The 72,089-nt window shown below is 30.5% G+C and overlaps 3 protein-coding genes across 19 annotated transcripts in view; 2 read left to right on the top strand and 1 right to left on the bottom strand.

Moving 5' to 3' along the window:
* Positions 1-2,495, bottom strand: part of LOC101510523 (uncharacterized) — a 3,817-nt gene extending 1,322 nt beyond the window's left edge. Inside the window, exon 1 of the mRNA XM_004488015.4 lies at positions 1,265-2,495. Coding sequence (XP_004488072.3) covers positions 1,265-2,069 — 805 coding nt within the window. The 5' untranslated portion in view covers positions 2,070-2,495. The remainder of the gene's footprint in view (positions 1-1,264) is intronic.
* A 25,142-nt stretch (positions 2,496-27,637) lies between these two features.
* On the top strand, positions 27,638-49,663 carry LOC101501639 (receptor-like serine/threonine-protein kinase ALE2). 17 transcript variants are annotated; one of them, XM_073370430.1, is made up of 24 exons: positions 27,638-27,696; positions 28,093-28,174; positions 29,069-29,191; positions 29,414-29,494; positions 29,568-29,804; positions 29,886-30,020; positions 30,814-31,065; positions 35,457-35,702; positions 40,926-41,060; positions 41,422-41,562; positions 41,666-41,788; positions 41,886-41,981; positions 42,079-42,219; positions 42,710-42,799; positions 43,832-43,960; positions 44,606-44,785; positions 44,884-44,955; positions 45,042-45,143; positions 45,593-45,700; positions 46,047-46,418; positions 46,518-46,820; positions 47,444-47,821; positions 47,916-48,159; positions 48,708-49,663. In XM_073370430.1, the coding sequence occupies exons 2-24, from the start codon at positions 28,093-28,095 to the stop codon at positions 49,369-49,371; spliced, it is 4,434 nt and encodes a 1,477-aa protein (XP_073226531.1). In that variant the 5' UTR covers positions 27,638-27,696; the 3' UTR covers positions 49,372-49,663. The 17 variants fall into 17 exon arrangements, with proteins under 17 accessions (XP_073226531.1, XP_004488044.1, XP_027188637.1 ...); XM_004487987.4 differs by having other exon boundaries at positions 27,647-27,696; positions 29,093-29,191; XM_027332835.2 differs by lacking the exon at positions 29,069-29,191 and having other exon boundaries at positions 27,664-27,696.
* A 12,418-nt stretch (positions 49,664-62,081) lies between these two features.
* Positions 62,082-69,435, top strand: LOC101501320 (WD-40 repeat-containing protein MSI4). The gene is made up of 15 exons (XM_004487985.4): positions 62,082-62,457; positions 62,557-62,620; positions 62,728-62,814; positions 63,142-63,204; positions 63,421-63,486; positions 63,586-63,660; positions 64,147-64,222; positions 64,328-64,535; positions 64,743-64,824; positions 66,247-66,320; positions 66,466-66,577; positions 66,712-66,786; positions 66,882-66,958; positions 67,614-67,713; positions 69,110-69,435. The coding sequence occupies exons 1-15, from the start codon at positions 62,171-62,173 to the stop codon at positions 69,215-69,217; spliced, it is 1,554 nt and encodes a 517-aa protein (XP_004488042.1). The 5' UTR covers positions 62,082-62,170; the 3' UTR covers positions 69,218-69,435.
* Positions 69,436-72,089: the final 2,654 nt, after the last annotated feature.

The raw sequence follows: 72,089 nt of genomic DNA, 5'->3' as shown, positions 1-72,089 counted from the left end.
ACAATACCCTGTTTGTTTTGATTGACAATAAGAAAAGGAAAAACATTTTCAAAGAATATAACATCACGTGAAACAAAAATCTCCTTATTGTGTAAATCAAAAAGAACATGGCCTTTTGTACCAGGTTTATGTCCTAAATTAATGCATTTGCGAGAATGAAAGTCAAATTTCTTTCTATTAGACTTTAAAGTAGAAGTATAACACAAGCAACCAAACACTCTCAACTCAGATATATCAGGCAAACGATCATACAAAACATGATACGGAGAGTCAAACTTAAGAAACTTAGATGGCAATCTATTGATTAAAAAAACTGAATGAATGATAGAATGAGCCCAAAATTTAATAGACAAATGTGATTGAAACATGATGGCACGTGCAACAGTTAAGATGTGTTGATGCTTGCGCTCAACAATGCCATTTTGTTGAGGCGTTTCTACACATGAAGTTTGATGGATAATCCCATGAGATTGATAAAAGTCCTTAAGAGAAAATTCGGTTCCATTGTCAGAACGTATGCATTTCACAGTTTTACCAAACTGAGTTTTGACCATGGAAACAAAAGATTTAACTAAAGAAGAGGTTTCAGACTTTAATTTCATGAGATAAATCCAACAAAAACGAAACTTATCATCAACAACAGTTAAAAAATACTTGAAACCAAAAATAGATGGCACAGAAAAAGCACCCAAATATCCATATGAATCAAATCAAAACAAAAATCTGCAACAGTAATACTATGGGGAAAAGGTAATCTCTTATGCTTAGCTTTAAAACAAACATCACAAGGAGAGTGACACTTAGGGAATTTAACAAAAGGGAAACTTTTATTAATATTCGTCAAAGTATCATTAGAGGGGTGACCAAAACGGTGGTGCCAAATATTACAAACAAAACCTATGACATTTGCTAAACAACTACCAAATCCTCTTCTGAGTAAGATTGTCCTGTATCCAACACTTATGAGCATCAAAAAACAAGTGACAATTAAGAGAAGTTGTCAAGCATGGAATAGAGATAAGATTACAAGAAAACTCAAGAATAAAGAGAACATCACACAGATAAAAATCAGTCGTAAAATAAATAGTTCCAGCTAGTTCAGTGACTATGGTACATCCATTAGGCAATTTAATATGAACATAATTAATACGTTTGAGGGATTGAAACAAAGAAGCAGTAAAACAAACATGATTTGTGGCTCCAGTGTCTAATATCCAGGAATTGGCATTATTAATATTGAAGACATGAGAAAAAGAAAAAGAACCTGATTGTGCAGGATTTACTAAATGGTTGACACTTGAAGAAGGGTGAAGTAAGGAAAGAAGAGCCTTTTGTTGTTCGGGTGTGAAACCAGAATGTAAATCACTAGAAGACTCATTGAGAGATTGTGTCTTTTGATCATCGTCAATGTTAACAGAATCAGCGGCACAAACCTTAGCAGAGTTGTTACCATTCTTGTGAAAATGAGGGGGAAATCCATGTTTTCGGAAACAAACCTCCACAGTATGGCCACGACGATTACAATGAGTACAATAACGAGAACCGCGACCACGACCACGACCATTGGGCAAACCCCCACTATGATTAGAAATGGCAACAATGGTAGGAGACTCCTCAGGATTAGGAAAAAGATTCATTTCTTGTTGTACTAACATAGAAAATACCTTGTTTATACTAGGAAGAGGATTCATTAACATCACTTGAGATTGAACTGCAGAGTATTGCTCATTAAGGCCTTTTAGAAAACGAATTACATAATCCCCATCACGATATCTACGAATCTTGGGAATTAGGGCACACAAACATTTCACATTACAAGAACAAGAAGGTAAAGGACGAAAATTTTCTAACTCTTGCCACAATTGCTTTAGTTTGGTATAGTAAGAAGTAATTGAAGAATCACCTTGACGAAGGCTATAAATTTCTTCTTGCAAATCAGAAATCCTAAAAGCATCACCTTGATGATACCTTTCACGAAGTTCAGCCCATATTTCAGAAACAGATTCCATCCACATGACGCTTTGGGCAATTTCACGTTCCAATGAATTGGTGATCCAAGACATGAGCATAGTGTTGCAACGATCCCACGCGATTGAAAGACGATCAATATTTGCAGGACGAGGAAGAGCACCCGGTCACAAATCCTAATTTATTTTTCGATCTGAGAGCGACGATCATGGAGCGCGACCAAGAATGGTAGTTGGCGGCGGAGAGCGGCGGAGAAACTAGGGCAACACTTGGATTGTCGCTGGGATGCATGAAATACGGATCTAACATATCATGTTGATAGCTGTGATTCAGAGACAGATTGGGTCTAGAAGGTGATGGTTCTTGATGTTCTGAGGTATCCATGGAGGACGAAGAAGATTGTTCGTTGTCGGAGGCCATAAAGAAGAGGAAAAAAAACGAGCAAAAGAAATAGGAAAGGAAAGGAAATGAAATGAAAGTGGAAAAAAATCAGAGTATTCATTGATACCATGTTAAAATTGAATACATTTTGTTAATTGCTCATCATCCAATAAAAATGGAAAGAAAGTAATTCACATAATGGTTTTTTTCTTATTCCAAAATAAGAAAGAAAAGCTCTTTATATATTAAAGTTTGGAGACCTAACAAACTCTCCTCTAAGTTTACTAGCTATATTATTTAATTACTAAATAATAACTAACTGTTAAAACATAAAGTTTATGAATTTAGGAAGCTCTAACATATAGTGAGATGTAGAAATGAAACGTGTACTTTAGTTCTCATGATGAATATGTTCAAGAGCAAGATTCAAAGTTTAAGTATTAAAGTTTTTTTTAATAAAGTTTTAATTTTTTATTAAGCATAAACAAACAATCTCTATGCATTATGTTTTGAACAAAATGTGATCTTCATTTTAAAATTAAGATCTTAATTTTGATAAAGCTCTTTACTTGTTTAAATTTTGGGAAATAAACTAACAAAATAATTTAAGGAAGCATCTTATATGTTCATGTTAAAAATGTGAAAAAATGTCATCTTTCTACATTTGAATCGTAAATGTGAAAAAATGATATTAACACTCAATTGGTTGTTAGATTAAAAATCATTCATGTAAATTAGATATCTTAAGTTTTTGTTTTCTTAATTCTATCGTCGTTTTCTATTTTAATATCATTCGTGAAGTTTATTTTAAAATGTAGAAAAAAAGTTGAGTAGTTAAATATTAAAAAAGTTGTAAAATTACTTTTATTCTTGAAAAAATAGAGTAGGGCTATGAATACCTTAGAGATTTAGTTGTGTTGTGAATTTATATTGAGGTCTTTTTTACATTTCAATGTGAATTTACAACACAATTAAATTTCTGATTTAAAATTTATAAAGTAAAACAAAACTCTTAAAAATTAAAACTTAATTAGTTTGTACACAAAATTTAAACTTAGACCTCCCTATAAGTAAGAGATCCACAACTAGTAACTTTTCAGATGAATATTTTTTTCAAATTATCTTTCATGTGTATATGGCTCATCAATCATCATTCAAAAAATTCACAGCTAACATTTTTAAGTAAGCCATAATATTCTAGATCTGATGACATTTAATCTTTAATTTAGATAGGTTAGGATGCAAACACTTGAAACTTGTCCTCTCCATGAATGGAAAGTATTCATAATAAAAATCAATAAAGTATAAAACACTTTAATATTTCACTACTCAATTTTTTTTGCAATTTAGAACAAACTTCAGGAATTTTATTAAAATAGAAAATGATGATAGAATTAAAAAACAAAAGATTAAGATATCTAGTTTCCAAAGATGATTTTTAATTTAAACGGTTTATTTCATTTTTTCACATTTATGATTCAGGAAGAAGAAAAGGAACAGTTGCAATTTTTTTTTATCTTGTAGTCAATTTTTTAAAATACTTACGTTCTTTCCAAAAGTTTATGCCAAATAAATATAAGTTTAATTTCTATTTCAAGATGACACTTAAATTATCAAAAAAAAAGTTATACATAAACCGACATTCACATCTTTAACACAAATATATAAAATGCAAGGTATCCTTAGATATATTATTCTCTTATTTCATTTCCCAAAATTTAAAACAAGTTATCAAATTCAAGATCTTAATTTTAGAATGAAGATCACATCTTTGCTCCCAACATAACTTTAGAACATAAAGTTTGTGTATGATTAATAAAAATTGAAACTTTATCCAACAAAACTTTAATACAAGCGTGAACTTTGACAATATAGCACAAAGCTTGGGTTGTTTGTGAGTTTGTATATAAATAAATTACTGCTTGGAATTTTCATCAACTTGAATATAAATTTAAAGTTTGAAACTTTTATAAACATGAAGTAAACAACAACAAAATAGTAGCAAGAAAATAGCAACAACAATAAAAACACTACGTGTCTAACCTATGGGAAAAATAATGGGGTATTTATAGAGAAAAGGGGTATGCCCAAGGGAGAAAGGGTTCTTTGGGTTTTTTTTTGCAATTTGGCTCCTCGGTAAAGTTTGATTGGTCATTTTTTCCATTTGTTTAGGGTTAAATTGGTCATTTACCTCTTATTTTCTTACATGAAACTAAATGTCCCTTTCACGTTTTTTTACACAATTCTTACTATGATTTCTTTCAATCTTGTTGATATCTACTCAAGGTTATTCAGCCGTGTAACTTAGTCCATTAACGATAAATATTATATTAATAAATTTCTTCAAAATAAATTTTTGCAAAAAAGTATTTAACAAAAAATTTATACAAACAATGAAAAATATTTTCGTAAGTATTTTTCTTAAAATAATTAATTTTGTCTAATTCTAACTAAGAATATAGGAATACTACACCTAATTGAAGTTGAATTATATGTTTATTTGAATATTTATCTTTGGTTAAAAACAAATTCAATCAACCATCTAAAAGAGGCGGAATTTTGTAAGAAATATTTGATAAGATTTCAACCGTGACTTAATCAAATATAATAGACTAATAATAAAAAATTTATGTTGGTAAATTTAAATTACTTCAGTACAGGTAAAAGTAGCAAATGATATAAAACATGGCTAACTATGATTTTCATTATGAAAATGACTCAATCATAAAACATAACTTCTTGTTGAATATATAAATAAAAATAAATATTACACTCTTAAGTCACGAATAAATCGTAAAAGTCATATTCAAATATTTGTCAAAATCCGAGTTCGTTTGAAAATTATCAAGTAGAATTCATTTAATTTTCTAAATCAGTAAAAATTTATTTACATATTTTGATAGAAATCTTATCACTACTTAATAGAATTAATGAAGACATGAAATGATTTGTACAGTGTTATTCAATTTAGAATCTCACAAACAGTTTCAGTAATATCTCAAAATAAACTAAAAGATATAGAAACAAAAAGACGTTAATAAATTACCATAAAATTATTTTGTTTTAATTTTGTCAACCAAAAAATATATAAATGGACTCTGTACCATTTTCAAATTTACCATTAAATTTTTATTGAAAGAAAAATTCATTTCATATTTTATTGTCGGCTAAATTTTACTCGATTGTTCAAAACATAAAATTTCATTTTTCAATAATTTTTTTTTATTACTACACATCTAAATTGTTGTAGTCATGAAAATATTTTCACCTTGAATAATGAAATATCACACCAATAAAAACTATTTTCGTAATAATTTATGTATAATAAATAAATAGACTTAATTGCAGTTTTGGTACTTCTATTTTAGTTGAATCATGAAAAATAGTCTTCTCATTTTATTTCTCCCAAATTTTGGTCTAAAATTTGATGAAATTTCATTTTTTTTTTTAAGCCACAACACACCATTTATAATCATAGATCTTAAATACAATTGTTACATCACAAGATATTGAGGCATGATGTGACTTAAATAGGTGTAAAAAAATAATATTTCATCAAATTTGAGACTAAAATTATGTTTGATGGACCAAAACTGGAGAGAAATAAAATAGAGAAATTATTTTTGTGATTCAGCTAAAATATGAGGACTAAAACTACAATTAAACAAAAAAAATATAAATATTGTAACAAAAAAAAATATAAACATACAACACACTAAGAGATATATAGTAAGACAAGAGTATATTTGTCAAATTTCATTTTACAATTTTCACATTATTTTTCTGATACTGAGTCTTAACGGACGTTGTTATAGTGTGCAATTTAAACACGGGTTATATAAATTTCTTATATGATGTTATTAAGGCAACTTTTTGTGACGAGATTAGTAGTAAAATACTTGTTGTGAGTATTTAAAAGGTAAATATTAAATGAAGATAAAAAAAAATTTAAACAATAAAATGCATCTTAAAAATCACAACTATTTCTTATAATGGAGACATGAAGATTAGTAGAAAATTATTTCTTAGTGTTTTAAGTCAAACACTTGTTAAAATAATATAAATACAATTATGTATGTACCTATTTTAATTTTTTTAAGCAACCTTCTAAAGCAACTTGTGTGTTTCTTTAAAACTGGCGTGTAACTTGTGGGTTGGGAAGAATTATGACTTTAATAATTCTATTAAAATACATATTAACAGAAACATTTTATTTAGAATATAGTTTTTATCCAGATAACATATATAATTTTTCTATAAAAAATGATTCATTTTGAGAAATAATTCTCATGTTAGAAACTCATGTAATAAAATTGGATGATATAAAAGTAATAATTTTTTATTTAATTTATGTCATCTTTTCCTTTTATTCTTAATTAAAAGAAGAGTAATATTAACACGTGTCCTTAAGGCATGTTAACATTTAATATGTGCCTATAGGGTATGTCAAGAGTATAAATAAAAAGGATATGATAAAACCGAAGGATATGACAATAGTAGTCGTAAATAAATTTGATTTTTAATCTTTTAATTCCAAAGAAAATTACCTAAATCAAATTCAAATCCAGTCTTTACCATATCATTATTCAAAACTTTATAGGATAAAAAATAACTCAATAAATTAATAACGATGTATGTAAATTGTAATAAATATTTAGATTAATTTTCGAGAATTGTACTGTACATCTCCTCCCCATTTGCACTTTCCACTCTCGATTTCACTAAAAATACCATTTTACTCTTTTTTATCGTGTATAAAACATTCAAATAAAATTACTACTCTATTATTCAGCCCTTCTTTAAAAAATTACAAAATCTATCTTATTATTCGAAATTTTTTAAATTTTCGAAATATAAAAAAGTGAGTTTTTTTTTACATTTTTGAAACTTTTGAGAAATCTGAAACTTTCTAAATGCATTTTTTCAGAATTTATCAAAACTTTTGATCAATTTGAAATCTTCGAAACACAATTTATCAGATTTTCGAAGGTTTCTATAAGTTCCAAACACAAATTTCCAGAAAACATCAAAATCTTCGAAACTTTTAAATTTTTGAAGTAATACAATTTCGAAAATTTTGAAAATTTCAAAAGTTTCAACTTATATGAAATTTTTGAAATATAAATAATTATTTTAATAATAATTAAAAAAATTATTATAAAAAATGGATATATAATATTATTATTAATTAAATTTATTACTCTTTTTGAAATCAGGTACGAATAGAGTTGAAGTTCCTGCTTCAAGAACGATTATAGATTATATCAAAAAATTCATAACCGATCAAGTATTATTATTGATAATTCACTACCGATGAAATTTTTATTATATATATATATATATATATATATATATATATATTGATGTTTTATTTAAAATATATTTTGTAGGTATTTTTCTTTTAAGAAGTTGTATTTGATTGGACAAAAAATATTAAAAGATAAAATGAAATTTTAATTATTACCCGTCGTTCACATAAAACAATAAAAAAAGAGATGAAAAAAAGACAAAATATATTTGTTCTCCCAACCAACAAAAGTTAGAAAAAGTCAATCCAACCAAAAACAATCTCATGTACATAAAATATTTTAGTCGTAAAAGTAATTCAGCCATATATCTAACATCCTCAGGAGACAAAAATATATATTGCTATTGTTGAGAAAAAAAATAGCTATATTTTTATCGACTTAAACAATTCACAAATCGTGCCTTATTATTAATCAGTTATCAATAAAGAAAGACAGAAAAAACGTATCCTTATCGAATTCCAAATATCACTCATGATTAAATTGATTTTGAACCATAAAATTTTGTATGTAAAATATTGTTCAACATTATCTTGAGTTAACTAAAAACATCATCTTTACATGCCAAAACTGACAATCACTCGTGAATATTAAGTTATCGACATTCGAGGTAGAGGCAATACAAATGCCAAAAAATAAATAAAATTGCAGGTCAAGCCAAAATAAAATCATACCTTTCAATTAATATATCAAACTTTAGAAAATTGGAATATGGAGAGAAAAAAAATTGAAATATAGGTTTTATACATAAATTAAAACCAATTCCTGATCGTTTCAAAAATTAATATAAGGTTAATTTTACGTGTAGTAACTTCACTTCATGCCAAGAACAAATAGAAAATCTCGATTATTTATTTTAATATCTACATCATGTTGAGGATTTAAGAATACCTACATTTATAGATAATTTTCTCATTGTGGTAATTCTATGTAATCTCTAAGACGGATGACTAGCATCCACTGGCTTTGAATGACAACCATTCAATAGCTTACGATTATTCTTCGATCTAGATTTTTTATGTTCTAAGCACTCTTGAGATGGGAAAAAAGAGGTGATATGTTATGTGTCTGGTATCAGAGACATAATCTTTATATATAAGTTGATGACTTAAGTTCTCATTATTCCTTGATAATATCTACTCATCTATATCAATTAATTAAGTATTTAATTAATTACCTAATTAAAAATCTAATGAATCTTATTACTTATTTTGATCACTATCACTAATATATTAAGCTTCTGATTGATAAATAGTTAATATAATAAAATAAAGATATGTATCAACATAATAATATTGAAATTTATAATAATTAAATAAAATATTTAACAAAATACTCCAAAAATATGTTTTAGTTAATGAATTATGTTCAAAATATAGACTACTATTGCTAAGGCAGCATTGTAGTCTTGCCGACGTTTGTTGGTGTGCTAAGATGACGTTCACGGCGTGTTCTGCTTCTACTTCTGCCGTTTATGGCGTTTGGTATCGTTGCTTGCTTTGTCGCTTTGTTGTGAATGTTGTTATTGCAAGTCTTTGTAGTATTGTATGGATGACATGAATTTAATTTTATTTAATTTACTTTTATTAATTCATTGTCACGTAATAATTAAGTATTCAATATTTAAAAAGTTGAGGGGATAAAAAAATCCCACAAATTACAAAATAGAAAGATCAAAAATCTAATTTTAAAAATAGAAGAATTAAAAGTTAATTTTAAATAAAATGGGAGTATAAAAATTTATTTAAGCCTAAAATTTATTAAAAGACCAATACTAGACTAGGTTCATATTAGACAACCTGAGTTTTTACATATACGACCCATATAATTTAGCATGACTTATGTGATTTTTAACCAATAAAAGTGTTCCTATTTTCTAAGATGTTGTAAGAGTTGTTAAAATGCACAATTCGGCCTACAACGAGTTGACTTGTAATGGCTTTGGGATTTTTTGGGCCGAGCCAAAAAAGTCTAAGAGGAAAACATGCTTAAATGTTGGAATGTTCGAATTTTGTATCCCTCAATTTAACTTATACCTCTAAAATGTTAAAATTCCAAAATATGCCAATTTAATTTTCATTAAATTAATGATAAAAACAAATTACTCCAAAATCTCACCCCTCACCAAAATTTCGGGTAAGTAATTTTTTTCTCCGAAATATCCGTACATACTTTATAACTATCAGAAATTTCAAGGCACAAAATTTTCGATAGTAGAAATTATTTACCGGACACTTCGCCGACAAAATTTCCGGTACATTATTTATACTACCAATGTACCAGAAATTTTGTGCCTTGAAATTTCCAGTAATTAATTTTATTCTACCGGAAATTTGTGCCTTGAAAATTCCGGTAGTTAATTTTACTCTATCAAAAATTTCAAAATTTGAAATTTCCGATATGTATTATGATTTCTTTTTTAGATTTTTTATTTTTTATTTTTTTTTTTGGTTTGTTTAATTTTTTATTTTTATTTGAAGTAAGGATGAAAAAAACATCATTATGTATGAATTTGACTGAAGCATTCACAATATTCAAATTTTTTAGTCACGAGAAGTTGTTATATCATGGGCAAGAGAGGTTGACCGACAAAATCCTGTTATTATTACTCATTCTGACATAGAGATCGGAAAGAGAATAATGAGTCAAAATTAATTTTTGATTGTGATAGAGGTGAAAAATATAAGTCAAATAAATGTAACTCAATAACTTCAACTAAAATGTGTGGTTGTCCGTTTAAACTTAGATCGATAACAGCTCTCCTATTAGATTGTGTAAGAGGTCAAACTCGATAATGTTCAACGGTGTTTTTCGCTCCTATGGTCCTCATTGAAAATAAAATAGATATAAAAAAATTAAAAATAAAAATTGTAATGAAAATTTCAAGAAGGAATGAAATTTCCGGTAGTTACTTTTTAATATCGAAAATTTCATTTTTGAAATTTATGAGAGTTTCAACAGGAAATTTGACTATACATAATAGTGTTTTTTTCATCCTTACTTCAAAAAAAAAATTAAAAAATCAAAATAATAATAATAATAATAATAATAATAATAATAATAATAATAATAATACGTATCAGAAATTTCAATTGGTAGAGTAAAATTAACTATCGAAAATTTCAAGACACAAATTTTCGGTAGAGTAAAATTAACTACTGAAAATTTGAAGGCACAAAATCAGAAATTTCAATTGGTAGAGTAAAATTAACTATCGAAAATTTCAAGACACAAATTTTCGGTAGAGTAAAATTAACTACTGAAAATTTGAAGGCACAAAATTTCCGCTAGTATAAATAATGTACCGGAAATTTTGTTTGCGAAATTTCTAGTAAAAAATTTCTACTACCGAAAATTTTGTTTGTTGAAATTTTCAGTAGTTATAAAGTCTATGCCGAATACTTGAGAGAAAAAGATTACTTATCAAAAATTTTGGTGAGTGGTAAGATTTTGGAGTAATTATTTTTACCATTTATTTAATAAAAATTAAAGGGGCATATTTGAATTTTTAACATTTTAGGGGGTATGAGTTAAATTGATAGGGTACAAAATCCAACTTTCTAAACGTAGATGTCAAATTCTGGTCCTTTGTGGGCTACGTGGTTTTTGGATTGGCCCAATTTATACAATTTTTTTTTAATCTTAAAAAACTGATTTAAATCATATTAAAAAAAAAATTTAATGTTAACAGTAACCATATTAAACCTAACAAGTCAATCATGAATACACTGATATACAATGTAAAAGGATGTAATCAAAATTATTAAAGAGCTATCATAAAAAAATAGAAGCCACATTAATAAAGTCTATTTTAAATAATAAATATTGATATTATATTAAATTAAAAACTATATATTGGATTTTAATTCAAGGTTTTACAATCACGTATACATTTCTTTAATATTTTATCTAGAAAAAAAAAACTGAAGCCACAAAATAACATTATAAAAACAAGAAAAAGAGTGAAGTACGAGTAAAATAGGTCTTGTTCCTTTTGTTTCAGTTTGCTTTGTTTTGGATTCTCGTTCCTTTCCTTTTGTTTTAGTTTTAGTAATTATTTTTTTTTTTAATTATTAACAATAGGTCTTGGTATTGGATGAGAACTCACAAGTGATAATTGCTAAACATAAAATGGGCCTATATTTGAGTGTTTTTATGGTCCAGTGGGGCAGTGTATATATATTCAGCAATTTCGGATTTTTTTTTTCTCTCACAATTTTAATCATATATATTTTAAATTATTGACATTTATTTTTTATTTTAATTTTAATTTAATAATATGACAATTATTTAAATTGACATGTACATGATGATGTCAAATTTAAATTAAATAATATTTTATAATAATTTTTGGAAAAAAATATTATTTTTTAAAAATATTTCTGATTAAATAAATTAAAAAGTCACAAAATATCTTTACTATTACTTTTTTAAAATTACTTTTCTCTACTCTTCTTTTCTTTAGAAAAATGATTCTTTGAGATAAAGAAGAGTAAAAAAAATTGTTACTTTTTTATTATTTTTTCAGAAATAAAAAAAAATTAAGCACAATGAAATTTATTTCTTTTATTTTCTGCAAATTTTTAAAACAAAAAATAGTAATTTTAATGTTTTTAACTTTCATAATTTTTAAAGAAAAAAAGGAATTGAAATAATTTATTTATTTTTATTTAAAAAATTATTACAAAGGTATTATGTATTTTAAACGATTGTCATATTACTAAATTGAATCTCAAATTACCAAATTTAACTCATCATATGTTTACATTACTGAAACGATTGTCATATTACCAAATTCAATCTCAAATTAAAAAGGGAGACTAATTATTTTGAGAAGTGAGGACCAAAATTATGGGGGAAAATAGGGAAATAAAATTGTAGAGTTGGATGGGGGGAACTAAAATTGTATTTTAGATTTTATTGTTACCGGCTTCTAGCACGGGATAACCTAATTAGACTTTAGACTTCAACATAACGGACTAAAAAGTATGGGTTGATAATCGAACCCAAAATTTCTCATCCAAACTTAACTATTTTTTGGTTTTTTTTTTGTTTGCCCGACCCATCTTTTCAGCTCTATTTAGGATCATCAATATTTATAGTCCCTAAAAGGGACAACCTATACACTTTCAAGTAGTGTAGGCATATTAATTAGGAGACCAATGTCTACTGACCTAAAGAAGAAACGTCTATATCTTAATTAGTTTGACGCTTGGTGGATTTTGGACTGGTACGGACGACTACAAAATTTGGACTCTAAAATTTCACTTTGACCATTCATGTTATGTCTAGCATAGACCCACTATTCAGATCATGTCTAGTTCAGTCCGACCATTCAGCCCATGCCTAACTAAGCTCCACCATTAGCCTTATGCCTAGCTCAACTTCATCATTTAGCTCATGCCTAATTCAGCTCCACCATTCAGCTCATGCCCAACTCGTCTCTACCATTCAAGTCATGTTTATTTCAACTTGACCATTCAAGTCATGATTAGATCAACTCCACCATTCAACTTATGCGTAGACAAGTCAACCATTTATGTCATATCTAGCTCAACTCCACCATTCAGTCATGTTAAGTTCAACTTGATCATTCAAGACATGTTGAGCTTCACCTTGATCAAGTGCACCAAACCCGCCTTAAGGGCAATTACGTAAGTCAATTCTACACAAAGATGCGATGCTTATGTGAAGCATTCCATGGCTTACAATGGCGAAGCTTGACTAAAAAGTTTGGGGTGGTCAACATAAAACTATAATATGTATAAATCAAATTTGCAAATAATATTATATAGCAAAAAATTAAGTTGTAATAAACACAAAGTGAAGTATCAAATAATTTAACTACATGACTTAACAATACCTTAACGCAATTCTCTACACTTTTTAACTAACTTGAAATCATCAATAATAGACTTATAACTGATACTTGCAGCAAGTTTCTTTCAATATAAATCGCTATGCTATCTGCCAAAAAGTGAGTTTCCATCTTGTTTCTTAACTTAGACTTAATAATTTTTATTGATGAAAAAGATCTTTCAGTTATGACAATAGATACCGAAAGAGTCATGATAAGACGAAGTAGTTTATCAATCAAGTAGAAATTTTGCGTCTTTTCAGTTGCAACTAAATATGAACACAATTCTTGGATAATTTATAAATTATTCAAATTTAAATCTTGACGAGCATCAACCAATAAATATCAGAGTTGAAATTTCACAGGGTAATATTTTTCATATCGAAATCCACAGGGTAATATTTTTCAACTAGAGTGCAAATTTTTTCAATGTTAAAATTTTTATAATTATTCTTAAGAGTCAAATTTCAACTAGAATGCAAATTATATCGAATATAGTATTTTATTTTATACTTTAAAGTCTCGCATATATATAAAAGTTATATTAGTATAAAAATTAATTTTATTTAATATATAACATTTTTTAAATTTTATTAACATGTATAGTAAGATAGAGTACAATTATATCATTGTATACATAAAATATATTAGAATTAAAATATTATGATTTTTCACTTTTATCTATAAAATATTAAACATGCATACTAATAGTCAAATTAAGTAATCTCTATTATCTAGCTATTATTATATATCTATCTATAATAACACATGTCAACAAATAACTTAAAATATATATCTTCAAAATTGACTCATTATTAAATTTGAAGATAAATTAGTCATTTTATTTTCGTCTTCCATCCATTTCTTCATACTTCTCACAGTTAGAATTTCAAATTTTAAAAGTTATCTCATCAAACTCAATACTCTTTCACATACTTTTTCTTTCAACTTTTGACTTTAATTTAATTATTTGACAAAACAAAAATTTATATTATAAATGATTTTAAATTTGTATAAAACTTTACATACATAATTTAAATTATATAAAATTTTAATCCAATAAATAAAATTGAAAAAAAAATTAAAAAAAGTGGATTAAATATAATTTAAATTGAAAAAAATCCAAACTCATTTCTCTCTAGTCTATTGCATGATAATCTTTTTTTTTTTTTAGGAAAAAAACATTTTTTTAACAAAATCATTTTCTAAAAAATTTAAACAAAAACCATTGAAAAAATAAAAAATCATTTTCAAGTAGTAGTAGTAGTAGTTTCAGATTTTTTTTTTTGCCAAAACCGAACCAAACTCAAAATCTACATGTCTAGATACGATGGTCGGATGGAGTCCCTAGCATATATTTGAAAAATTTACCCTATACCCCTACAATTATACTCTTACTCTCATATTTTATATAAATTATTTAATTTATCTTTTTTTATTTATTTTTTTTAATTGGAGTTCCAGAAAATTTTACTTCTATTAAATTTAGTTGGATAAATTTTTTTTAAAAATAAAAATAAAATAAAATAGAATAGGTAGTTTCTATAAAATATAGAGATAAGAGTATAAATGTTGGAGTAGAGGGTAAAATTTTCTATATATATTTATATCATGTTTTGAGAGGTGTAACTCAAATCACTTAAAAAAACATGGGCCTTTATCATGTTGGGCCTTTTTTATTCCTTTTATTGGGATTGGTTAATTTTCTTAAGGGGAATTATCTTAGAAAACTCTCCCTTATATCTCTTAATTAGTCCTCCTACACCACATTTGAGTTTTCAAAACTTTATTTCTCTAGAATAATTTTTATTTCGAAAACGTTATCTTTTGATATTTTTTTTCAAAATATCATAAAATTCAATTATCTAAAGGTAAAATTAATCCTTTCAATTTTTTTGAAATAAGTCATGAGTGGACTGTGGCTAATTTTTAGTTTCTTTTTTAAAATTATGGTTTTTGAGTTTTCAAAAATATATTGGTTTTCCTTAAAAAATATATATTGGTTATGTAAAAGAAAAAGTTGTAGCAAGCTCAATATTTTTTAATATAATAGTTCAAATTTTGAGTTTTATAAATACAATGTGTTAAATTTAAGTTTTATTTTAAAAAAAAATTGTTCCAAAAAACTAAAACTGAATTGTTTGTATATAAATATTTAAGAATTGTAAAGGGTAAATTGGGGATTTCATGCACATCGTGGAGGGTAAACTGAATTGTTTGTATATAGATATTTAATCGAAAACATAGTAGAGAAAAAGATATATCCATATACTAAGATATGAAAATTGGGAAGTAATACAAAATTTAGGGACATAAAACATTGACAAGGACACCTTAAGAAAGTGGCCTAGCTAGAGAGAGTGAGGTGTATGGTATTGGGGATTGCCTAAGAATTGGTGGGGTGAAGCTTCAAATACTTCTTCACCCAATTTGATTAATAGATGTTCTTGGACAACTTTGGATTTTAAGACACCAAAGGAATCTGAAGTGAGAAACCAAAGGTCTACTTTGAGTTGAGTATATTTGAGCTTTGACGTTTCCTCGAGTTAGATAAGACAAGTTTGAAGCTCTACATGAGGTGTATATCTTCATTAGTTTTTCAAAGGGTTTAATAAGATTTTAGATGATTAAATCTATATTTTAATATGTACTGATATTTATAAATAAAAAATTGAAAGAACTACAAGATATACGAACATATAATATGATTTTAGTCGTTTAAATATTTTTTTTAAATACATTTATATCAAGATATATATTTGACAATCCAAAGTGTCTCCTCTAAAAAAAAACAGCTCGCAAACACGTAATTTATACTTCAAAATTATTACTATGCAAAATATGTCAATTAATACATGTTAAAAATTATTAACTAAACACTTACAAATAACCTTAAATTCAGAATCACATAATCAAAGTAATATAAATTAGAATGCACATACTTCAAATCTTAAAATATAAGACATCACATCCTTGAGAATTTCAACGAGTTTCATTCATTCACCATAACATTTATGAATTGGTTGTACAGTGAGAATTACAATTCAAACACTTAATTAGGGAAAACATGCATAATAAATTCTATATTGATAACAAATTAATGTGGTCAACATTTACAATATTATGCATACATATCATCACCTGATTTTGACTCATAAAATTAACTAATTATTGGTTAATATGGTTAGAGAAACCACTTCTTACTTTGTGAACTGAAGAGTCTAACTAATATAATTTAATATTCAACAAGAGCATACAAATAGTATATATTTCACATTTACTTAAGACTTTCCTACTAGTAGCACTCCCAAAGTTTCCTCAACCATATACTCTGATTCTATCACAGAATAACTCTTGACATGTCTCATTTATGATGCAATAAATACATGTAGGACACATAGTAATCATTATCAACATCACTGAAGTGGTAGACATGCTACAACTCATCTGTGCAATTATGCACATCATGATATATTAACATTGTCATCAATACATTCACGGTCATCACATATATCATCATACATGTCAACATATAATCATCTTATTGATTATTAACATTAATTACTATTAGAACAGATATATTATCATCACTAATATTAATTGCTTAAGTACCTATAATTACTAATTAATTACTTATCATGAGCTATATACCATTCGTTACATATCCTTACTTAGCCACTATAATCATCACTAATCGATTACCTAACATTAATTGATTATAATTAATTTTCAACTACTTTTTAAAGTCTACTCATTTCCTAAGTGTTTAGCTAAACACCTTAATCAACTATTGTTCGTCAATTAGCTCACAATTTGTTTTCAAATTTGGTTCAACTAATCGATTAGCCTATATTATCAAATTGATTAACAACCTAAGACAGTCAAAATAATTTATTCAATATAGATCAAGATTAAATTTAATCAGCATTCAATTGTTATAATCATCAAATTCAATTATTATTATTATTAAAACATAATAAACAATCATCATCATCGTTGAAATTATTCACTTAGCACATAGAGTAGATTTTTAAAACATCAAGATATATAGTAATAATTTGTTTAAATACCACTCATGGTCTCTTAACTTAATTTCAGTTAATGTTCTAATCATTTTTTTTCTTTCTAATTTGATCATTTATTTTAATTTTAAGTAACAATTTGATCTTTTATGTTTTAAAATGTCAACAATGTTATCCTTTTTTTTTGTTGCAAAAGTTCAAAAAAGTCATAAAAAATTTCAAACAAAATCTATAAAATTAATTATCATCTTCAATATAATGCAAATTTCATCAAATTCATAGCTAAATCTTTAAATAAATTCATATTTTCATCTCTAACAACATCAAATGAAGAATGAAAATATTAGTTTATTTGAAAATTTAGGTTACGAATTTGATGAAATTTGTATTATATTGAAGAATATAATTAATTTTATGGGTTTTGTTTAAAAATTTTAATAAATTTTTTGAATTTTTGTAATAAAAAGGATAACATTGTTGACATTTTAAAACATAAAAGATCAAATTTTTACTTAAAATTAAAATAAATGACCAAATCGAGAGAAAAAAAAAATATAAAAGACTAAAACATTAACGGAAATTAAGTTAAGAGACTATAAGTGATATTTAGCTTAGTTATTCTCTAACCGTCCTTCACAATCCTACAAATACTACATGCAAGAAAAAAACTATTTCTAACGTACTTGAATAGATCAACACTTCGCCAAATTAAGCTTTTAATAGCACTTAATTTTAGAAGTGCTTTAAAATTATGCATGAAGGCATTAGATAGCATCTTTATAAATAAATGCTATAAAATGATTGACATTTAATAGCTTTTATTCTTAGAAACTCTATAGCATGAAGCACCGGAAACAGTAGATATGATTTTTTATTTAAATGCTATAACATTATATTGGTATAACTTACTAATTCACCAAAAACAAATTCTAAAAGTAAAATCTTAAACACAATATCACGAAAGTAATCTTATAGATCAAAGATTTCTACTTTGATTCCAAATCACTAAAGGAATGAATTGACATGTGATTTTATAACTAGCTTATAAGGTGTAGATAGTTTTGCAGGACATCGTAATTATATTCCTGAGTTTTAAACTTTTTATGAAGTATTAGAATTTCCTTTAAAAACTTTAAGAAAATTAATTTTGTAGAATTCTCTATGATGCCATGTAATTATGGGTGCTTATAATCTAGATAAAGTGATTATATACCACATTAGTTTGGATTTTTTATTTATTGATGTTCTAGCATATTATAATTTAATGAGTTTTGATTGTTAATGAAATGCAATGATTTATTCTTGTAGACAAAAGACTAAAAATTTGTTTTTGTCATTCATATTGTATAGAGCAAACTTGTTAAAATTGAGAGTTAAAGTACATTCTTTTTGTCTATATGAATTCGATTTGTAAACTCGACTCGTACGAGTTTATATTATATCAAAATAATATTTGCATGACTTATATACTAATATAATAAAATAAATATATTAATAATTCAAACTTTCAACTCAATTATTAAGAAAAAATTAATATGAACAAAATCAAACCAACAAAAAAGAAAAAATTAACCAAATGTAAAATTTGAGATGAAAAAATAAAGTACTTTGTCAAAAAAAACTTGTATGAGTTTACCCATGTTTATTTGAATTTATCGGAATTTACCGAATTCATTGTAAAATTAAAAATTTAATAAAATAAATTCTATGAGTTTACTCGATTGTCCTCGAGTTTACTGCGAATTCAATGATAACTTTTTGACTAGTGTATCAAATCGTTCAATTAATAATAATGATAAGCAAAATTATTTTCAAAAAGATTATTATTAATTTAAATTAACAACAAATATGTGAACACTTAGGTGAGTAAAAAGTTTATAGTGAGATTAAAATTAACTAGATGAAGTAATAATATTGAGAAAATAATTAGGGGTTCAAATAATCTCTTTTTCACTATGTAATTGTTGATTAAGTATTTTAACAATCTAACTTATTTGATTAATCGAACAAACCCACTAGACAAAGACCAATTTCTTGACTCAAAATCCATTTTTCATAACAATCACCCTTAATCTCTAAGGTGATCTAATTTTTTACTTAAAGCATTTACGATCGTTAATTCCTAATGAGACACATTACATATTTCTATAACAACATTGAAATATGAACATCTATTTCAGTTTCGGTTATTACAACCTATTTTCAAATAATGAAGCAATCCCTAATTTTAATTCTATAATGGTCAGTTACAGAAAAACATTAAGAACAAAAATTAATGAACACTCAAATAACTTATAATTGCATAAATAGTATATAGAAAATCAAAATTACTTAAATCCAAGGAGGTTCATCTACGTCCTAATCAATGAAATAAATTAGCTACTCATAATGTTTGATAAAAGATACAAGAAAATAAAGGAATTACACATAAATCTTATAAGATATAGTTGTCTCCTCTTTCACATTCAAAAATCATATCATTTTACAATAACAATTTTTAGCTTAAATAGGGACTAGGTGCATTGCGCAAGTTGATTGACGCAAGGGCGCATTGTGCTATAACGACCTTTGTTGCACTCTGAAACAGAAAAATATGCCAGGAAATGAATTTGTAGGGGCACATTGCGCCCTAAGATGATCTTGATGCACTCTAAACTTTAATAAAGGGTGCTATGCACTCCGAAAACTATATCGTTGTCAATTTTTATTTTTGAGTTTACCAAAATTCAAGTTTACTCAGTCTGCTTTTATTCATAAGCAAAAATGTTGATGTATTTGATCCAAATACATCAACAATTTTACTTATAAATATAAACGAATAAAGAACCTCAAAATCAACTTGAAATTGATATCTAAATTAGTGAAATGGTAAAATTGAACAACTTAACTCACTATTTTGATATACAATTTTGTAAGTTGTGTTAACCAAAACAAAACAATAACAAAAAATAAGGAAAAGCTTATAGGAAGTAGCAACCAACTAGCTAGCATGCGGAATGTTCTTCAAAAGCACGTGTCTAACAGCCTTAACAAAGAGGAAGATCCTAAAGCTATGTACATAGAATAAAACAAATCTACAATAAAGAACAAATTGTTAACAACTCATTTCATTCTTGCACATGGTTTGAATCATTTGATGTAACTCTTTTATGTAATTAGGTTGGTCCCTTCTTCCCTTGGTAACATGATTGTTATCTCGTAGGAAAAAAGTTCATTGGGTTGAGCTCTCTAGGGTGATGCTATGAAATAGTAATCATGAATAGTAGAACCAAAGCATAAAGAAAAGAATGGGTCAAAAGGAGTAAGAGGATGGAGTAAGTAGCAAGAAAATGAAGGATGTTAAGGAGCCTTTGGAGTAATGTAAATATGTCACATTCAACTTTTTTCCCCCACAAGGTATTCTCCAAAAAAAACTATTAACTAATTATTCAAAATATAAATATTTATTTAAAAAATTATTATTTTTTAATAAATATATTCTTCTTTACACATCAGTTAATCAGTTAATGATCAAATTTATAACTACATATTTAAGCTATTTAATTATTTATCAATTTAGTGATGTTGATAATTTATTTGTTTTTAGCTTCATATATAAAGTCAAAAAAGAAAATCTTTTCGGATCTAAATTTGGAACTATATATGTGTGAGGTTGGAAGGACTGAAAATTAAGAGAAAAATAATAAGTAATATTTTTCGACATTAAGTGGTCGTTGTAAGTGGTGTATGCTTATATATTCCATTTGTGGCATATCTACTTCCACATATATACCACGTGACGTTTTCTTATTTTGATACTTGAAATTAAGAAATTGTCCTCATATGATATTATTGAACAAGGTTGCATTCCTAGCTAATTTGGTTTTACACCGATTTGTCTTTTTTATTTCGTAACATAATTGTTGGAGAGTTTGAGAAAACACCGAGAATAGTAATAAATGGAAGGTTGTAGACATTATCTTAACTTAAAATTTTAAAGTAATTGATATATGAGTCATTTATTTTATATATTTAATTTTTTTTTTAATATTTGACTAACTATCCACACCTTAAATTTTAATATTAATCAACATATAATTCTTGTGTTGTTGACTTCATGTCGGTATCAATAATACCAATTTGATTGTTACAGAAATTGCTTTTGGTGGTTGGTTGTCAAAAATGTTTGGAAGTTTTCACTATCCAACGTCGTAGGAAATAATAATTCAAAATTGAAAAGGTTTTTGAGGTGAAGGATTGAATTATTCTATGAAAGTTTAATCTTTTTTAAATCAAAATGAGCATTAATTAAACTATAATCAAGTTCACTCCCTTCTTTCAAATTCGAACTTAAACTTAGGCATCCAACATAGTTAAAATTGTTAAAACTCTTAAAATAGAATTTGCATACTTAATTTACACAAAAGAAATTCATTGACTTGTAAAATTGTTTTCATCTTCTAATTTGTGTACATAATATTTTTTACAATAACGCTACATGATCAATAAAAATCACTTTTAAGAATTTTAATATTGTTAGATTCTAAGACTTTATATCTAAAAAAAGCTAACATTCTCATTTTAAAATTTTGGTGGTGTAGTTGCAAATGATTTGTCTTTGAGAAGTGTTTCTGAATTTGTCAGATGAATACCACATGAAGGCACTTAGTTTCACCAATATGAATTAAATATAAATTAAATGTTTGTGAGACAACTTTTCTTCTAAAACAAATGTGTAAGAACATGAGTTTGCATATGGACCCTACTAACTCTTGTTCAATTCAAACCTTTAATAATATGTTGCAATTGCAATGGTGCATGTGGACAGCAAAGTTTGCATACTACTCCACCACCATTGCCATTTCACTATAATCCAAGAAAACCATCACTACTACTTTCCTTTTTTCTTTTTCCTATAAACAAAAATTTAATTAAAAGAGATACATTATATAGGGAGAACCACCAATCTCAACAAAAAATTATAATAAAAATTTATGTACAGTTTGTGAGAAGGTGAATCTCAAATTTGAATCAAGTCATATCATTTTTTTTTTAACATTTGAAAATAATAATGTTAATATTGTTTGTACAAATCATACCAAGTATAAATAGACGATTCAATAATTTGTACTTACCTAAATTGATTTTACCCTTCCTTACATGAGGGGACCTTATAGTTATTTCTCCCTCTTTTAGGACCCCCTTCCATTTTGTATGTGTCACTCACTCCATCTTGTGTCTCACTTTCCTCCCTACCATTAATATAATTAATGCCATGTTTTTGTGTTAGTCTACATTTTATTCATTTTTTAAATAAAAAACAATTAATGTTTATTTATGAATTCATGGTTTTGGGACAGATATTTAATTATTACATTGATTTCTTTCTCAGAAGTCTTTTTTCCTTTTCAAGGAATTTATAAAAATAAAAGTTGTCTTATTTAAAAATTAGAATGGCTAATAATGTATGATAAATATCTTATTTAGGAGTATCTTATTTTTTTGTCTTAATCATCTCATTAGGAATAAGATCCTGATAATCTAAAATATAATTGAGAAATAAATAAAATATGATTAAAAAATTATTTAAATAAATATTCAAACTCAAGTTGTTCTCAAGTCTCAACCATTCTTCCTAAATAATCATCAAGTCAAACCATACAATTGCAATGTTTGATCAATTCTGCGGCCTACCTAATAGTTTGGCAATAATCAACCTTGAAAAGGTTATTGGATGGTGCAATATGAGCCCCCATTAAACACTTAATGGGACCATAGTTGATTTCTCATCATATAAAAAAAAAATATATGCTTTCTTAAATTCTAATTTGAATAATAAAATATTAATATTATTAAATTAAATATCATATCTCGAATTTAAATTTAAGATTTTATAATTATATAAAAAAATTTGATAGTATTTATAAGTCTTGTTTTTTTTATTTTTTATTTCTTTTCTCTTGTAATAAAAAAATTCTAAGGATATATTTGGATAGAGGGTTTTGGAGGAAAGCGAGAAGAGTATTTGATATTTTTTTTTAAATTAGAGAAGTTATAAAATGTTTTTATATATAAATTAAGTAAAAAAATATAATTTATATATATTGTTTGTGTAAAAAGTTTTTACACTATTAAAATTGTTAAATTATTAGTAATATTCGACTTTTTTTTATAATTACTTTTAAAGTAATGCACATAATTGATCATGGTGTGTCAAGTGTGTAAAATTTTTTACATTGTCGATAAATGAAAATAAAACTCTAATTATAATTGAAGTGTTATATAAAAAAATTCAAGTATATACCAAGATATATATTAATCCAAACCAAATAATTAAATTCAAGTGGTTAATAAATTTTAACTATATACAAATTGATTGAAAGAAACTGAATTCAAAATCTGACTAAAATATTTTTTAACAGTCTTTATTTATCTCTAGTTGAACTCTATATTATTATATATTAATTTCATTAAAAATCAATTGATTAAAAAAAATTATTCCCTTAAGGTACTCTCTCCAATTGTAACAAATAAAATGTCTCCAAAACCTCAAAAAGAAATCCTAACCCCCAACTTACCTTAGAAACATCTGTTAGTACCTATCTAAGATTTGCATCCATTTTTTTTTTCTTTATATCTGAATATATTAAGAATATCTCATAGTCGTATTTTGGGATTAATATTTCGAGGATGTCAAGTATTAATTAATTATTAAAGGACAGTTTATTTCTCAACGATGTACTCTTTATGTAAAAGAAATAATTAAATATATTCATTTTATTGATTAATTTTTATTTTTATTTTTATTTTTATTTTAATATAAAAAAATAATTTTATTTTTTATCATCAAAATTCAAATACTAGACATATATTTAAAGTATTCAAGTTTCTCACACTTAGAATCATATTTTATTGTTACTAAAAAAAGAAAATTATATCTTGTTGATTAATATTTATTTTTTAATCTTAAAAAATAATAAATTTAATAATAATTAATTCACAATAAATTTTAAATTCGACTTCAAAATAAGATATCTAATCAAATTTACATTCACTTTATTGTCAGAAAAAATCAACTCTATAAAAGTTATGCTTTTCTGTCCATTATTATAAAACAATGTATCTTTGGTGCCAATTTTTCCACTTATATGGCACTGATATCACTTCTTTAAAGTTAACTGTTTTCTTTATGTTTCAATACATGAGATGAGAATAGTCCCGTCTAATCCCTAATTTGTCTTTATTTAAAGTTAATGGAACACGTAAGTGCACATCTATATCATATGTATACAGGGTATTGTTCACTCTTTTAAAAAAATAATATTTTTCTAAAACAAATAAAAACACTGCTTTAAGACAATATATAAATTTGCACCATTAATTTTTTTGAATACTTCATACTAAAATGTATATTATTAATTAATTTTTAAACAAATATCTTATTAACTCATAAAATATATAACATTAATCATTTTAAAAGTATTTTAACTACTAAATCATAATATTTTAAAATAGTTAATGTTATATATTTTATTGATTAATTAAATACATATTAAATACGTTGTATAATTTTTTATTTTAATAGTTAATAAAGTATTTAAAGTGACTAATAATATAAACTTGTATGTGTTATAAAAATATATCTCAATGATAATAAAAAAAAGATAAAGGATTGTTTTGTTCAAAGAAAAAATTGTTCACATGATAAATACATAGAACACTACATAGGTGTTAAATATTGTATCAACTATCCTAATTCAAATAACATTTTACTTATGAAAATCACACACAAATATGGGTCGGATCTTTTTTTTTTTCCTAAATTAATTGTAATTTAGAACCTGTTATACTACCCTCTCCATCAGACATAAGTGTCTGATTTGTATTTTTTTCTTCAAATTATTTATTATTTTGTATTATTAATAAGACATTTATTATTTTTTAAATATTTTTTATTTATTATATTTTAATTCATTAAATTTCTACATTAATTAAAATTAATATAAATATTTGAATAAATAAAATTCATTTTATTATTAAAATTAATACAATTTACTATTTTCTAAAAAATTATATACAATTCAAATAAAACGTTTAAAATAATATCGCTGAAGTATATTATCTAATTTGTTTAACATTTGTTATCATGTGTTATGAAAGTCAATGAAGCATTAATAATATGAGATTCATGTGGGATTAGTGATGATGTATTGAAGAGAAGATCTTGACACGTGGTATACATTGTGTGTTACCAATAAATCACTTTCTGAAGAGGGCCAACAAGACCTGCCAAAAGAAAAGAAGAAAAGCAACTAGGCAACTTCCATTAAACTGAAATTAAACAAAGTTTGGTAATTATCCCCCATTGACACCACCAACTCATAAATGTAACTTTTTCACTTAAAATTAATAAACAATAACTCCATTATTTCATAATAATCGATCTATTTTATAAAAATGAATATTCTAAAATAATCGACAATTTAATGATATTAATAATATTTTTTTAATTATACTATTTAATTAATTAATTAATTAACAAATACTATATGCGATTATGTGTAAATCTTATTTTGGTATTTATCTTTTATATTTATTAAAATGGATATACATCAATGCTTCATATATAAGAGTTATTTTGTAAAATTTTACTTTTTGATGTTGTTGTCATTTATGAGAAAATAGAGTATGTATTGTGACTGTAAATTAATTTTATATTAACAATAAGTTAAAATTAAGTATTTGACGATTATTTTTAAAAAATAGTTTTAAAATGTGCATATATGACAATAACATGAATGATTATTAGGTATCATCGTAATATAATTTTATGACAGTGTATTTTTATTATATTTATTATTTATATATTTTTTAATATGTATAAAATAATAAAATATAATTATTTATCTTTTCTATAAAACTCATCTACATTGTCCACTATATTAATAATTTATTCTCTTTATCTACATTTGTTTTTGTAATCACCTACGTGTATAAAATTTGAATCCTTAAATGTATATCATATATAGTTTTATAATAGAGTTATATAATTTTATAATGGAGATGTACTAAGAATATAAAATTATTTTATTTTGTCATTAAATAATCATTCATACTATTGTTATATAAAATTATAAAATTAATTTTTAAAATTAACCATCGAATACTTTATTTTAATTAGTTGTCAATATAAAATAAATTTACATCGACAATCTATACTCTGTTTTTTATTATTTTAAAGTAATATCAAGTAATAAATGTTTTGCTAAAAAAAGTGATAAACATTATTTTTAAAATATAGTTACAAAATAAACTTATACTCCCCCTACTTCTATTTATAAGACTATCTAATATTTTGTACACATATAAGAAATTTAGTAGTGTAATTAATAGGTATAATGTGTGTATAACTATTACAAAATTTTCTTTTGTATGATATTATAAGATTATTTGATAGTATTTTTTTAGATAATTTAGTAATATTAATAAATATATGTATTTAAAAAAATAATAAATACATCTACAAATTTACAAATGATCTTATATTTTAGGATAAATAAATTTTATAATTAAGATGAATGGAGTAAATAATATGATGAATTCTCATTTGATATATGTGTAAAGTTAATTTACGGTGAAAGCTCCTTAATTTTTTTTTGGGTTTGTTCATGATGTTTGTTTTATTATATTGTAATTCTTTTTAATTGTATTTTTTATATTTTTCAAATAAGATTTTTAATGTAGAATGTTGTTTATTCTTATTTTCTTGGAATTTGGTCTAATTTCCTAATTTTTTATTATTCTTTATTTAATATATTTATTAAAGTATGTGATAGTTTTGAAGTATTAAAATATAAATTTAATTTATATATATAATAAATATAAAAAAAAATTATATTATCTATTAATCATCACTGTAACAATTAATTTAATGTTTAATTTTTATTATTAATTATTTATAAAATCACATAATTAATTATAATTTGTGGACCGTGTAACCTTTTACACAAAATTCTTAAAATATTTGAGATGTGAATTTTATTAAACCTTTTTCACTTTAATTTTTGGTTAAAATAAAATATAAAATATAAAATATGAATACAAATAAGAGTGTTCTGTTCCTGAATCTTTGTGTCCCACCCCAACTGCCTCTCTCTCTCTGTCTCAGTGAGGAAGAGAAGAGGTCTGTTAATTAATTCACTTTCTCCACTCTTGAGTTTCCTTCAAGTGTCAGTGTATTCTAAAGCACACTAACTTCACAACTTCAACAATTTCACACACTCAACACTTCAACTTCCATGGAACTCTCATACTTTTCTCTCTTCCAATTCCTAACTACATCTTCTCATCCTTTCCCTAATTAATCTTTTCACCAAACACTCTTCTTCTAACTTGTTTCATAACCTTCTTTCATATTACTTATGTCTTACTATATGTTGTGCTTGTTCAATTTAACCTCTCATTTTTCTTTGCTTCAAGTTATAAGCCTTCTATATATATAAATCTGTAATTTATTCAACTATTTATTTATGCTTTTGAATCACTTCTGAGGAGGTTGTGTTTTGTGATTGATTTGAAGATGGGGATGGTTTTGGCAATGATTTTGTTGCTTGTCAAGTTTTGTGTTGTTGGATTTGTTGTGGCAGCTCAAGGATCTGAAGGTAGGTACTTAATCTTCAGAACTTTATGTTAAATTTCATCTCTTTTATTTATAAATTGGTCACAGTTTGTTTGAGATTATGATAGAATTTATGCTGATGCTAGAAAAATTGGTGTTTTAAATTGTTATGATTGTAATAATATTACCACTAATTAAGAGCCTAAACATCATTATTTAGTTTGCAATTAAATTATTACACAGATAGGATCATCAAATGAGGCATCTAATGTCTTCTTGCATTACATTGGTTTAGAAATTGATGCTTATAGGTTTATTTTTTGGTTTAAGAAGGTTGTAGTTATCATAATCTTTAGAAGATCAAAAAGGCTTTTCTTGTGAGGGTTTCTTTTTGCATGTGGATTGATTTCTTATCCCTCATTGAATACCTATTAAAGGAAGCTAGTATTATACCTTAAGAATCTAATGGTCTGCAATGTTTGAATTTGCAGATGTAGAAAATATAAATTCTTAAAAAAAAAATCCTCTCAATTGGACAACATAGATTCTTAATTTTTATTTCAAATTTATCTATCCAGATACACTACAATATACCAAGATTGAAAGTTGTTCAATTTTACAGAAGATATTGATAAAATGAGCCTATATGTTAGTTGATTGATAAGTCTTTTTTAATAACAAATTGGGGAAAAGGGGAATTTATTATTAATTAAAGTGACACTAATGTCCATTTTAGTTACAACTGTTCTCGAGGGAATTTGAACTTTCCCTTAGTGTTACAAGGTCAAACTCTTACCACTAAGCTAACACCTCACGGACACCTGATTGATCAAGCCAAGTCATTTGATTGGATAATTTTTAGCTTCCTGATATAAAATTTTCGATAACTTTTCTCCCATTGTTTTTTGGATTTCCAACTGATAACGTCTTCTTTAAGGATCTGTTATATCCCCATCTCCAGCATTCCTTCCTGTTGTTCATCCTGAAGGAGAAGCACCTGGTCCTATCCATCATGGACAGTCATGGGGAAGCATTGCATCAAGCCCTTCAGATCCAGATGGTACATCTAATGTATTGAGTTCTTAGTTAGGTAGCACTGACACTTCAGATTGAATATGTGTCTAGTGTGTGACACCGATACACGTAGTTACATTCAATTACTTTATTTTTTTAAATTATTATCGGGGCCCACATGCCGGTGTCAGTGTTGTGTTTGGTGCTTATGTCTGTTCAGTTTATTAGCTTTTAAACTTTGATTATTCACTTCTGTTCCTTCTTCAAGGGTCTGTCATATTGCCATCTCCAGCTACATTACCTATGGATTCTTCCCCTATTGGAGCACCTAGTCTTTTACACCCAAATGGTAATTCAGCTCCCTTAGTCCATTAGGCCACATTGTGATCATGTGATTAAAAAATTGGTTTTTCATCACCCAGGATCTTTCTTGCAACCTCCAGCTGCATTACCACCTCCAACTCCTCAGAAGATTAAAGGAATTGAATCATCGATATCACCTAGTCCTAGTCCAAGCACTAAATCCTTATTGCCACCATATACAGCTCTTCATGCACCATCAATTTCTGAAAGGAATGTGCCACCATCCATACAACCAATTCCGCCTCGAATGGAAACACCTACTGTTAGGCCTCCTGTATCCACACCAACTGCTCCAGGTACATGGCTGAAAAGTTTCCTTATTTAGGGGAACCTTCATATTGATATTGACCAAGATTCTTTTCTTGCTTCTTGAACAGCTCCTGGGGCAATACCTTCTGGAAATTTGCCAAGAACTTCACCTATAAGCCAACCAATTGAACATGGAAGTTTGCCTCCTAATGTTGATAACAGAAATGAAAGTAAGAGTCACAAACTAGAGCCAGTTTCACCAGGTATGTGAGGTTTTGTCATTTACTACCTCGGTTCCTTTTTGGTTATCATTTAAAGGTTATTTACACATATCAAGAAAACCAATAACTTTTTTAGATGAAATTACGCCTAATGTGTTTTTAAGTTGACTCATATCCTGGATTGATTTTTAAGTTTTTTTTTCCCCTTGAATTGGTCTTAACACTATTAAAAAAAGTCTATGTGGTTGTTAAGATTGTCTCGTGTTCATAATATTATTGAGGTGAGAATTAATTTTTATTGAAAATTAAAATCTTAAATTAAAATTGTTAGGTTCTTCCTCTTATTCATCATCCTTATCAACCAAGAAAATCCTATATTAAAACCCAAATTAAAATCAATTAACCCACAAAGCTTCTCAACGAATCACTCCCTCATCAAAGGGAGGATACGGTGAACTCCTTTGCCTATGAAGCAAAAGCACGCGTGAGGGACCCAGTTTATGGCTTTGTAGTGGCTACTTCTTTCCTCCAAAGACAAGTTCAAAAGGTTTCAAAAGGCGCTTGATGCTGCCTACACTGATCTTCTCTGCTACTCCCTGCTACTCCCTCACTGTCACCGATATCCCTCCACCTCCACAATCTCTTTCTTTGCCTCAGGAATGGTATGAGATCGTTCAACAAATGCCAGAGACAGTTTAGTGCAAGAAATGAAGGAAACTAATGAAAATAACTTATAGTTTATATGAAAAATAGTTCGACTTTATTTTATCTTTTGTTATAGAAATAGCTTATACATAAGCACTTATATGATATAAATTGGGTTTTCATCATCCAGGATCTTTCTTGCAACCTCCAGTTGCATTACCACCTCTTACATCCGCTCCAATTCCTCAGAAGATCAAAGGAAATGAATCATCAATATCACCTCCTAGTCCTAGTCCAAGCACTATATCCTTATCGCCGCCATATAAGGCTGTTCCAGTACCACCAACTGCTGAAAGGAATTTGCAACCAACCATGCAACCAATTCCACCTCAAAGGAAAGCACCTATTGTTAGGCCTCCTGAATCCACACCAATCGCTCCAGGTACATGGCTGAAAAGTTCGTTTTTTATAGACAAATGTTAGTAGTTAGTTTGTTAAGGGGAGGGGGAGTTTGTTAGCAGGGACTGAACTCTTAACCTCCTTCTTAATGTTAGAACACTTGACTAGTTGCTACAACACTTTGCTTGCATCACACTCATGCAGACATAAGAGAGAATGATAGAGGTAATAGATTGAGAATTTTCTGAATTGCACTACTAGATTATTATTGATGTAAGAAGTCTTGGCTTTGATGCCTTTCTCCATTGCATTCCATACTATATATAATAATATAAGTGATTACTAGTAATTACAATTCATAATGAAAAATATTCTATTGCCTAATTTATCTAACCTCCTAGGAAAGTAAATTATTTACAATAAAGGCTAAAGATCAATTCCTAATTAACACCCCCTTCATATTGATGCGGTTGGTTAAGAAGCATCAATTTGCTAACAAGAAACTGATAACTGGCGTGGAACAACCTTGGTAAGAGTATATGCGACTTGAAACTTACTATTGGCATGAGGAAGTGATATTAGTTGGTCATCATTGGTGTCACAGATTGAATGTCAATCGACTTTGGTATGCTTGGTGTGTTAGTGAAAAACAAGATTTGCGACGATTTGAATGGCACTTGTATTGTCAGCATAAAGTGATGTGTTGGCTTTGTTTGAGGAAATCCAAATTCAGTCGAAAGAACACGAAGCCAAATGATTTTTGAACAAGTAGCGAACATGACACGATACTCAGATTCAGTAGAAGATTTAGATACTCTTGCTTGTTTTTTACTTTTCCATGAGATCAATGGGGTTCTGATAAGACCACAAGTGCACAGTATTATCGCGTAGGAAAAATTGTCATTCCCACAAGGACTTTGTTATGAGTACTAGTGTCTCTTTACTATGATGATTAGCTAAAATAGTAAATGTCGATAATGATTTTTGGTTTAAAATTCACTAAAAATAAAGCCTTGGGATTGTAGTTTTTCACAATGATGAATACAATAAAATTAACCTTCTTTGAGTTATGGGTGTTAAACTCTTAAAAATCAGATAAATAACTAATGCCTTCTTTTATAGAACAAAAGTATATTTTAAACTAATAACCAACATATTTTCATGATTGATGTATTAGCAAAATCCTTTATAAGATGATATATTTCATGATTTCAAAAGAATCAAAATCTATTTTCATGATTTGATTCTCTTGTCCAATCTTAGGGGTCAGATATCAAATCTACCTTTCGGTATATTATTTGATATCTAAGTATGAATATGATTTTTACTAAGATTGGATTAAAAGATCAACACCCATAACAAAAAGAAATAAAAATTGCTAGAGATCCAACATTGGAAATCCTACAATCCTAAGACAAGGAAGATCTACTCACATATGATCATAGTAGAATCAAAACTTAAAATATAAAAACATTGGAAATATAAAATAACATAATAAAATAACAAAACAAAAATAGAAAACTGAATATTATTGAAACTATAAAACTTCTAAGAGAAATACAAGAACAAAAGAAAGAGTAGTAAGAGATTGTGAGTAGGAATGTGTGTGTAAAACTGAGTATTTTGGTAATTTTTATAGTCCTAGGTGCCTTCATGAGCTTTAATTACAAGAAACCATCAGAATTTCATAGGAGGAAAACGGTTCAACAGAAAAGTTCAGCAGAAAATGAGCAGTTTATGACCATAATGGCCATTACTGTCAGACAATAATAGGTGCAGCAGCAGAAGACGAACAAATTATGACCATAATGGTCATTACTACCAGACAATAATAAGTGCAACAGAAGATGAACAGATTATGGCCATAATGGCCATTACTGTTAGGCAGTAATCCTTGCCGACTTGAAGTGGAAAATTCTTATTTTTTATTTTTTATTTTTGTTCATCCATTATGGCTATAATGACTATTATGACCTAGCAGTAATGCTTGCTGGAACTTGAGTTTCTTTCATTTTCTTGATCATGATGCACCATGACTGCACCACTTGACTTCAAGGCTCTTTTCAACCAAAAATCTTCACTTATTCCTTAACTTCACTTTGCAATCAAAATAAAACAAAAAGGTAGTAAAATAGAACTAAAATTGAATTAAAAACATCAAATTAACCTATCAAATAAAGCTATAAAACTAGATAAATTCTAGCTTATCAGGTTCCAAGAAACATGCACCAACCAGTGGTAGATCGTTGAGTATCAGAACACCTTGCCCAATTGGCATCACTATAATCCCTCAATTTAGGAACTATACCGGTGGGAAAGAATAGACCACGATGAGAGGTTCCCTAAAGTAGCAAATTATACGACAAACTACTGCCAAAGGATGATGCCGAGGAGACTGCATGAATTGACTTACTTGCTGAACAACAAAAGATATGCCAGGATCAGTAATAATCAAGTAATTAAGGTTACCCATAAGTTTCTGATACAATAAGGGATCCGACAAAAGCTCACCATCATCACGATGGTATATAACATTAATCTCAAGAGGAGTATCTACCAGATTAGTCGATTGGAGACTAGACGTTGAAATCAAATCTGTGGCATACGTGTGTTGATGGAGGAAGATGCCTTTGGGCGTAGAGTGAACCTCAAGACTAAGAAAATAACTTAGATTACCGAGATCTTTCATATCAAAAGAAGCATGTAATTGTTGTTTGAGTCTTTGAATGGAAGCATGATCAAAACTAGTAGTCTTTGAATGGAAGCATAATTAGAACTAGTAATAACCATATCATCCATATACAGAAGAAGTAGGACAATTCCCGTAGATGTGTTATGAATGAATAGAGAGAATCATACTGACTCTGAGTAAAGGAGAATCCAAATAGAGCGGAGCAGAATTTCTCATACCATGCTTTGGGTGCCTATTTCATACTATATAAGGAGCGTTTGAGTTTGCACACACCGTTAGATGAAGAGAACAAACCTTGAGGAAGAGTGATATAAATATCTTCAATCAGGTCACCATGAAGAAAAACATTCTTCAAATCCATTTGATGAAGAGATCACCCATTAGAAGTCAGCAATAGAGAGGACAATGCGATCAATTGTCATTTTGGCAACAAGTGCAGATGTCTCATCATAATCAATTCTATATTCTTGCTTGTTTCCTAAGGCAACCAATCGAGCCTTGTAAAGGTTGAGGGACCCATCATAATTCAGTTTCACATAATACACTCATTTGCAGCGTATAGGTTTAACATAAGGAGGACAAGATACAATGTCCCGTGTGTAATTCTCCTAAAGAGCCTGAAGCTCCTCATTCATTGCTTTTATCCAAGGCACATCTTTAACAACATGTGAGTAACAAGTAGGAATAGATATGCTAGAGAGTAAGACAGTCAGAGAAGTATGTGAGAAATCATACCTATCCGGTGAATATCTATTAGGTGTATGAGACATTCTACCATATCTTTGAAGTGCAATAGGTACATGATCAGGTGGCGGATCAGCGAAAAGGGGGTGGGAACCTGTTGCCTGCGTTGTTTGACATACATTGTCTGGTTTAAAACATGCTATAGATTGGGGCATAATAGTTAAATTGAGAAGAATATCAATATCATTCATGGTAGAAGTAAGGCAAGGAAACATAATTGATTATAAAAAAAAGTCACATTCCAAGAAATGCGGAAACGATGGTTAGAGACATCACAACATACAAAATCCTTTTTGACTCATATCCTGGATTGATCTTTTAAGTTTTTTTCCCCGTTAATTGGTCCTTTAAGTCTTAACAATATTAAAAAAAAGTCTATGTGGTTGTTAAGATTGTCTTGTGTTCATAATGTTATTGAGGTGACAATTAATTTTTATTGATAATTAAAATCCTAAATTAAAATTGTTAGGTTCTTCCTCTCATTCATCATCTTTATCAACCAAGAAAATGCCATATTAAAACTCAAATTAAAATCAATTAACCCACAAAATTTCTCACCGAACCCCTCCCTCATCAAAGGGAGGATACAGTGAACTCCTTTGCCTATGAAGCAAAAGCACGCGTGAGGACCCAGTTTATGGCTTTGTAGTGGCTATTTCTTTCCTCCAAAGACAAGTTCAAAAGGCTTCAAAAGGAGCTTGATGCTGCCTACACTGATCTTCTCTGCTACTCCCTCACTGTCATCGATATCCCTCCACCTCCACAATCTCTTTCTTTGCCTCAGGAATGGTATGAGATCAGTTCAACAAATGCCACAGAGACAGTTTAGTGCAAGAAATGAAGGAAATTTATGAAAATAATTTATAGTTTATATGAAAAATAGTTCGACTTTATTTTATCTTTCATTATAGAAATAGCTTATACATAAGCACTTATATGATATAAACGCTTAATTACTTTGGGATCATCTGATAAAAAATTTTGTTTTCATCATCCAGGATCTTTCTTGCAACCTCCAGTTACATTACCACCTCTTACATCAGCTCCAATTCCTCAGAAGATCAAAGGTAATGAATCATCGATATCACCTCCTAGTCCTAGCACTATATCCTTATCGCCACCATATAAGGATGTTCCAGTACCACCAACTGCTGAATGGAATTTGCCACCAACCATGCAACCAATTCCACCTCAAAGGAAAGCACCTATTGTTAGGCCTCCTGAATCCACACCAATCGCTCCAGGTACATGGCTGAAAAGTTCGTTTTTTATAGACAAATGTTAGTAGTTAGTTTGTTAAGGGGAGGGGGAGTTTAGTTAGCAGGGACTGAACTCTTAACCTCCTTCTTAATGTTAGAACACTTGACTAGTTGCTACAACACTTTGCTTGCATCACACTCATGCAGACATAAGAGACAATGATAGAGGTAATAGATTGAGAATTTTCTAAATTGCACTACTAGATTATTATTGATGTCAGAAGACTTGACTTTGATGCCTTTCTCCATTGCATTCCATACTATATATAATAATATAAGTGATTACTAGTAATTACAATTCATAATGAAAAATATTCTATTGCCTAATTTATCTAACCTCCTAGGAAAGTAAATTATTTACAATAAAGGCTAAAGATCAATTCCTAATTAACACCCCCTTCATATTGATGCGACTGGTCAAGAAGCATCAATTTGCTAACAAGAAACTGAGGACCGGACGTGGAACAACCTTGGTAAAAGTATATGCGACTTGAAACTTACTACTGATGTGAGGAAGGGATATTAGTTGGTCATCATTGGTGTCACAGATTGAATGCCAATTGACTTTGGTATGCTTGGTGCGTTCGGGAAAAACAAGAGTGACAAGGATTTGGATGACACTTTTATTGTCAGCATAAAGTGATGTTGGCTTTGTTTGAGGGAATCCAAGTTTAGTCGAAAGACCACGAAGCCAAATGATTTTTGAACAAGTAGCAAACATGACACGATACTCGGATTCAGTAGAAGATTTATAAACTCTTGCTTGCTTTTTACTTTTCCATGAGATCAATGAGGTTCCAAGAAACATGCACCAACCAGTGATAGATCGCCGAATATCAGAACAACTTGCCCAATTGGCATCACTATAAGCCCTCAATTTAGGAACTATACCGGTGGGAAATCATAGACCACGATGAGAGGTTCCCTTCAAGTAGCAAATTATACGATAAACTATTGCCAAGTGATAATGCCGAGGAGAATGTATGAATTGACTTACTTGTTGAACAACAAAAGATATGTCAGGATCGGTAATAATCAAGTAATTAAGGTTACCCATAAGTTTCCAATACAATAAGGGATCCGACAAAAGCTCACCATCATCACGATGGTATATAACATTAATCTCAAGAGGAGTATCCACCAGATTAGTCGATTGGAGACTAGACGTTGAAATCAAATATGTGGCATACTTGTGTTGATGGAGGAAGATGCCCTTGGGCGTAGAATGAACCTCAAGACTAAGAAAATAACTTAGATTATTGAGATCTTTCATATGAAATGAAACATGTAACTGTTGTTTGAGTCTTTGAATGGAAGCATGATCTGAACTAGTAATAACCATATCATCCATATACAGAAGAAGTAGGACAATTCCCGTAGATGTGTTATGAACGAATAGAGAGAATTATATTGACTCTGAGTAAAGGAGAACCCAAATAGAGCGGAGCGGAATTTCTCATACCATGCTTTGGGCGCCTATTTCAAATTGTATAAGGAGCGTTTGAGTTTGCACACACCCTTAGATGAAGAGAACAAACCTTGAGGAAGAGTCATATAAATATCTTCAATCATGTCACCGTGAAGAAAAACATTCTTCAAATCCATTTGATGAAGAGGTCACCCATTAGAAGCAGCAATGGAGAGGACAATGCGAACAATTGTCATTTTGGCTACAAGTGCAAATGTCTCATCATAATCAATTCTATATTCCTGCTTGTTTCCTAAGGCAACCAATCAAGTCTTGTAACGGTTGAGGGACCCATCATATTCCAGTTTCACATAATACACCCATTTGCAGCGTATAGGTTTGATATAAGGAGGACAAGATACAATGTCCCATGTGTAATTCTCCTAAAGAGCCTGAAACTCCTCATTCATTGCTTTTATCCAACGCACATCTTTAACAACATGTGAGTAACAACTAGGAATATATATGCTAGAGAGTAAGGCAGTCAGAGAAGTATGTGAGAAATCATACATGTCTGGTGAATATCTATTAGGTGTATGAGACATTCTACGATATCTTTGAAGTGCAACAGGTACATGATCAGGTGGCGGATCAGCGAAAAAAGGGTGGGAACCTGTTGCCTGCGCTGTCTGACATATACATTGTCTGGTTTAAAACATTCTATAGATTGGGGCATAATAGTTAAGTCGGGAAGAATATCAATATCATTCATGGTAGAAGTAAGGCATGGAAGCATAATTGATTATAAAAAAAAGTCACATTCCGAAAAATGCGGAAACAATGGTTAGAGACATCATAACACACAAAACTCTTATGAGAATGACTATACACCATGAATGCACATTGGACAGACGGTGCTCCAAGTTTGTCTCTCAAATTGAGGTAAATGAACAAAACACACACATCCAAAAGTATGTAAATTACTATAATCAGGTCGTGTTTTAAAAAGACCCAAGAATGGAGTATCAAGATCAATAACCATAGAAGGAAGACGATTGATCCATAAGACAAGTGTGGAAAGAGCCTCTACCAAAAATTATGATTGTATAGAAGCTTGAAGAAGTAAGGTGCGTGTTACGTCAAGCAAATGATGATTTTACATTATGCTATCCCATTTTGTTGAGGGGTATTGAGATAAGATTGTTGAGACAAAATGACTTTTTGTTGAACGTACTCCTGAAACTTATGAGACATACACTCACAAACCAGAGTCAGAGCAAAAACTTTTAACACTTGTTTGAAATTGAGTTTTAATATATGTAAGAAATTTCTTAAACATAGAAAACACTCTAGATTTAGACCAAAGGAAATATATCCAAGTAAAATGACTGTTATCATCGATAAATGTGGCATAATACTTAGAATGAGCATGCAAATTACATGAGACTTTTCCCATACATCACTATGAATTGTCTCAAAACAAGTGGAAGCACAATGAGCACCAGATGGAAAATGAAGTGTTTTACTTTTAGCCAATTTGCAAACAGAACATGACTCAAAGGTATTAGAAACAACATTTTATTTCCCAACAAACCAATTTTAAATAAATGAGACAAAACAACAGAGTTTGGATAACCGAATTTTCTATGCCAATCCTCATAAGAATTCAAAGCATTATTACAAGCAAGAGATAGATGATTGGAAATAACCTCCTCACTTTAGGCCCCTTCAATATCACCTTCCCCGATACCTGCTCCTGCACAAGACAACTAGCACGAGAAAAATTAACATTACAATTGTTATCCACCAATTAACCAACAAACAATAAATTGGAAGCAATTCCAAGTGATACAAGCACACTTCGAAAATCAAAGTGTATGTCACCAACATTAGTGATAAAGAGTGTATTACCATGATAAGAATGCAAATTGTGCAAATATTAAGAGAAACCCGTCATGTGATTGAGTGCACTAGAATTAAGAAACCATGGACAAGAAACATTAGATGACTTACCCTAAGTGCCCAAAGTTGAAATAGTAGAAAATACCATTTGTTGAATCATTTTAGGTTGTAGAGAATTAGAGATGGAAGGACCAATTGCAGAGCTAGTGGTGGCATGGAATGCTTGCACTGAACGATGTGTTGATTGTGGGGGACGTGTGGATAATCAAAGATGATATGACCTTGCTGCTTGCAATAATTGCAAAACTTCTTATTACAACTGCGAGCAACATGTCCAAATTGTTTGCAAGAAAAACATTGTACCTGACACATATCATGGCCTTTATCTCTACTCTGGGCAGCATAAGCAATCGTCACAGGTTCAGAAATGGAAGCTTCATTAGATATAGTTCCTTGGGTAAGAAGACGTTGCTCCTCCCTAAGAAGTTCTCCAATGCAAGTATCCAAAGAAGGAACGGGGTTCCTATTCAGCAAAGCACCTCGAACTACCTCAAATTTCAGATGAAGCTTCATGAGAAATTGATCACGCTTAATAGTGTCATAGACTTCTTGAAAAGCCGATAGTGAAGTTTTGGGAACAACAACATATAAAATGGCAGAGTATTCGGTCCACAAATTCAAAAAGTCAGAATAGTACTCTTGAATAGACAATGACCTTGTTTGTAGTTGGCTATCTTTAACTCTAATAGAAAACGATTTGCTGTATTATCTTGGATGTAAATGCGCTTCAAATAATTCTAAATTTCTTGAGCAGTTGTAAAAGAGTGCAAATTATTGATCATTAAAGGATTGATAGTACTCAAAATCCAAGAAATAATTTGAGCATCTTTGACGTCCCATGCATCTAAGGCAATTTTCTCTACCGGCGCCTTAGAAACTCCATCAAGACGACTCCATAATTCTTTTCCCTTGACATAGATCTTGAACTGAAATTTCCAAGCAAGATGATTTTTCCCGGTGAAACGGATGCAAATTTTCTTTTTCATTAGTTTTCATGATGATGGAGAAGACAAACAGACAAAAGAACGTGCTGTAGCAGACCAAGACTGCAAAGAAGTCCCAAAAAAGCGAAATAACACAATCACATAATTTCAGCACAAAAAATGTGTACCAACAGCCAAAATGACGCAAAGGCACAAAACCAAAGAGTGAACCAGAAATCGCAAAACACAACCAGAGATCGCAAAAAAACACCAAAGAAGTCGCCAAAATGCAACCACGGGGTCACACCGAACCAGAACTCGCGATCCAGAATCTTGTGAGCAGGACAGAGCAAGGGTCGCGAGCGAAATACAGCAGACCAAGTGTGACCGAGAACAAATCACTGCCGAGGACAAACAGCAAACAACACCAAGAAGAAATCACAAGACTAGATTAAACGTTCCATATCGTAACTCCTAGACTGATACCATGTCAGAACTCTTGGCTTTGATGCCTTTCTCCATTGCATTCCGTACTATATATAATAATATCAGTGATTACAAGTAATTACAATTCATAATGAAAAATATTCAATTGCCTAATTTATCTAACCTCCTAAGAAAGTAGATTATTTACAATAAAGGCTAAAGATCATTCCTTATTAACAATTGATATATCATATATTGCTGTATTTATACAAAGCATTCTAACTAACAGGCTGTTAGTTAGTTACACATATCAACTGACACTTATTACAAGCACTTTTACGCTAGCATTGAATTACTTACCAACTAACACTTAATACTCCTTCGGCGTCCCAGCCATTATCACTGGGTTAAACCTGCATGTTGTTTTATTGGGGGAACCTTCATATTGATATTGACCAAGATTATGTTCTTGCATTGCTTCTTGAACAGTTCCTATTGCAATACCTTCTGGAAATTTTTCAAGAACTTCACCTATAAGCCAACCAATTGAACATGGAAGTTTGCCTCCTAACGTTGATAAGAGGAATGAAACTAAGAGTCACAACCTAGAACCAGTTTCACCAGGTATATGTGATTAAAGTTATGTCATGTACTACCTCTATTTCTTTTTAGCTATGCTTTAAGGTTATTTACACATATCAAGAAAATCAATAAATTTTGTTATTTTTTATGGAATTATTTGTTTTTTACAATAATATTCTTAACTATTTATTATTTCATTCCACCTATTTCTCTCTCCACAAATAAATAGTTGAGGTTCTTATTGACAAAACAATAGGTAATGTTGCTTTGAACTTTAAAAACAACAAATAAAGAACTAAATTCTTCTACTAAAATGACAATTAAAAAGGAAAGAATGGAGTAATTATAAAACAGAGTTGTTATTGACCAAAAAATATGCTCTTGTATTGAAATATTGAAACAGCCCCGGTTACAACACCTTCTATCAATGTGCCCAAAATTTCACCAATAAGCCACTCAAATGATAATGGAAGTTTGCCTCCCAATGCTCATAGAGAAGGTACAACTACAAATAAAGGTCAACCCCCAGAGTCAATCTCACCAGGCATGTGATAAAAGTTAAAACTGTTTAGAATTTTCCTTTTCTCCTCTCCAACTTCCAGTTGTTATTGACTAAAAATTATGATCTTTTAATGTATTTTGAACAGCCCCTGTATTAAATTTGCCGAAATATTCTCCCGTGAATCAGCCAACTAAACCTGGAAGTTCGCCTCCAACTGTCCATAGAAGGAACTCTAGTATCAGTCACACATTGGTGCCAGCTTCACAAGGTAATTCTAATTGATAGTTATAACTTCTTTTCCTCCTTAGTTCATAATTTCTTGTTGATATGGACCCTAAACATGGTTTTCATGTCGTTTTGAACAGCCCCGGTTGCAGAACCTCCTGTAAATTTTCCAAAAATTCCAACTGTCCATAGAAGGAACTCCAGTATCAGTCACACATTGGTGCCAGTTTCACAAGGTAATCCTAATTGATAGTTATAACTTCTTTTCCTCCTTAGTTCATAATTTCTTGTTGATATTGACCCTAAACATGGTTTTCATGTCGTTTTGAACAGCCCCGGTTGCAGAACCTCCTGTAAATTTTCCAAAAATTTCACCAGTCAGCCAACCTATTCAACATGGAAGTTTTCCACCTAATGTTCATAATAGAACTTCACATAAGCAACACACTCACACGCCAGAGCCAGTAATGCCATGTATGTTGTATAGTCTTGTCAAATCGTCTCTAAGATTAAACTATATGATTCTAAAATTCCTACTTTTCATTTAACCACATAAGCTATTGCATCCCCACCATGAATAAATGAAAATAACCATTAACATACTGTAGGCCACCCTATTTCACTAAAAGTAGCTCCATTCAATTCACCTGGTTAATCTTAATACTTCAGTGTTGTCAATTACAGATAATGAAAAATATCAGTGATTTCAAATTCTGCTACGCAACAGTGCTACAGTACCATTATAGCCACTATTTGACAACATTTTGTAATAAATAGTGTAGCATGGAACAATAATGACTTGTTCAATTCCGCTGTGCTATAGCGCTGTAGTTGCTATTTAACAACAATGTAGTATTATTTATGTAATGAAAGAAGGGAGAAAGATATAATATCTATATTTAATCTCATCATATTTTTTATGTTTATTTGTCTCACAGTTATCTGTTTTATTGTACTCTTGCAGCACCAGTTACATCACCAACAAGTACATTTCCCGTAGATCCACCATTGGTCCACCCAGTCATACAAGCAGCACCTCCATCTGAATTACCAGGTGCAAATTTTGAGAAAGGATTTTGTTCTTTAATCTCTCCCTCTTCTGGCTGATTTATCGATTTTATGAAATATTTGACAGTTACTTTCTATTACATCATTCAATTTATTCATTTCCACGTTAATAATTCCCACAAGTATTGTCTCTCTCTACACCACAAATGATGTTGGTTTAAAACACAATCTTATGCCTGGTACTATGATAGGATACTTTGTTACAGGTTTGAAACTTTGAATTACTATTGTTGTTGATAATCCAGAAAGACATGTGATTGTATTGTTTTTCACTCATTTCAGTTTCACATAATAATAAGACAGTGATTGAGGAGTGTAAGTTAAATATCTTAATAGTTCAATTGAGAATAAAAGTGAAAAATCCTTATTGATATTAATATTTCCTTAACATGCCTAATTGTTGTTCCATGCAAATTGGAATATAATACATATATATATAAGGATGATTGTGAGTTTGTTTAATAAATAAAATGATGTTTGATTAGTCATGCATGTCACTATCAAATAGAACTGAAGAAATAAAATCTTACCTAGAAAAAGGAACCGACAAAACGATGTTTTTTTAAAAAAAATTGGGAAGGGGAAATTGTTATTTATTAATGTGCACTAAGGTCATCTTACTTGAGGAGTTTTGAACTTTGTCCGTTGAAGTTAAGGCCAAAGGGGTACTACTGACCTGACACCTCATGGGCAATTAAAGAAAACAAAGCTGCTAGTTAACATGCAGAAGAATATGTAACCGCTAAAATGTGTACTTGTTATTTGAGTTTACTTACAACTATAACAACATTCGCATTTTCTGTAGTAGCTTAACAATGTCTATATTTTTTCAGGAACCTTTTTACATTTTAATTATTTTTTTCTCAATATTTACATGTTCTTCTGTAACTAACATTCTGGAGTATTCAAGACTCACATCAAGATTGCTATAATTTCTTTTACACTGTTAATGCTATTGTTCAATCATTTTTTTTTTGTGGTAATTGTTCAATCATTCTTTAATTCGTATGTGATGCAGCCCCTGTCATCTCTCCCTCATTAACACCTTCCAGAAGCTTCAATGGGGAAAATGGCGGACAACCTGTTTCTGCACCTTTGTACAAAACACCAAAGTCACCACCAGCTATAGTTCATTCCCCTGCTCAAGGTACATATGCTAATATTGAACTACTTTTGATGAGATGCACACTCTTAACTAGAATATTACCTAAAATGCAGTACAAAACTTATAAAGCAACACTGTCCAAGACTAAGTCTCTCAAAGGTCTAAGCTTTTAAGATGAGTGCCAAGGATGGTTTTGTATCTCTAACACAGATAAAGTATGGATAGGATTGAACTCATGAACACATATTCATACGGCTCTAATATCATGTCGAAAACCAACTCTTATAAAAGCATACAAAATTGACATCATGCTTTAATTCTTGTGGAAATTTCGTGTTAAAAATGTTTAAAATGATCTTATACACAACCATTATTTTTTATCATGTTCCATAGTTGACTGTCCAAAACCTTAAGTTTTTATCTGATGGAAAAATGTGCAACCAAAGAATTTAAATATTAAAACTATCACAAAAACAGGCATACTAATCGAATCTAGGAAATGAATCCCGACAACAGCCCTACGGTGCAGAAGCTGTCAGGACAATTAGATCTAGAGAGAGAAGTGTTCTCTCACTAGAACTGATGGTCCTTATAGCAGCTTCATAGTGCAGCTTCTGTAGGGGATCTAAATCTATGTCTACACACTTGCATGCAGTTAATTTATTGATGTTTTATTTTGTGCTGTAGCTCCTTCTGAACATAAATCAAGGCCATTGCATCATGCTCCGGAGCCATTGATCTCACCTCCTAAATCTCCTATCAACAAAGAAGATCATTCTCCTGCATCTTTGCATTCAAGGAACACGATCACCAGCCCAGCTCCTGCATCATCATATTTCGTTTCTCCTCCCAGTTCCAAACACCAAGGTTTGGTTCTCAGCTAATCCATTGAATTATGCCACAATTTAAGTTTTTTCACTCCAATTGAATAGATATGTTACTTTTTGTTTGGTAATTAAATCTAGATCAACCAATTCCTCCCTCATTTCTTCCATCAAGTGGACGTAGACATTATGCTCCACCACCGATGAACACAGGTGCCTGGGGAACTTTAAAGATGTTTCTTCTATGAGAACGATAAATAAATAAAGTGTTCAACTACTAAGGATTTTCTTTATTGTAGGTTCTGCAGAATCTCCATTTACCTTCCCTATGCAATCACCTGTGAGCCAAGATTCACCTGCTCCTTCTCCATCATTCAAAATATCCCCTCACTCAACCCAAAGTAAGCCTATGTTTGGTATCATGGGGGAGTTTCCAGAATCACAGTGAGTCACCGTGATTTTACAAAAGCTACAAGCTAAAACTTGTAGCTTTTGAAAATCAAGGCGATTCACTGTGATTCTGGCAACTATACCATGATACCAAACATGAAGGTTACAATTCCATTTTTTTACAACTAGTTTAAAATGAGAAATTAAAAGATATGCACTATCGGTGTAAAATTGTTTAAACTACAACCAAGCACAGTTCGCCAAGACAATAAACAATTAAATTTATACTTTTATTTTAAAATTGTAAAATCTGATGTGGCAAATTAAAGAGTTGTGATTGGATGCTAGCGTAAAATAACTTTACACTGATAGTGGATATCCCTTAAATTGTTAAAATAAACTTGTATTTTTATCATCGTCTACTTATTTGTGTGCATTCGTTCGTTGTGTTTGTTGCAAGTTCCATTTCATCCTCCTCAAGTATCTCCTTCTCGCCCTTCTTCGAAGAGCCCTAAGAAGCCAATCTTGCCTCAAGTTCAAGCCTTGCCGCCTCCACCTCCCAATGAAGGTTAGCACACCTGAATGAAAAGGGTTGTATTGTTTTTGAGAAATTAATTGATATAAAGCTTTACATAACAGTACAATATATATGATGAAGAGTGTAGATTGAGAAGTTCACACATTCGAGATCAAAATCTCAAATTGAATATATATAGTTGGATAAGATTATTATTTCGAGATTGTTATTTTCCTACAATAAGACTCAATTTACTATAGCTACTAATATACTCTAGTATCAGTACAATTTACAACTATTACAATGATTGCAAAAACATACAATGTGTTACTGTTGGATTGTTCCGACTTTATGATTCATCATGCTGGAGTATTTACTTTGATTCTTCATTCTTTAGATTGTTTATCAACTATATGCTCAGAGCCTTATACAAACTCTCCACCCGGAGTGCCCTGCATGTGTGTCTGGCCCATGAGAGTCGGCCTTCGCCTCGGTGTTCCTCTGTATACCTTCTTCCCTTTGGTTTCAGAGCTTGCTTCTGAAATAGCCACGGGGGTTTTCATGAAACAAAGTCAAGTTCGCATTATGGGGGCAAACACAGCAACTGAGCAGCCAGATAAAACCGACACCCTCATTGATTTGGTACCACTTGGGGAAGAATTCGACAACACTACAGCCTTTTTAACTTCTGAGAGATTTTGGCATAAACAAGTTGTTATAAAAGCTTCTTACTTTGGTGATTATGAAGTGTTATATGTGAGCTATCCAGGTATATGTATACATGTAAATTCTCAATTTCTTTGTACTTTCTTCATGCCTCTTTTGGATACAAATTTTATACAGTCCTCTAAGGCTCTGATATTTGCAGGTTTACCTCCATCTCCACCATTACCACCTTCAAGCATTAACATGATAGACGGTGGCCCATATTTAAATAATGGCAATAATGGTAGGACAATAAAGCCTCTTGGGGTTGACATACAGAAGAGGCAGCATAAAAGTGGACTTAGCAAGGGCATTATAGCTATTATTTCTCTTTCAGCTTTTCTAGCAGTTATTTTATGCTCTGCTGCTGTTTTGGCCGTGTTCAAGTTCAGAGATCATGTGCCTGAGCCTCAACCAACAACATCAACCCCACGGGGTTTTCCGCCATCTTCTACCAAAGCAACAGGTAACTCAAGGGGTAATGTCAGATAATCTAGTGATTTCAGGGCATGCATTGTCGGTGCAATTCATTTTTACACTGACGTCCATTAAGAACTCAATACTATATTAAAAGTAGAGATTAAGAGCCATGCATTGTCAATGTAAATCAGTTTTACACTGACGCCCGATGAAAATTCATTATTTTGCCACTTCATATAATTAATTTTAAGATTCAGTTACAAGAGTGGGCTGACGTGTCAAAATAGTACTAGTGGATTTTCATTAGATGCATGTGTAAAATTGAATTACACTAAGTGTTTTTCCTTTCAACTCTTAAAAATAACACTATTTTAGACCTTTCTTATCCTATTAGTGAATCTTTTCATGGTTAATCATTAAAATGAACACTATAGTATACCCAAAAAATAATAATGGGATAAGAAAAACATTTCATTTGAAAATCACAAACCAGGTTTTTAATCGAATTTTATACAAGATTATTTACGGAAATTCCAATAAATAATTTTTAAAAGTATGGTATTTTCTATTTTGAAACTAAAAAATTGCAGTCCTTCAATTATTGTGTAAATTTGTTTGGTTTATCATTTATCAGTCTTTCTTAATAAGAAACAAACATGTGATTCACAGGTACTGCTGGGCCATCAGTTGCTTCAGCTTCAACATCATTTCGATCTAGCATTGCTGCTTACGCAGGATCTGCTAAGACTTTCAGTATGAATGAAATAGTGAAAGCCACTGATAATTTTCACCCTTCCAGAATACTTGGTGAAGGAGGTTTTGGGCTTGTTTATAGTGGTAACCTTGAAGATGGGTCAAAAGTAGCATTCAAAGTTCTAAAGAGGGAGGATCATCATGGTGATCGTGAATTTTTATCGGAAGTTGAGATGCTTAGCCGCCTTCACCATAGAAACTTGGTAAAGTTGATTGGTATATGTACAGAACTCAGCTTCCGCTGTCTGGTTTATGAACTCATTCCAAATGGCAGTGTGGAATCCCATTTACATGGTACTAAAATTTACTTGCTTAAGCATCATGAACCATGTAAATTTTTTTAGTTCTTCACAAGATAATGATTTTCTTGTATTTGGTTTGTTGGTAGGAGTTGACAGGGAAATTAGTCCACTTGATTGGAGTGCTCGGATAAAGATAGCACTTGGCGCTGCTCGTGGTCTCGCTTATCTGCATGAAGATTCAAGCCCACATGTCATACATAGGGACTTCAAATCTAGCAATATTTTGCTGGAAAATGATTTTACACCAAAAGTATCTGATTTTGGATTGGCTCGAACAGCGGCTGATGAGGATAACAGGCACATATCTACACGGGTCATGGGAACTTTCGGGTATGCAGTTTTCTTACCTGAAATATCTGTGCCTAAATATCTGTGCCTGTAGTCATTGGAAAATTATCTTAATTCCTTGTTGATTTTTACTATTATAATAATATTTATTGAGTTATGATATTTTGACGAAAAAGCGATACCAAAAATCACTACAAACTTACTGGTTAACATAGTTTAAATATGTGGTTAATTAAGTTTTGTAGATGATTAATTAATATAACACATGGCGAAACTCATTAAACATTTGGTAATGTAGTTAACAACGAATCTGAACATAATTAACCACGATTCCAAATGTTGAATTACATGTAGATATAAGCACTTAGAAGTCATGGTTAATCATTTTCAATTCGTGGTTAATTACATTCCGTAAATGGTTAATAAGTTTTGTCGCCTGTTATATCCATTAACCATCCATTTAACGTAATTAACCATCTATATAAATTGCATTAACCTATTATTTTGTTGTCGATTTTGTGTGTCAAAATATAATTTCTTACCCATTTATTGACATGGTATTTTCTTTTATGTTTGAAAAATTAACTCAGTTATGTGGCTCCTGAGTACGCAATGACTGGGCATCTTCTCGTGAAGAGTGATGTATACAGCTATGGTGTTGTTCTTCTTGAGCTTTTGACAGGAAGAAAACCAGTGGACATGTCACAACCGCCTGGTCAAGAGAACCTTGTTGCATGGGCTCGTCCACTCCTCACAAGTAGAGAAGGACTGGAAGCGATAATCGATCCATCGCTAGGAGCTAATGTGCCTTTTGATAGTGTAGCTAAAGTTGCAGCCATCGCTTCAATGTGTGTACAACCGGAGGTTTCGGATCGTCCTTTCATGGGCGAGGTTGTTCAGGCTTTGAAACTTGTGTGTAATGAATGTGATGAAGCAAAAGAAGCAGGTTCAGGAAGTTCTAGCCGGGATGACTTATCATCTGATTTCAGAAGTGCTTCTGAACAACTACCAGATAGTTTCCGAGGCCATCATTTCTCAGCTACTAACTATGATTTCGGAGTTGATATTGAAAATGGGTTGTCGGCATCAGAATTATTCAGTTCATCAGCAAGAATTGGAAGGCAAGTATCTGGATCATTTAGAAGACATTCGTATTCAGGTCCTCTGAGAACCGAACGAAGCAAGCGGTTATGGCAGATAATTCGAAAGCTTTCTGGCGGTAGTGTCAGCGAACATGGAATTATGTTCAAGTAACTACACAGTCTCAATTCAGCCATGAAATTTTCACTTTGCATATTGCTCTCCCTCAATATGTGGTACACAAATCACAACTGTGCTAGAGGCATTGCTCCTATGACCGAGTAACCTTGAAGTTTGACAAGAGAATAGAAGCAAGATGTAAATATGGTGAGACATGTTTTTGTTCTTTTTTGCTAACCTGCACAATCATATCTGATTGGTACTAATTCTATGAAGAGAAGGAGCAATGTGAATCAAGTTTGATATTAGAATATGACTGAATAAATTGGCTATTTATATATTGTCATATTCAACATACTACCAAATATAGTCTTAGCAGCTTCATCTCTTTTTTACGTCAAATCTAATTTTATTAATAAAAGTCTGACAAATTAAAAGTGAAACACTGCAAGTAATGAAGTTTTTGGTTTTGATGTAATACAAGTAATAAAGTTGATAATAAGATATTGTTCTCACAAAAATTGCATTTCAATGATGGGCAAATACAAAGTTATAAATAAAAACAAAGTAAGCATCATACTTGTTGTTTTTTGTACATTATTATGGTTGTTTCTCTTAAGACAAACTCTCAATTTAAGTTTTTATGAATATAAACAAAGGTTAATTAAAAATGTTAATTATGATTCTAAATGTTATGTTAATTTAACTTGTGCTTTTGAGTGGGTTAATTCAAAGATAGGACTCAAGCAAAACAAATAAATCAACAATAAAAGATAAAAATTGAACAGATAAGAAAGGAGAACATTTTTGACAAAATATGTAAAAACGGCGAATGTTCTCTAGGACCAAAGACTGATCATAACAGCCACAAGGTCAATCAATCTCCACTAGTTAAAAGAAGTTTTAACCTCTGAATTTTACATCAATATCATCAGCACTTGGCAAGGAACAAACTGAGATAATCAGACTCGAAGAAACTACTTAAATCACAAAGAGAGAAGATCACAAATTAGCAAGACCAAACATATTTGAACCTTCTCCATCTTAAACTGTCAAGAAAAGATAAACGATCTTGAAATGTACGAGACATCCAGATTAATTAGGAAGACATCCAGAATGATCAAGAATGAATCTCCAGATTGATTATCAATCTCCAGAAAGTTCAAAGACTAGGACTTCAGATTGATTATCAATCTCCAGAATTTTCATTAACAATATGCAAAAGTTCATCATCATTCTTCAAGTTGTTTTGAGAATCAAAACTTCATATCAAATCAAAGACATTAACAAGCATATCTAAAGTACAAAGGATCATCAAATTCAAAGGAAATATGATCAAAGATCGAAGAACTCAGCCTAGTCAATAGAGTTCAAAAGTATTCAAAGGCAAAAATATTTTTATTCATATAAATTTGTTTTAGTCAAATCTGACAGAGCACTACCAAAAATTCTTTTGACCATTATTAATTACTCTAAAAATGCCTATAATAGGAAGGTAAATGCTCAGGGAAATAACAAAAGTTTAAATGCTAACAAGTCTCGAAAAATCACTCACATTCACATACTTGAAATTCTCTCATTACTCAAAGAAGAATCAGTCTAATCACTTTTCATTACTCTGTTATTTTGTATTGAATTCTTTGTAGAGATCGAATCTCAAACAAGAGTTGAGACATATCAGATTCTATAAAAACAATCTCATCAGTATTGTAAAACTCGAATTATAAGAGTTTAGTAAAGTTTGAGTAGATTGTAAGAAATCCTATCAAAGCTGATAGGTGACCTGATTAATCTTTTTCTGAGTGGAAAGAATTTAAGTTTGTAACAGACCAAGGTTGATCTGAGCTAGGTGCTGTAAAACCAAGAAGGTTCTTTGTTTTGAACACTTAGTGGAAAATCTCACAGTTGTGAGAAATACACGTAGCCCGAGTTGGGTGAACCATAATACATTCGTGTATGGTATTCTTTCTCTTATCTCTTTATTTATCTAGTCTGATTAATCACTTAAGTTAAAAACATAAACTGAATTTCTGATTTTAAGCTAACCAAGAACGTTTTTCGTCTTCTGGTAAAAACCAAGAATGTTCTTCGTTTTCAGTTTTCTTAATCCAAGATTATTCTTGAGTTGAATTTTTAAGTATTTTCAGAAAAAATTTTAAATAGGGAGATTTACAATTCAAACCCACATTCATTGTAAATCGACATTGTTACTTCAGTTTCTGTTTATGATTACGCAAGCAAGGCCAGAAAACCCTAAACCGAGAACCCACTTTTGACGTTGCTACAAACCCAGAAACCTACATGAACATAGTTAGCGTACGTTAACTCATTTTGAAAAATCCAGAAACATATGTGAACTAAGTTCATGAATCATTTTCGTGAAATGAGTTTTCATAGATATACGTGATATGATTTCACGTAGGGCAACTGAAAATGGGTTCATGTACGTGAAATGTGTTCGCATAGGTTTTGGACACTGAGTTCACGTAGGATTTATTGTTTTGATTTTTATTATGATTTGGTTATGTAGCTATGGTGCACATGATGTTTACTAATAGAGAGGGTCGTGTTATAATTAACGAGGATACTTCTAATAAGGAGGATCGTCGTGTTAGGCCAAATGCGTCCACACAGGCCCAACGACGACTACAGCGGCAAAAAGCACAATAGGCCCAACAGGAAGAAGTCCAACCCGAAGCCCAACCACATGACATAGATGAACATCCACTGGATGATTGATATCTTGGTGGTCCAGTTGACAATTTTGTCCTTAGGACATTCAACAATCATGTGGCGACTCGACTCTGGGATGGCGTGGTAATTTTCTTAATCAAATTAAATTAAATTTTTAATATTTGTTGTCGTAATGTGTTTTAACTTATATTTTTTCGTTTAACTAATTTCAGGATCGTGTAGAATTAATGGTGTTTAGCAACGGTAATAATTAAAATAAGTTATGATCGAACATGAAAAGGTTCAGCAACTGGTTAACAACTCAGGTTTCTATTCGTTGCTAAAATGCAACTACGAAATGATCGACAAAGAGATCATTTATGCATTCATAGAGAGGTGGTATCGTGACACCAATAGCTTTCATCTTCCAATTGGGGAGATGAAGATTACTTTTGACGATGTATCCTCTCTGCTGCATATGCCCATCGCCGGTGCATTCTTCAGTGTTAATGTATTTAACAAGAATGATGATGCAGATATATTGGTTGAGCTTCTCAGAGTTAGTCACGTTGTTACTTATGTTGAATTTAATGTCACGCGGACATCCACAATTCTAATTTGTGTTGTCGTGACCAGCATTGGCAGATGGTTGCGAGAGAATTTCTTTTGTTTTTGGTCGGTCGCACCCTGTTCAACGACAAGAGTGCCTTCGCAGTTAGCGTTGCCTATCTTGACTGCTTCTGATACCTCAATTCTTGCGGGGGGATATGCATGGGATGTTGCTTCTCTTGCTCTCCTATATGACAATCTTCGAGAACCGATCATGCATCAAACCAGAACAGTTTTAAGGTATCTAACATTGTTACAAGTAAACTCTATTATTGTTTATTGTGTTAATTATTTCTATTATTGATGATTCTAAACTAATGATATGTTATTATATATGTGCATATGTGAGTGTTGAGCATTTTCCTACATTGTGAGTTTTTGAGCATTTTCCTACATTTTCCTACATTGTGTGGAGCATTTTCCTACATTGTGTGGAGCATTTCTCCTAGTTATGTTGAAGACTACCCTAGAGCACTTAGATAGAAGCCAAAAAGGGATAAGGGTTTGGTTCTTCCATTTAGGAAAACTCTTGACGAGATTGATGTTGATGAGGTCTGTTGGACACCATATGAGGAGCATCGAGTGAAGCGGCCGTTTGAAGAGGTTTTTTTATTTCAAGGGTGGATACGTTGGGGTCCGAAGATGTATGCTCATCTGTCAAACAAGGTATTGCGTCAATACGGTCATATTCAAATGATTCATGGCTCACCGTTAGAGAAAGTGGGTCATACGACCATACCAGATGAAATGGACATTATGTTTACTTCTTTTGTGAAAATTGATCTCAAATGTTTAAATTTATTTTAAGCATGATAGATAGAAATAGCAACAATAAAAAAATCTCGTACATACTTACTAATGAAAGTAAGTTTGAACATTTGTCTTATTGTTAATTAGTGTGGTTGCAAAAATGTTGTAACAAAACAATTTTTTTTTTTTAATGTGAGCAAATCTCTTGGCATATTTTTGATCCATTTAAAAAATTAGTTTTTGAAAATACAAATATCATTAGCATAAGAATATTTTGTAAAGAGATAAAATATATTTGACATGATGTCACATTCATCTTATTTTGCGTCCATGTATGTGCTCATTCTCTCTAGTTCCAAAAAAAAATTGAAAAATTGATTTATTTCTAAGTGCAAGCTTGATCATGTTCAAATTAAAATAGGAGAATATATTTGCTACAATATTTCTTCAATGCAATATTTTCTCCACAAATTACTTGGTGGTATAGGAGAATTTGACTTTAAGTAAATTTGTTAAAATTAATGATTTATTAAACATATAAAAAATATAATAATTATCACAATTGATCAACTTAAATTAAATATCACAATTAATATATGTACAAAATGACAATTCTTAATAAATGCAATAACTATCATACGATGATATGATATAGATATTGGTGGTGGACTTCTAAGTGGAAAAAATGTTTGCGATTGGTTAAGTGATAATGCGACGAAAATCATGTTAAATTTTGAAGCAATCACATATCCTATTTCTGGAAGTATCATCCAATTATCCATAGTTGCATCTTGTCCAACATACACACCATGTATAAGTTGTTGAACAAATTTTTTTCCACCATATATTATCTCGTAATGAGACATGAACTCTTGAAGCTCTATCACACACTTTTGATGAATGAATGCCAAAGAGTTCTCACCCATTCCAAGTAAATCTGCAACTGCATGATATCCACAATTACCATCCTCGCCAGCGTCAATAATGTCATCTATGAATTTATGAATTTCAATTGGCAACTAATCGTTGAAGAGAAGAACTCTTGGTTGTTGAACCTTGCTGACTGATGGTCGAGGTGTAAGCTTTTTGACTGATGATCGAGGTTGTTGTACTTTATTAGATGTTACAGTGCTACATACATTTGTGCCAATGCATCGAACACTTGCATCTAAATACTCCCACCAAGACGGATCACGTTTGGTTGATTTATTTCTTTTTGATACATTACTTTTGTCTTTTTTGAGTGCACCATTTATTTTAACCTTGTCAACAGATGGACACATCGACATAGTGGATTGATACGCGATTTCTCGTAATTTACCTTTAAGTGCAATTTTGTCAGGTAGATCAAGTTCACAAACTTTTTCTTAAAACTGAAGTCAACTCATTGTTTTTTCTAAAAATGAGAAGAATATATATTCATTGACCATTTTTCAAAGTGTGTTAAAATACTTGCATATAATTATGTCATATTTCTTTTGTTATCATTATCCATATCTTGATTGCAATATTGACTAAAATAATTATTGATTATCATACATGTTATGTTCTTTGATGTTAAATGCAAACTTGACTTTTTTGATATATGAATGCATTTATCAATCACATAATTATTATGTGTAATATATTCATACCATTGCTCCCTACATGTGTACTTCATTTTTATTCCCCAACCTTTTTGATAGATGCCAAAAGGAGGAGTGAAATATATGATGTATATAGGATGAAAATAATTAATGAAAAATATTAAAAATTAACCTCTTGCATATACTTAGGGGGGTTTAATTAGAATGATAAGAATTAAAATCTTGCATGTGTTTAGGGGGAGTTTATTTACATATCTATTAACAATATTACATTTTATTTATATTCATCAATAAAACTTAAGTTTTACTCAAAAGGTTTGTCATCGTAAAAAATGGGAAGATTGTTGAGGTAAAAATCTTTTTGGCGTATGTTTTAATGACAACAAACCTTATGAAATAAATTATTTAAGTTTTATGAATGATGGTCTACTAATGATTTCACTTGAGTTTTGTTTAAGGAAAATGAATTGCATAAGTGATCAAACAATAAGCCATTCACTTCATCAAAGTGCATAAGTATTCACTCAATAATGAAATAATCTCAAAATGAATGTATCATATACCAATCATTCAAGAGAATGATTATTACATCTTCAAGATAACATCTTCATGAAGAAGATGATCAAATACATTCATACAACAATCAATGATCACTATATGCTATTAATCAGAAGCAAGATCAATCTCCAAATTGATAAGCTATGAGCAAGGACAACCATGACAACTAGAACATTGTTGTTGCACCTTTTTGCAGAAAGCACAATATGTTTCTAAGACAGAGGACTTACACACAATAGGTGTCAAAATCCAACACTCACAAAACATAAATGAAGAATGTTCTTGTTTTACAAAAGAACGTTATGGTTATTATCTTTTAAAGAAAAAATGAAAACAAATAATTTTCCACAATCCAACCACATTTTAATGAGTATCAAAACTGCTCAAATCAATGGTGAAACCCAAAACTCGAGCTGAATGCCCAAATGAGGAAAACAACCTCTAGATCAATCTCCAAATTGATGAGATGTGAACAAGGACACAAGTACATTGTACTTACAATATTATGCAAAAAGCTCTGCATAATTCTGATATGAAATAGTACTAAATTTTTAGTTGACAACTCACTCATTCACGTTTTCCATCAAATCCAAAAGCAAGAGCATTCTCCGATTGTCAAGAACGTTTTAGACAACAAATAAACACATGTTTAATTGCTTTAAAATATATCTAACACTTGGGAAGTGTGCCCAACGACTATATTCATTGTAAAATGAATATTCAAAGCTTTTTAACATCTATAAATTGAAGATCAATTGAAAGTTGAAGGCAATAGTTTAATCTACAAATCTACCAACACTTATTCAACAAGTCAAAAAACTCTTCAAGCACACTCCAGCTCTCTTCACTATATCTTTGGATCATTATTTACTAAGTTTGTTTTTATTTATCTCAAACAAGTGTTGAAAAGTTTCAAGATCCCAAACACTTTTATCATACACATCATTTGTAACTCAAGTTTATCTTTTATGTTAGATTGAGTGTGTTTGTAAAAATTATTTCAAAGTTGAAAGATAAAAATCCTTTATAGGTTGAAAGATGAATATTGTAATTGATCAAGGTGTGATCTGTAACACCCCGATTTTTAACAGCGCGAGTGTATTTTTTTTAAAAAAAACAAAGAAATAAATAAGGAAATACTTTTGGATAAATATTTAAGTCGTAACACAATGACAAATAAGTCAACAGAATTTACAAGCAGCGGAATAGTTTTTGAAATACGAATCCAAAGTATTTACACTTCAAAAAGTGGTACATGGACCCCATCATAATAAAATGTCAAACAGACAATATTAGTATAGGTACAGTCTTCCAAATTAAAATAAACACATCCCAAAAGAAAGACATCTAGTCCCTATACGTCAACCTAATCTGATCATTCTACCAAAAAAACTATACATTCCGAATGATCTTCACGCGCCCCGCAAGATCCTCCTGACACAGCTCCAGTCAGGTGTGTCCAACTACCTTCCCATCTATAGGGTACTAACCGGTAGGATGGTCCTGGTTCTCATCTAAGGGCAAAGCCCAGATTTCCACAATAGTTGTAAAGGGTCACCAACCGAAATTAACAATTAACACATAACATTTAAGTTTTTAAATGCACAAAATAATCTTTCAACTTAGCATGCACCTTAAAAGGGTTTCCATATGCCAAACATTCATAAACAAGGTTGAAAAATGAAGTTTTTAACAAAACAACACTGTTGTATTCGAATACAGCATCTATGTATTCGAATACAAGGTTGTTTCAGCATTTAGCAGCAAAAACAACATGTATGTATTCGAATACAGCCTTCTGTATTCGACTACACAGCAAGTCATTAGCAAAACAACATGTTTGTATTCGAATACAACAGTCTGTATTCGACTACACAGTAAGTCAGTGGCAAAAACAACATGTCTGTATTCGAATACAGCTTTCTGTATTCAAATACACATCAGACATCAACAGGAAAACAACAAAATTCAGCAAAATTCAATTTTTTTAAAGGGTTTTGGAACCAATCAACACTTACACACAAATCCAAACAATCACTTAGCAATTATAGCGCAATCACCATGACATCTTGAGTTTCGAAATACTTTTGCAATCAATCACACTTATACACAATTCCAAAACATCCACACTTGGCAATTATAACACAATCACCACGACAACATAAGTTTCGAAATGGTTTTGCAATCAATCACACTTACACACAATTCCAAAACATTCACACTTAGCAATTATAGCACAATCACTACGACAACTTGAGTTTCGAAATGGTTTCGCAATCAGTCACACTTTCACACAAATCCAAAACATTCACACTTGGCAATTATAACACAATCACCATGACAACTTGAGTTCAAACACTCAATCATAATCTTGAATCAAACACGACTCGCGTGCCAAGCACCTTAATGCAATGCGTATATGCCAAAATGCATGGACTCGGAATTCCAAACCAAAACCCTCCTCGAAGGGCCGTAAATCATAATTGTACCGCCAATCACAGGCCGAAGTACTAAATTACCGAGGTGCCATCTATCACGGGTCAGCACGATTTACTAAAAACATAAATCGTAAATATACCGCCTATCACAGGTCGAAGTACTATTTACCGAGGTGCCACCTATCACGGGTCAGCACGATTTACCAAAAACATAAATCGTAAATATACCGCCTATCACAGGTCGAAGTACTATTTACCGAGGTGCCACCTATCACGGGTCAGCACGATTTACCAAAAATGTGTAGTCTATTGCAGACCTTACACGACACGACAATCCCCGTAAGGATTAGATGAACAAACAAATCACATGGAATCATCTCGTGGCCCATCCGGTCGCCACTATCACCATGGCCCATCCGGTCGCCATGTACTATGAAATGCATGAGCATATTCTGACTTTATCCACGACAATCGTTAAGTAAATGCATATATTAAAAGATTTCCCATTTTTAATACTCATTTAACTCTAACAATTTTCACGACAATCATTAAGTAAACATAGATATTAAAAGATTCCCCATTTTTAATACTCGTTTAACTCTAACAATTTTGATGATAATCATTAAGTAAATGTAGATATTAAGAGATTCCTCATTCTTAATACTCATTTAACTCTAACGATTTTCACTACAAACATTAGGTAAACAGAGATATTAAAAGATTCCCCATTTTTAATACTCGTTTAACTCTAATGATTTTCAAATTCCACACAGAACATACTTAGACATATTCTCAAATTCAATCCACAATTCACACCAAATCACCTCAATTCATTTTTCCACAAAATCCACATAAACACATCTCAAAATTTATAAATATTAATTATGAACACGTCAAACACGACAACCACAAAATTATCTCAACCCACCACTCAAGCACATCAAATTTCATTTCCTCAAAACCAAACATAAATGAGTTAAATTCATTTTCCATGAAACACTCATCAATATCACCAAAACCCAACTCTAAAATTTCACCCATAAAAGCATTAAATTCATTTTCCCCAAATCAACACTTCAACCCTAACAAAATTCTTTTCCACACAACCACATATAAGTCCCTAAATGCAAACTAAAAGTTTGGAAGGAGCCCTTACCTTAACGTTAGCTTTAACGAGCGATTACGGTACCGCGGGTAATTCCGATAAAATCTCCGCTTGCGACGTCGCTTCCAAAGTTAGTTCACCAGCACCGTAGCATGGAGATGAACAACTTTCCCTTCTATCTCTTCGCGAAATGAAGCTTAGATCTAGAAAAAAAAGGGAAATACTGTGTTTGACGGTTTTGAAAACCCCTGACACCGTTTTTCTTCGTTTTCGAATCAAAGAGGAAGAATGAAGCTGAGAAACAAAGCCTTCTTTCTTTCCTTGTCTTCTCACCCACCAAGCCTTGGGTTTCATTTCTTGAAGCAAAAGAAACAAAAGAAGATGAAGTCCACGAGAAGGAAGAATGAGAAATCGCGAGGCAGAGAGGAAGAGGAAATGTTTTCTGTTTTCTTTCCTTTTTCCCTTCTTTCTTTTTCCTTCTTTTCCTTTTCTTCTATTTTCTTTCCTTTCCTTTTTTCCTCCAAACACAAAACCCCTAACACCGTTTTTCTTCGTTTTCGAATCAAAGAGGAAGAATGAAGCTGAGAAATCCTTGTCTTCTCACCCACCAAGCCTTGGGTTCCTTTTCTGGAAGCAAAAGAAACGAATGAAGAAGACTGGAGATGGAAGAGGGATAAAATGTGAGTAACAGGGAGAGGAAAATCTTTTTTTGGTTTCCTTCAGTTTTCCTTTCTTCCTTTTTCCTTTCTTTTTCCCTCCAAACATACATACATACATACATACATATATATATATATATATATATATATAAATTAACAAATATCTAAAAATATCTAGATATTTATCAAAATTATCATTTCAAGCATAACTTCTCAAACCATTTGATAAAAATATCTACTCTCGTCGCAACTCAATTGACAGATAAAAGTTTTTGCAACTAGGGATATTTTTAACAAAATTGTCCAGTATTAAATTCTTCGTAACATAAATAAATTATTCTCCAACAAATAATTTTAATCCAATTTCCAAAAATATATTTTTGGCATTTAACTCACTAAATACCAAAAACTGGGCTAGAAGCATAAGAAATTCAACACAAAATACCCTAAAATTGTATAATTTAGGATTTAAAATTAAGGGTCTTACATGATCAAGAGAAAATGTGTGAATGGGAACATTCTTGGTTCTGAAGCACAGTGAAAATCTCACGATTATGAGAACTGGACGTAACTCGGTTTGGGTGAACCAGAATATATCTTTGTGTAATATCTATTTCCTCATATCTATTTATTTCTAGTCTTTTTTATTATCAAGTTAAATAGATAAGTTAAATTATATACTTTTTACTAACCAATAACATTCTCCGTTTTCTGTTTTTATAACCAAAATCAATCTTGAGTTAAATATTTTAAGTTTTAGCATGAAATTTTAAAAAAGTGAATTTACAATTCGAACCCTTTTTTTGTAAATTGACATTGCTACTTCAGGTTCGTAATCAAAACAAGTTAGAGATCTTTTTTTCGCTAAAATGTGCTTGATGCGAGAAAAAAATTAATTCTGAAGTTAGATGTACATAAAATAATTAGAAACTCATTGTAAATATATTAGTGTCTCCACTTTTGTGGGAAGATCAAATGTTCAATTTGGAAGAAATCCAAAGAGTGAAAAGAGAAATTCCTTCTCTACTTTGAAAAAAGAGGTATTTATCAAGGTTGTGGTACATGACATTTCTAAAGATTTTATGAGTTGATTCCTTATTCTTAAAGGTCAATGCATGCCCACGCGTAGAAAGTATCATTCATAATTTGTTGTGAGACAACAAAGGCAAGGGAAGACAAACTCATTATACAATGAAAGACTTCATGTAATAACAAAATGAGATGAGAAATGCGGTTCAAAAGTATTAGAGCTTTTAACGAAGATCTTTTAAGTACACAAATTTAGACACTTATTTCAAATCCTAATTCACTATTATCTAAATATCTTAAAGTCAGGTGTTTTTCAAATTCAAATATCTTTCGTACTAAAAAAAACTACCGTAATTTTAATTAGGGTGATATTTTTAAAGCTTCTTGAACTATTAAAAAATAATTTCGTTGGATAGTTGATAATAGTCGCAAAATAAACATATGGCAAGATAACTAACTTCCTAAACAAGGTACCCTAAACACAATGATAGAGATATCTTTCTCTTGGAGATCTTATGATGCAAAATCTCATCAATTGCAATAATACTTATATCAAACCCATCTTTTTTCCTTTTGAAGAAAATCATACTATTCGAATCAGTCTAAATGATTTGAAGCAAGAAAACTTGATCGTGTGGGGATATTCTAGAGATGGAAACTATATCATCAAATCTAACTATTAAATGGTAATTGAAGCAAAAGCACAGAAAACATAGTTAGAACTAGTGGGAGTGAGATATAAAAAGTTTACTTTCCAACAATATAACATATTTATTAAACTGTTTTAGTAAGTAATATAACAAATTAAAATAGTAGTGTGGTGTATGTATAAAATTATTTTTATGACAAGATAAAAATCAATCAAATTTTATTAAATAATCATTAAATCAATTAAATTCTTTATCTATTAAAATAATTAAATCCATAAAATTCATTTTTTATCAATATTTATTTCTTTATTTTAAAAAGTAGATTTAATTACAATTTTGATATTCATATTTTTTTTTATTCATAAAATTTAATCCTTACATTTAAAAAAATTATCTTATTTTGATCACTCCCTCAAATTTATAGACGTAAAATAATAATGTGACATATTTTAAATAATATAAAATACGATTTAATAATTTAAAATCATGAAAATTGATAATTATTTATATATTATAAATTAAATTATAAAAATAAATAAATCATGTCGTTAAAAACTTCATCTTTAGTAGTTTTTGTAATGTCATATATTCCAATTATTTTAAAATACCAAAACTTTAAAAAAAAATTACATATAAAATGTGACTAATTATTAATTAAGTAATTAATTTATGGATATTATTTTAATAAAGGCGAGTGACGGAGTGAGGACAGCCATTGCGAAATTTGAAGAGTAAGAAAAAGAGTAACGGGAGAGTAGAGTTTCATTTTTTGTTTTGAAGAGCGAAGAAACAGAAAATGGAGACTCCTCCTTCGCAACAAGGCGTGGTGAAGAAGAAGGAAACACGAGGTCGTAAACCTAAACCTAAGGAAGACAAAAAAGACGAACAACAACAATCTCATTCTAAAACTATTAAAGAATCCAAAAAGATGCAACAGCAACATCAACATCAACAACAACAACACCACCAACAACAGCAACAAGCTTCCGTCGACGAGAAATACACTCAATGGAAGTCTCTTGTTCCTGTTCTCTACGACTGGCTCGCTAATCATAATCTCGTCTGGCCTTCTCTCTCTTGCCGGTGCTTTCTCTCTCCTATTTCTAGGGTTTTTGTTTTTTCATCTCTAATCTTAGGTTTAGTTTTATCTAATTCAATTATTTTGTTTTCATTTGTTCATAGGTGGGGCCCTCAGCTTGAACAAGCTACTTACAAGAATCGCCAGCGTCTCTATCTTTCTGAGCAGGCAATTCTAATTTTTTATTTTTTATTTTTTATGATTTTGTGATAATTTAAGATTCAAACTTTTTTATTAAGTTTGTGTTGATGAAAGTGATTTTGTGATTTTATTAGACTGATGGTAGTGTCCCAAATACCTTGGTGATTGCGAATTGTGAGGTTGTGAAGACTAGGGTTGCAGCTGCAGAACATATTTCGCAGGTGATTTATTTATTGTTATGTCAATGTGATGTTTCTTACCTTTTAGTTGTTTAGGGCATGTTTGAATTGACTTATTTGGGTTAATCTACTAGCATATGTGTGAGACTGTTTGGAAGAACTTATCAAAACTGTTACTTGAATCTTGACAACTTATAGGAAAACAATTTGACTTTATTTTATCTTTTGTTATAGAAATAGCTTTTACATAAGTACTTATACTATAAGTGCTTATGTTAGTGCTTAATAATTAAGCTGTTTATCCAAACAGGGTTTAGTTTGTTGTTTGAAATTCAATTAATGAGCTAATTTTTTATTTTATTTTTTCAGTTTAATGAAGAGGCTCGCTCTCCATTTGTGAAGAAGTACAAGACCATCATACATCCGGGCGAGGTAAAAATTTCACATCCACATTATGAAAATTGGATGCTTTTGAAGTTTTTCTAAAGATGAATGAATAATAACTTTGTTACTTAATCTGCCTGGCTTTGTTTTGGAGATTTTATTGAGATTTTTGTTCATTTATAAATGCCTGTAAATGGTTTATCATTATGCTGAGGATATGGATATTGTTGTTTGCTGATCAGATCTTTATGGTTTGAGTTGTAGGTGAACAGAATTAGGGAATTGCCACAGAATTCTAAGATAGTGGCTACTCACACAGACAGCCCTGATGTAAGAACTTTACAGTTTTCCTTGAGATTTTTTTTATTCTTTACAATTGATTTGTTTCCTTGATATTTTGTTCCTTATTTGTGACTCTTAAAATATCAGGTTCTCATTTGGGATGTTGAAAGCCAACCTAACCGTCATGCTGTTCTCGGAGCTACGAACTCTCGTCCAGATTTGGTATGCCTATTTCACCAAGCAGTTTGCACAGATAAACCGTAACATTCATCCATCTAGAAAAGCTCAATACAATTTGTAACATGTGATCAAATTCACAGAATGAAGCATGCATGCTCCTTTTGTTTGTGGGAAACATGTTTTTGTCTCCCTAAAAACTAGGATTTTGTGGTGTGAAGGATCATATTTTGATGCTGTTTCGTTAGCTCGATTAATTGAATAAACTTGTAAGTTACATGAGGGTGTGGCTCTATTGAACTGAAGAGTGAGGTAGCATTGGTGGGGCTAGAACAGGTTGGGTGCAAAAACTTGGAAATTGGGATGAGTATTTTCAAATTGGTCCCTCCAATTTGAATTATATGTACTCCATCTTTAGTTTCCCTGAACTACCCTATTTAAAAAAAAATCATATCCCAATGTTATTGTTTTCATTTTTGTTATTTGGCATGGTTGATGCTTCTTGGTATATTCACAAAACTTCTTTTGCAGATATTGACTGGACACCAAGATAATGCAGAATTTGCTCTTGCAATGTGCCCAACTGAGCCCTATGTGTTATCAGGAGGTTGGCATACCTTTTTCTCTCCATTTTGTAAACAATTATGTTTTAAATCCCTATTCATTCATTGTTGTGGTTTCTCTTATCTGACAAAACTGGGTTGCATTGCAGGGAAGGATAGAACAGTGGTGTTGTGGAGTATTGAAGACCATGTAACATCTGCTGCTACGGACTCCAAGTCTGGTGGATCCATTATCAAACAAAACTCTAAATCTGGGGAAGGCGGTGAAAAAACTGTTGACAGCCCTTCTGTCGGACCAAGAGGTATCTACTCTGGGCATGAGGATACCGTTGAAGATGTTGCCTTTTGCCCTTCTAGGTAATTTGTTTACTCTACAAAGTAGTTTCATATTTAAATGATTTGCCTTATTGAAGTGGCTTTTCTTATTTTATTGTTCACCTTATTCTATGTTCTCAAATTCTATTTGAGGAATTTAGACTATTTACACTATAGTAGCAACATGGACTAAATCTATACTTTACGGGACAACCATGTCTTCCTGACATCTTTGTGATCATGCTGAAGTGCGCAGGAGTTCTGTAGTGTTGGAGATGATTCTTGTCTCATATTATGGGATGCACGTGTTGGCTCTAGTCCTGTGGTTAAGGTATATGATTTATATATTTCAATCATGTATTTGAATTTGTTTCCCTTAATTGTTATTGTCATGTAACATAAAATAGCCAGGCCCAAACCCGGAAAAAAAGAGGAGGGTTGTTTAAGGCTGTTGGCAGTCAACTTAAAAATTAGTTGAATCTTTAAGGTAGTGATAGCGGTGTACTAACTAGTATTGGTACTGTTAGGCCGTTGACTCTAGGAAAATGCTGTATGGCTTGGGTACCATGTCAACTATGAGTCGTTGCATTGACACCCATGTGTAGCGAAAATTTGCAGTGGATTTTCATGTTGTTAATGAGTGTGGATAAAGAAGGTAATTCAGGAGTATAAAAACTGCATTGTAGCTTGGACCGTAAGATAAGTAATAAATGATAATAGTGAATACTATAATTAGGAGGATGATTAAATTTATGCGCATACAATAAAGTAGGTGAGTAGGAGCAAAAACCAAGGAACTAGAGACATTGGGCTTCTATCTTTGGGATATAAGCAATTCAAGATCTTGAAAATTGAAATTGGATAAGCTTTCTTGCAAATTAGTGTTGGATGAGTGTAGTAGTTCTGGATGACAGAAGGTTAGGATAAAAGAACATAACCCTAAAATTAATAATGTAAAACAAGATACTTTCAATGCCACGATGCATCAAAAATAGGGTAAAAATGTCAAGTTTTGGGAGGATTTGGAAAGTTTAGTTCTAGAAATACCATTAAGTGAAAATTTTTGGTACGGAGATGCTTAATGATCACGTGAGTAGGGCATTTGGAGGGTACGAGGGTGTGCATGGGGTAATGGTGTAGGAGTAGCAAGTGCAAAGGGTAAAACCGTCTTAGCTTCACAACAGAAATCTTGTAGCAGCCTGATGCTACTCTGTGTTGCATCACTTCTGTAGTGCTGATTTGGACATTATTAATTAATTAATAAATTTGGTTGAGTTTGAGGAAGACCAGAATAACTATAGCCATTAACACATTTATATTTAATTATCTGTCATTGGACTTCATTTGTTTAGTACATTTTGGCATATTTGATTCATATAGGTGACACAGTCTAGTGAGAAATGACTTTGATTGTTATTGTTGTTGTTGTTTTGATGTAAGTATGGATTTTTGCTTTTTGGTAAGGTATATGCTTTATATTTCAATGATGTATTTAAAATAATTTATTTATTTATTTTGATAACAGTACAAATTGTAAAGTATGCAGTGAACACATTTTTCAAGTTTATTCACTAACTCATTGTATTGGGTGTGTACAACATTGAGGCTTTAACAACTGGGAAACTGTATATTTACCTATTTAGATATTTACATATATAACCCCTTTTTCCATACTGTGTAACATAGTAACATTTTGTATTATTTTATTTTATAGTTTTCTTGTTTTCTTTCTCTAATGTGAATTCGGTGACAGGTTGAAAAAGCTCACAATGCTGATCTTCATTGTGTTGACTGGAATCCCCATGATGATAATCTGATTCTTACTGGGTATGTTTTCCCATTCTAGAGGTCCAATTATTACAAATCTGTTTTATTTTTCTGTTTCAACTTATGTTGTAATTCATATCATATCATTTTGAGCAAGATTGTGAAGTATCACATCTGTGTTTGACTTATCATCATATCACTTCAGGTCGGCAGATAATTCAGTTCGCATGTTTGATCGCCGCAATCTCACTTCTAATGGGGTTGGTTCTCCTATCCATAAATTTGAGGCTCATAAAGCTGCTGTTCTTTGTGTTCAGGTGATTTCAGACATGGTTTTTGTCTTCTGATAATTCTCCATGCCTTCTGGCACTATATATATATTATACATATATATATTATGAATATCAGGATTATGCCACAACATATGCTAATAACAGTTTGTTCAATTCAGTGGTCTCCTGACAAATCATCTGTATTTGGAAGTTCAGCAGAAGATGGTCTGTTGAACATTTGGGATTATGAGAAGGTGCAGTTTCAATTGGATAGTATTTCGCTGCTTTTTTGCCATAACAATGTTTTATTGCTAGGTGTCAATGTCTTCTGCTTTTGATTTGTGATCAGGTTGGCAAAAAGATAGAGCGAGCTGGAAAAACAATAAATTCTCCTCCAGGGTTGTTTTTCCAACATGCTGGTCATAGGTATTGTCCTACTGTCTCTATGGTTAACTTAATTGTACTTTAGTGTTAATTATTTCAACAATCTAGATCTGTAGCTGAAGGATTACTTAGTCTTTATTTGATGAGCTAAATGAAGATATCAATTTCATAAGAAGTTCCGAGTATAAATAAATTATAATTGGATAAGATAGTATTTTTTGCCTTTTCAAAATTTGTTCCCTGTGATTTGCATAAGATTCTCCACCACATTTTGATATCAATTTCATATGAAGTTCTGAGTATAAATTATAATTGCATTAGTATTTTTGCCTGTTCAAAATCTGTACCCTGTGATTTGCTTTAAACATACTTGCTTAAAACTGTACATTCAAGACGTTACTGGTCACAAGCTTCCAATACCAGTTGGTGAATTCCAGTAAAACTGATCTCTTTAAGAAAGCATCAACCTAGTGGTTTTCTTGAATCGCATTTTGTGTCATCCTAAGGTTGCTTTCATTTGACTGTTTCTCTTTGTGAAATGTGCATCTCATGTTGTGAAATGTCAAAGAATATTGGATTTGTTGAACTTGCTTTTTTATTTGTATTAAATTTGTCTGTAAAAAGTATTTACTACCTTCTCCCCTCTCACCCCAACCTTGTTATTTTTTTAACATATGAACTTTTTATTTATATGCAGAGACAAAGTAGTTGACTTCCACTGGAATGCATATGATCCATGGACAATCGTTAGTGTGTCTGATGATTGTGAAAGTACTGGTGGAGGGGGAACATTGCAGGTATGTTAAATCATTTTCCATGTTCGAAGTATAGATAGTAATTATTCAATTTTCATATAATGGAAGTTGCTATTGCTTATTTGTCGAAACAGCATGAACCTGTAATATCGGTTTGCCAAATTTGTTGGTTAAGTTACAGGGTAAACCTTCTAAGGCAGTATCAGAACATTTGTTTTGCGTAAAAACATAATAAATCTTAATATTGTAATCTTATTATACTCCATCAGGTCATCTACTCGGTTAAAAGACATGATTAATACTTCCTGTGTCCCTAAATAATTGATATTGTTTTTGCAAGTTAACCCTTCAAGAGATAAAATTAATTAATGTTTTCATTATAGTATTTATTGTTAGTTGCAGAAAAAGTTGTATATTAACTAGGGGTATGTTAGTAAAAAAAGCAATTAATGCAGTTGAAAAATCAAAGAGAGTCTTATAAGAGTTAGGATCCTCTCCATTTATCACCTCCATTTTTTCCATCACCAAAGTTTTGGGAATATAAAATATAATGATGCACATTTGGTGGGCCCAAATATTTTCATACACCTAAAAACACTTCAAAACTATAGTAATGGAGACGAGAAATGGAGGGAATGTTGACTCCTTATAATAAGGGACAAAGAAATTTCCCAAGAGGGTCTTATATTTAGGGATAAAGGCAGTATAATTTTATTTTACAAATAAGTCATTGATATAACAGAACAAATAAAAATTAATTCAATACAAAAAAGTTATGGCATATTGCATTTAACTCCCCCAAAGTTTGTTAAAAATGTCATCCATGTCCGTTCCCCTGAATGTGACACCATTGCCATTGATAATTTCAATTTCCCCAATGATTTTGTGGGTTGCTAATTTTTTAATATTGACGAAATCAAAACCCTAGCAGCAAGTAATCTCTTCCATTGCTTTTTCATGGCAAGCTTTCCAAGCTCATCATGGTATTTTTAGTCATGTTTGTGGGTTTCTGGTTTTTACTTTCTGTTTGGATGTGTTGGTGCACTAACCGTGGAGCAGCTTTAGTGCTGCAGCTGGGGCTGAGTGGTAACTTGTATAATAGAAAGTACACTTGCAGATTGATATATTTGTGTTTTGTCTCCTTTCTCTCCCTTTTAAAAATTATTAATCGCTCCAACTGTGTTATCCAAACATGCATATTAAAACTTGTCTTACACCAGGTTTTAAGCAAGATCAATCTGAACAAATAACTCCACCAGTAAATCATTATTTTCTTAAGTTGATTACTGTTTTAAAAATATATGAGATTTTTTAATTAATCAACTTTGAAGTGTATTCATTAACGTGTTAGTAGCATTTCCCATTATAAAAAATAATGCTTTTTTCACTGATTTATCATAAATTATTTTGGCTGATGCATTCAAATTCATTTGTGCAGATATGGCGCATGAGTGATTTGCTTTACAGACCAGAGGATGAGGTTTTGGCAGAGCTGGAGAAATTCAAATCTCATGTGGTTGCTTGTGCTGCCAAGACCGAAAAGTAATATATCTCATAGGCAATGAATTGTGTAATTTTCACATTTTCAATTTAACCTAACTTTTGTTGTGGATGTTTCATAGCATTTTAGAGAACAGAAAGAACATATGTAATTCTTAGCTCATGTGGCTCCATTCTGACTGGACAGAACTTGATGTAGGGTGGAGATTGGCAAATGAGATTAACTTGTCTAAAACAAATGCTTCTTAGGGTGTGTTTGTTGAAGCCATGGGTCACTGCCACAGTAAATCTAGAGTTTTAATGTATTAACTATTAACTTTTGGGTCTAAAACAAATGTTGTGGAACAAATTGAATTTTGATTTTTGGAACAAGATAAAGTAATGATAAAAAAAAAATACACCAATTTTGCAATATAAGTATAATTAATAGTTATTCTCTTCATTTTATTTATATATTTTTTAATTTGTGTGAAATTATGAACTGCGATAGTTGTTATGATGGAGATGGAGTAAGTTTCAGCAAAAACTGTAAATGTGGATTGGTTTTATTCTGTTTGGAATTGTTCATCCATTCCTCTTATTTTTAAAGGTTATATTGGATTGTAACCTAGGGTGTGTAAGTACATTATAAAATTTTAATTTTCAGTAATATATTTTAGGGGTGAGTGAGCAAATTTGTTGTGTGCTTTGGCTTGCAAATTTGTAATAATATTAGTTTCATGACAAATTTGAAGGTGAATTTCACTTGTACAATTCGTTCAAAACTCTAATAATAATAGAAGTAGAAATAAATGGTCCTTATTTATTGAGTACAGAAAGTGATTTGATTGTTATAGATAAAAACAAGGAAAAATGAATGTGTTTCAAATTTGAACTTGTCAAATGGATACAAATTACATGACTATTTCTATCTTAAGAATGAGACGAGTTGTGAACTTTTGCTTCTGAGGATTATTTCTGATCATCATTAGGGTTTGTAGATGATTTTTAATATTAGTCCACAATGAATCATATGCTGTGTTGGTCTACTGAATTACTTGTCTAATTTTAGAACTATAAAAACTATAAAAAATATACAATAGACCACCTTGATATATGGTATATTATGGATCAGTGTTTAAAAGTCACTTGAAAGTTAAGGATAATCAATATTACTATTTAATTGTATAAGTTAAAACTTCTCTTTGTCTTTGTTGCTGAGGCATCAATTGTATGAGTTGAGTTTTGAGGTATATCTGTTTTCCTTATTTCTATCGAATTGACATCAATTTAGTCGTTGTTTTAGCCGTAAAAATCATGAAGACCATTAACTTATATTTATGAGGAGTGACATCGATTGTCGTTAAAATTTTAGGTGACTTTTAAGCACAAGTCTATGACAAGCCACCTATCAAGGTGATCCACAATAGAATTTGTCTATTTTGGTTGTCGTTAGACGACGATTGTTGTTTTTCTTCATATTTTGAATTTTCCACGTTATACTTTTGTGGTTATCATTCATTAATTTCTCTATGTTGGTTTTGCCAACAACTAGTATCAACAATTTTGGTTAAGTGAGGTGTTAAACTCTTGGTATACTTTGTAGTTGCAGTGTTCTTTGATATTTCAAATTAGAAAATAAAAGTTACATTGTACAAGTGTTTTTTAGGAAAGATTTTTGCTCGAAAAGACTTAGCGCTTGGTCAGGCCTATTTGCTGTTAGAAGGGAAGCCCTAGCACAATAACAGGTAAAGAGATAGGGATTGCTTGACAAGGAAGATACTAAGTGGTTTATTGTCATCTGCGTCTCTTTTTTGAAAACTTACCTGGGGCATGGTTTACAGTCGACATACAACTATAATGTCAAATTATTTAAGTGGTGTAAAGTTTGACATAGAAAAAATTAATGAAAGAATCAATTTTGATATGTGTAAAGTTCAAGTCAATGATGTGTTGATACAATAAGCATTACATAAGACGTCTAATATAAACAACAGTAGCAATGTCTTCTCCACTATGAGAGACGTTGAACTTCTCTAAAACACATCATTGATGCAATGTGTGGTGTGAGATTATATGTTGATTATTGAAGAACTTTTTGAGAAACTCAATATGTAAGTTACACCATAATTTTTTAGCATGTAAAAAATTCTTGAGTCCCTTTAACTTCAAGTGAAATATACTTTTTTATGATAGAATATCATAGTAGTTTTGAATTATGATTGCTGATGAAGACAATGAACGTAGAAGATGTGTTAATTTCAATCAAGATGTAGATTGTTGGAGTTGATTAAATCATCTTGTAACAAGTCTCACATTGCCTACTATGATAGAAGAATAAGAGACTATATATAGTGGTTTTTAGTTCTTAACTACGAGATACAAGATACACTTTAAGTTTGTATCTATTTAACTTTGTTCTTTTATATTCTTGTCTTAAAGTATTATGAAAAGTAACTGGAGATTGTAGATGTATTAAAATCGTGGGTATTTGAAAAAAGTTAATGTATCGTAAAATATTATTATCTAATAACAATTGTGAATTTTTCGTATTATATTTTTTTATTTGTGATTGTTTTCTTTTAATTTTCTATCTTATTTTTCCCAAAACTAAATACTAACCAACTCAAGAAGACTGAATGATATCAATAGCTATTCACAAAAATAGTTGTGTTTCAATATTTTTATTTCCTGATTATTTGGAAGTGAAGCAACTGTATTTTTCTTTTATAGAACATTGCAAAACCCTATATTATTCACACATTCTAATCTTGGAACAAATCATTCCTTTCAAAAGGCCATGGTACCAACCGACTGTTTCCTTACAAAGTATATGATGGAATAAGGTGGCATTTCCACTCATATGATTGGATGAAATGTCAAAACCGATGGAACATATAAAGGAAATCATATAAAGCTGATATTGATGTGTTTTTCAT

This window comes from Cicer arietinum, chromosome 1, assembly GCF_000331145.2.
Source record: "Cicer arietinum cultivar CDC Frontier isolate Library 1 chromosome 1, Cicar.CDCFrontier_v2.0, whole genome shotgun sequence".
Taxonomy (NCBI): domain Eukaryota; kingdom Viridiplantae; phylum Streptophyta; class Magnoliopsida; order Fabales; family Fabaceae; genus Cicer; species Cicer arietinum.
This window is presented reverse-complemented; position numbering and strand designations above follow the sequence as displayed.

Excerpts from the sequence above, each read along its gene's own strand:
- LOC101501639 (XM_073370430.1), top strand. The coding sequence starts at position 28,093 with ATGGGGATGGTTTTGGCAATGATTTTGTTGCTTGTCAAGTTTTGTGTT. Across the intron at positions 45,144-45,592 it reads ATCCCCTCACTCAACCCAAA|TTCCATTTCATCCTCCTCAA; the intron begins GTAAGCCTATGT and ends GTTTGTTGCAAG. Across the intron at positions 47,822-47,915 it reads TGTGGAATCCCATTTACATG|GAGTTGACAGGGAAATTAGT; the intron begins GTACTAAAATTT and ends GTTTGTTGGTAG.
- LOC101501320 (XM_004487985.4), top strand. The coding sequence starts at position 62,171 with ATGGAGACTCCTCCTTCGCAACAAGGCGTGGTGAAGAAGAAGGAAACA. Across the intron at positions 66,578-66,711 it reads CTGCTGTTCTTTGTGTTCAG|TGGTCTCCTGACAAATCATC; the intron begins GTGATTTCAGAC and ends TGTTCAATTCAG. Across the intron at positions 66,787-66,881 it reads ACATTTGGGATTATGAGAAG|GTTGGCAAAAAGATAGAGCG; the intron begins GTGCAGTTTCAA and ends ATTTGTGATCAG.